General features: G+C 44.5%; 2 protein-coding genes across 3 annotated transcripts; one reads left to right on the plus strand and one right to left on the minus strand.

Annotated features, from left to right (window-relative positions):
• Window positions 1-10754: 10754 nt before the first annotated feature.
• TP53RK (TP53 regulating kinase) lies at window positions 10755-13607 on the minus strand. Its single transcript, XM_048495784.1, has 2 exons — window positions 13336-13607; window positions 10755-11364 (listed from the first exon to the last, which is right to left on the minus strand). The coding sequence occupies exons 1-2, from the start codon at window positions 13574-13576 to the stop codon at window positions 10886-10888; spliced, it is 720 nt and encodes a 239-aa protein (XP_048351741.1). The 5' UTR covers window positions 13577-13607; the 3' UTR covers window positions 10755-10885.
• Window positions 13608-29153: 15546 nt separating this feature from the next.
• Window positions 29154-54055, plus strand: SLC2A10 (solute carrier family 2 member 10). Of its 2 annotated transcripts, XM_048499054.1 has the most exons (5): window positions 29154-29592; window positions 39338-40717; window positions 49328-49450; window positions 51420-51555; window positions 53648-54055. In XM_048499054.1, exons 1-5 carry the CDS (start codon window positions 29589-29591, stop codon window positions 53745-53747), a joined length of 1743 nt encoding a protein of 580 aa, XP_048355011.1. In that variant the 5' UTR covers window positions 29154-29588; the 3' UTR covers window positions 53748-54055. The 2 variants fall into 2 exon arrangements, with proteins under 2 accessions (XP_048355011.1, XP_048355012.1); XM_048499055.1 differs by lacking the exon at window positions 49328-49450.
• The last annotated feature ends 17793 nt before the right edge of the window (window positions 54056-71848 follow it).

Below are 71848 nucleotides of genomic sequence, written 5' to 3' on the forward strand. Positions count from 1 at the left end.
CACACACCATTTTTTGCTGTTTTTCTTTGTGCATATTGTCGCCTTACACCAATTTAGAAGTGCAGAACCCAGCCACTGAACATAAGCAAGAGGAACAGAGGTCTCTCCATACAAGATTCGGATTCCTTTGCACGGCTCTCAAAAATAACAGTCTGCCATATATTTTATTTTTTCAGCAGGTAGAAAGAGCCCTGACCTGGATAGGCCAGGCTAGCTTGATCTCTTCAGATCTCAGAAGCTAAGCAGTCGGCCCTGGTTAGTATTTGTGTTACCCCAGGGGCAACTTTAGACTGGCTACCCAAGCTCCTGGCTGGAGGGCGGGACAAATTCCAGGAGGCGTTGAATTAATTTAATTAATTTTGATTCAATCAGACCGCGTTCATAGTAGCGGAAAGGGAGAACTGACTAATAGTCTTTTTATAATCAACCTATGGGAATCAAAAGCTTTTCAGTACATTGAAAACAGTTCAGGCATACGTCATACAATGATGATTGACATCCTGAGGACCCTCCTTCAGTCAGCAAAACACTTCCCCGGTCCAAATCATCCACAACAGATCAAAACTTCCCTCTGAGATACAAAACGCTGACCAAGGCTCCCACAGTGTTTCAATTCCAGTTTTCTTTGTTTACATGTTTGGAAGAGCAATGCATTTGAACTTAAATCTTAATACATATATTAACAATATAGAAATTTCACAGAGACTCTAATAATTGATTTCTTATACATCACATTCATATAAAAGTATATTATATTATACTGATTTGCTTGTTTTGTTGATACAACATCATTTCTTTATGTCTGACCCAGTTCTAACATCCTGGATAGCAGGTTGCACAGAGCATGGAGTTAGTTTCAGCTACAGTGTGTTTGTGCAAGCCAGCATCCCACATTTCAATCTTCCACCGACCTTGGTTCACATGCTGTATTACTAAACAAGCTGTTTTAAGCTGCTGATCTAAACTGGAATCTTTTACCTAAGCAGCAAAGACTTCTGGGTTTTTTAGTAAAAGGCCAAAGGTAATCTGATTTTGTTGTTGATTCTGTTGCTACATTTGGAGGAGAGACCACTAAGGAAGTCCAGAGTCGCCCTGAAAACCTGAAAACTGTACTGTCGTGGTACATCAGCTGCTACGCATAAAAAAAATCTACACAGAAAAATACTGGAGGAAGCGGTCTCCTTCATCACTTATCCTTAACTACTGACCAGTTACCCACACTAAACCTGCTAAAATGGCATTGCTTAAAACAACATGTTTAGATTTCAGATTTTTCTGAAAACCGAAGGCATTTTTTAGGTTTATCATAGGAGCCATCTGATCGGTTCATTGCTCCAGTCTCTGAATTTAACTATCCTCAGATTTGGGCACACTTTGCTAGAGAAATATACAAGTGGAATGAATGAAGTATGTAGTTTGGTCCAAGCTGTACTTCCAGGAGCGACCGCCTGGAGGGTGAGAACTGAAGAAAGTGGCCCCATCTGGAGGTGACCCACCTTGCAATGGTGACGGTAGTGAGCTAAAATTGTGCCCTGGCCGGTGGAACCCGAGATCCACGTGGGAAACGAGCACTTGACCTGGAACAGTTTTTTTTTTCTAGCAAGTAAGTGAATACGCCTCCGACACGGGCAGCCGCGGGCGCTAGGACGCTTGCATGGGAACTCAAGCCGAGTGGCAGCCTCGAACTCGCCGCCAACTAATCTTGATATTTTTATGGCTGGGCGCTGCCGCTAGGCTATCTGAAAAGGAGCTTCAAGCACGCTTCAAGAGAGCGTAAATGAAATGCTTTCCCCGCAAGGGGCGCAAAGAATCGAGCGAGCGCATGGTTGATTCGTGTCGACCTCTTGTCTTCCTCACCACCCTGCAGCTTGCGTGATCCCCTGCGGACCGTGCCAATATATATACACCCGCAGGCATCCGAAAGAAGCGACGCACTTTTTCTTGGCAGTAGATCTCGCTGTGTTCTCATGGAGCTTAATCACAAGCAAGTGTGCGTTGGTTCAGCCCCGTGCAAATTTGCTCGGAAGCTTGCCCTGCGTGCTCCCAAGGGGCTTGCTTCCTGCAAAAACAACATACCAAAGCTCAGTCTTGCTCGCCGTTTACTGTGGAGTAAACCCCGCTGGATTAATTAGCACTCACTTCCGGATAAACGTGAACCCGGACGAATGTTGACTGAACGCAGTTAACGCTTTTGTGCACTAGGTTTTGCATAAAATCCTTGCACAGACTGCAATGTGAGATTTCCCTCCTGAATATCTAAGTGAAAATATTTGTTAAGGAAAATCATTTGTTAATAATGAGGGAGTGTGTAAGTAGGGCTAGGTTGTCTATTGGTTCAAAGTCCCTCTTTGCCACAAAATTCATTGGCCCTTTACCAATTGTAGGATTGCAAATTGTCAAAGGGGGTGGGGGGGATGCTCTATCTCTTTAATAGAGGTTTGTAGTAATATATGGGATGTTACTTATCTCCGTATCAGTTTCACACATTAAGCCTCTTCTAAAAGGACTGAACATTTTTCTCCCAAGTGTGTGAACCTCTCTAGCCAGTCCTGCTTTCAACCCCAACCTACTTCACAAGGTTGTTGTTAGGCTAAAATGTGAACAAAGAAAAATGTAACAGGCATTTAAAATGATCCTGTACATATGTTCTCAGGAGAAAAAATGTTGAATTACAATGGGATTTATGAGTAAACCTGGAAGGGTTTTTAAATAAATTAACACAATCCCACCCATTTAGTTGACAGTCCTAAATTTGGTTTTTGTAAAGTTAAATCCTTTGAAAATGCCTGTATAGAGAGGTCATGGCTCATGGTAGAGAATCTGCTTCGCTTGCAGGTCCCAGATTTAGTTCCCAGTATGTCCAATTAAAGGGACTAGGTAGCAGGTAATGTGAAAGACCTCTTACCTCTTGTTGGGAGCCACTGCCAGTCTGAGTAGATAGTACTGAACCTGATAAACTAGTGGTCTGATTCAGTGTGTAGTAGACCCATGTATTTTCCAAAGCTTCCTGGTTTGACTCCATAACCAGCAGTTTAATTGACCACCATTGAGTAGGTGAAGATTTTCCCATGAGATAAAACCTGTTGAATCTCTGCCTGTCACTTTTGTAGCACATTTACTATGCAGTTGAAAGACAGTCCAAGTCCATGAGGACTTTCTCCCAAGAAAACATGCATGTGATTTCAGTTTCAATCTCATTAAACAGGAATGGATTTTATTTCTAATAAGATTTTGCCTGCTGGAGCTTGCCACAAAGGTGCTTTCAGCCATTGCTAGCACTGGTGGGTAAACCAAATGAGTCCTGAACTAAAAACAGTTTAATCAACTGAACATACAACAGTCCATCTTCTGCATTTTGTTCCACAGTTCTGAAACACCGCACAAGGTTCAAGCATCTTTTTGAGCACCAGCAGCTGTACTACCAGTCAGTTTTATTTTGCACGTTTGACCATTGATTTCTTCTTTCTAAGATATGGGTGTTTGATGACAGACCAAAGTGATCAGTTATATGTTGCCTAGGGTCCCATAGCTACTAGCTTTAGAATAGGAGTTTGGTTTTATAGCCCACTTTTTTTCTCTCATAAGGAGTCTCAAAGTGGCTTACAAACTCCTTCCCATTCTCTCCCCATAACAAACACCTTGTGAGGTAGGTAGGACTGAGAGTTCTGAGAGAATTGTGACTGGCCCAAGATCACCAAGCAGGTTTCATGTGGAAGAGTGTGCAATCAAACCTGGTTCCCCAGATTAAAGTCCACTGCTCTTAATCACTACACCATGCTAGCAAAGAAGCTGAGGATTAGTGGTAGAGTGTCAGCTTTTTATGCGTAGCATCCTAGGCCCAATCCTTGGTATCTCCAGATAGGTTTAGGTAGCAGGAGATGTGAAAGACAATCAACTGTAACTCAGGAGAGCAATCGCCAGTCAGATGCAAAAATTCTGACTGGCTAGTGTTCACAACATGAGTAAAACTTTCACTAGTTTTGAAAGACTAGATTTGTGCTATGAAACAGTTCCTCAGAAAATATGAGGCCACATGATCTGATATTCCCAGCTAAATGACATTATAGACATTATAGAATTGGTAGAAGTGAAATTGCTAGGGGTGGGGGGGATCTAGCTTTATGAATCATCTCCTCAGGAATAAAACACAATTCTAAGGATATTTTGTCTGAAATAAACCGGATTAAATTTCCAGCAATTTACTTAACATTGTAGCTGTAGTCTAATTAGGCCACTTGTACGGTCGAAAGCGTCAAGAAGCGAAAGGAGCGAGGCGGAGATAACATCTGGTGGAGATCGCCAGCAGCGGGAGACCGGAGGTCCGTGTTCCTAGCGAGTCTCCCGTCTGAAGGTTCCTGGAACCTTAGATTGGTATCCTATTGGAGTGTAGGAGGGAGGAGGACCGGGGGAGTTCGGGGAGAAGCCGGAGGTCGGGAGATCATCATGTGATGCATGATCTCATCTGGCTCACGATGATCTTGGAGAGGAGTGTCACAGGCGTCTGAAGCCTAATCCTCACCTGGGGGGCAAGACCATTGTCCCTGCGCCCGGTGAAAATTGAGCCAGACAGTTCATGACCCATTGACTCATGAAGGGGATGAGGAGTGAGAGTGCGTCAAACCCGGCAAAGGCCGCCGAGTCACGTTAAGCGTCCAACGCGTTCTACCCCCGGCACTGCTGGAGTGAAGCAGTGCACTACTACATCTCCTCCTTTTACATTTAGAAAGCGGGGGGCGGCAGCTAAGAGGCGATTTAAAAGGGCGGCTTGTCTCCTCCGCCGTTTAGTCAAGTTGACCAAGCTTCTTGATGTAACATTAGAATTTGGTTCTTGCGGGTAAAAGGGAAATTAGAAGGCTTCTTACACCGCGTTACAGGCAATAATAGACACGCATTGAGCGAAACAAGATCCGATAATAAGGCACACAAATTAAACCAGTGCAGAACTTGTTTAATAGCACTCCAACCATCCTCCGGCCAGCCAGTACTCCAGAGGGCTGACCACCAATGGGGCAGCTTATCATACGCTGGGTCAGATACAACTTCTTTACAGCTCACGCGCTTTCATGTGAATCAGCTGGGAATTATCAGAAAGATTAAAACAACACATATTATTAATGCATTCTCACAACCTTGGTGGTGCGCAACAACAAGTAATCAATAAGACACGATTGTCTAGAATTAGAAGCTTGGCCCGAAGTTCCTGCTGCTTTCGGGAGGCCAGGGCATCCCAGGCGGTGGAGGTTAGGGGCCCAGTGGATACGCCATGAGGCACAGAGCCAGCTGACCCAATAGTGCTTAGCATTGTAGGAGCCGAGTCCGGGGACTCCCACTAGGGCAAGTGCGATTCGGGAGGCGAACTCCACGGCGCTTCGGCGGAGAGGCGTCGTAAATCCGACAGGTAAGAAGTCCGAAGAGCAGAAGCCCGGGCGGCCCGGCGTCCGGGCTCCCGGGAGGTGGAGCCTGGGAGGCTGGGACAATGGTGAGGCGACTGAGGCTGGCAAAAAGAGTTCCGGCAGGAGTGGTGAGAGATGTAGTTAAAAAATCTCTCCCGCAGAGTCCAGAACCAGCCCCTGGGGGGAGCAGGATGTTTCGAACACGGAGAATATCACTCCATGTGTGTACGAGTTCCAACTGGCCGAGGAGGCAACCCCAGATGGGCCGGAGTCGGTTCCCGTTAGGTTCTGCGCGGTGGTGAGCGCAGAGTGTTAGGAAAAACTTCGATAGTTGCAGCGACAGTCTTGAGTGACAAGGGAAGCGCCAGCAGGGTTTGGGCAGCCGGGTCCCCAGTAAAGCTCATAAAATTATCCTGATGGATAGAGAGGCATTCATGAAGGGGCTCAGCCCAGACTCCAGCTAAGAAGTCTCCGGGTTAACTTTGCAGGCGAGGGTGAAGCAGGCAGGCTTAGCAGGCTCCCGACTCCTAGAGTACTGGCTGGGCAGAAAAGATGAGGCGTTGGCAGCGGCGGCAAACTGCTCCCAGATGTTGGTCTGGTGGCTTCGCCAGGGGTGGCCGATGTCGCCGCCGACAGCAGGAGGCAACAGAAACGGAAACAGAGATGAGTGAGTGGCGCTGGTTGGTGGTGATGATCGCCAAAGAGAGGCTGGCTAGAGGAGTTCTCGGAGTGTCACCGAGGTGTAGTCTTGCTGGCGCCTTGGCAGCTAGAGCCTGGCTGGTGAGTACGCCTTGGCACGTCTCCCCAGGTCATTATTCGGATGCTGGGCGTTGGCGTGCAGCGTTCCTGTTAAGGATAAGCTGCGGCGAGGATCCTCTAGAGAGATGCGTTCCATCTCGGGATGGGGTTAGTTTCCCTCCTGGCGCCATTCCATGGAGTTGGCCTATCATAAGCGAATGTCAGTCCACCGCAGGGAACCTGTAGGAAAGAAGGGACTGAAACACACACACCCTTTCCCCAGGATTCGCGGGGGGCGGATCCGCCATGAAGCTCAGTTCCTAAGCCCGGATGGCGGGGAGATTGGGGATCGAAGTTGAGTGTTTAGATTTAAATATGGAAGGGAAGAAGAGCTTGTTTTGCAGCCTGTGAAGGTTGGCTTTACAATGCAGCCACCCTCACAGGGGCGCCCTGCACTCCTCTCTTTGCTGTAGTTGTTGTTTGACAGGGGAGGGCAGGAGGTAAAGGCCCCTGGTAGGAGTTGGCTTCAAGCGTCATCCAGAAGTCGCGTCAAAGTGAGTCCGAGCCTTGAGAGGAGGAACAGGCGAGGTCCCTGGGTTATTGGGTATGCATGCTTATCCAACTAGTAACACAAGGGGCTTTGGAAAGCACCTTTTGGGGATAGATTGCATCCGAGGGGGATGAAGCAATCCGGCAATTAGAGGCAAAATTCCCTCGCACAAAGGAAAAAAAGAAAGGGGGGGGGTTTCTTTGCAAGGGAGTTGCACTTACACGTGACCTTGGTGGCTAATGCTGCAGGAAGCTGGATGGTGCTAGAATTTTTGTGTCAATGGTATCCCGGGGGGGTTGCAGCCGGGAACCCGCTCCTTAAGGAAGCCCGACTGGCGTGTAAACACCGCCACAAATCTTGAAGGAAGGATCTGTGTTTGTAACAACCCTTGTGGGTATTAGAAGGGGCATAATGAAGCGGCCTTTTTTTAAACTGGGGCCTGTCTGGTTGGTGCTTTCACGGTGTCAGGGCGGGCTTGAGATTTTTAATCCAGGGAGGGCCAGTCAGCCAATTGGCCCTCCGCCTTTACTAGTCGAGAAAAACAGGAGAGGAAAAGAGGAGGAGAGGAAACAGATTTCCCTCACGTGAATTAGAAAATGTTGGGAGGGCAGGATTGGGATCAGCGACCTGTGGCGGCTCTACCCGTTAAAACCAGGAGTCGTTTTGACCCCTGGCACCATAGAGGTCCCTTCCCCAGAGATTGACATGGATGTCCAAAATGATGGGAGCCGGACTGTGAGCTGCCCGCTTCGAGTCCTAGGCTGTTGACGTGGCGGGCGGATGCTCCCGTCTACGCGGTTTGTCTCCACCCCCCCAGATGTGCCGGGCAAGCCTCGGTTGCGGCCACTGAGTGGGCCACTCGGCTGCTCTGATGAGCAATAACATCAAGCGCCCGGTGTCCACCAGGCCTTGCCACATCCTTCCTGAGCGAGCTCCAGATATGGGCCAGGAGCTCCCGATAAGCGTCTCCACGCTCACGGCGGTGGTGTAGGCTAGCGCCATGTTGGCTGCTGCACAAGGGCTCAGCCCAGCCTTTATTGGGTCGACAGCGGGCAGCGCATGGGGCAAGAAGAATCAAGCTGGCGCTTAGCTGGCTCCGGCGGGGCAGCTCCTGTGGGATGTTGTCCCAGACCTGGAGGTGGATGGGTCCGCTTAGTGGAGTGGAGTGTCGATCACTCGGGGGCGATGGAGCAGTCCCTGTTCAGCCCCGGCAGAGGCCCTGGCAGCACTAGCCCAGTTGTCCCGGTAGGAATGGGCTGCAAATCATACTGGGTTGGGGTAGACAGAATTCTGCGTGGGGGAACTTGAAGGAGATGGGCTGGAATTGCATCTTGGCGAGATGCTACGAGAGGGTAGTTTTGGTAGAGAGGCCTTGGCGTTTGGGTCTGCTCTAGTACTCTCCTCCCTTGGTCCTGGGCTGGGAGGCAGCCGAGGCGAGGGAGTTTCCCGGCGAGGCAGTCGTTTCTCAATAAAGGAAGCCCTTCACAGCTTAGCGTGGGCACGGGTTTTTAGGTGGCCTTCTCCTCCTGGGGGAAGGCCTCCCTCCGCTCCGGGGTTGTAGGCCCCACGGGCTGCCTACACTCCCTTAGAGTGTCGGGTCTGCAGCAGTTAAAAGCAGTCATCCTGAGACTGTCTCCCACGGTGGAGAGTGCTGCTTGGCCGAGAGGCTAGCAATTGGGCGGAGGAGACCCGATGTCTGGCAAGCCTTAAGCATAATCCCAGCCAGTTCCAAGTTTTTTGCCCAGGCCCGTGATTGGTGCTCTCACGGCACTCCGTGGGAGAGCGTTCTCTTTGCGAGAAGCGCATGAGGAGCTCGTTTTGGAAAGGCCCCTCCTCGCTATCTACCTGCCTCTTGAGCTTCCCTGGAGCCTGTTCACGAGTCGGCATTAGGGCTCTTGGGGTTTTGCGGATGGAGGAAGAAACTCTGGGTTAGCTGGCGGCGTTGGGGACTTTGACAAATGCCTTATAGAGAGCACTCAAGCGACGTAGAGGTGGCCTCAGGCAGGACTGGCTGATGCGTTAGGATTGGCAAAGCATGAAGCCGTAAAGCTGGCGGTGTAGAAGCGCCGCCAAGGAGTTCAGCTGCTCTGTTGAAGCTGTGCTACCGGAGACTCCACTTTCCCCAGACCACAGAAATTGCGCAGGGGCTCCAGGAGCATGAAAGGTGGTCTTCCAGTCATCTGGAACCGTTAGAACGGTTCCTTCGCGGTAACTTCCAGCATGCCTCTCGCAGTAGGGGCTAGTGACTCCCTCGTCCATATTCTTTCCTAGCGGTTCCGGTCAAGGATATTATAGCTCAGGGGAGGCGGTACTTTCGACAACCCGCTTGAACTATGCCATCCTCCCCTCAGTATCTGTGAAGTGGATGGGGCAACAATGCAAGAATATCGGCGGCGTCTTCCGTCAGGGTTTCTTTCTTCTGCAGATGCGTGGCTATCGTTCTGCAGAGTTTCAGGAAACCAGCGCCATTCGCGATGGCGTGGCGGAGGGAGTGCAGTGGCTTCGAGAAAATGAAGCCGGAGCAAGGGGAGAGGCGGCCGAGCAGCGGAAGTTGAAGTGAATTGGTGGGTGAAGGAGGGGGGCAGAAGGAGGACGAAAGGCGTCCAATTTAGTGGATAGAAAATTCGGGGTTGAAATTGAAGGTGAAAGGTCGAAAGGAGGCTGACCTACAGCAAAGGGAGCCGTGGAGTCTGCAGGCTGATGGCGACAAAACGTTGTCTCCACGTCAGTAGCAGCGACATCGTGTAGCGAGGCTCTGTCGCGAAAAGAGTCGCCGATGTTTCCCAGTCCGCCAAGATTCAATGTCCCCCCTCTGGGTACCATGGACACTGAGCTTCAATCTCCTCAACAATTTGCGCAGCTCCGCTTCTCTTCTACGGGGACCCTGCAGCATTTGGATTGCGCTTTCAGTTAAAGTCCAGCGTGCTTTGTCATAAGCCCTGCTTTTTGCAAGCTCCCATACTCACGGTGTTCCGTCCGGACGAGAGGGTATCCTGGGGCTGGCGTGTCTCTGAATCGCGCCCGATCAGAGGACATGCGATGCAGCGGTATTGGTCCCTGGATCGCGCCCGATCCAGCGGACTTGGTTATCAGCTGGCCCTTCCCGAAGCGGACGGTGAAGCAGGGTGGAGGTTGAGGATTCCGGGTTTTGGCACCAACTTGTAGTGTCGAACCCCGCAGCGGTCAGCGTAAGAAACGAGCGAGGCGGAGATAACATCTGGTGGAGATAGCCAGCAGCGGGAAGACCCGGAGTCCGTGTTCCTAGCCCGAGTCTCCCGATCTGCGGTTCCTGGCACCTTTTATTGTTATCCTATTGAAGTGTAGGAGAGGGAGGACGAGGAGTTCGAGGAAGCCGGGAGGCCGAGGAGATCATCATGTAGCTGATGCATGATCTCATCTGGCTTCGATAGCGGAGAGGAGGCGTGCAGCGTCTGAGGCCTAATCCTCACCTGGGGGGCAAAGACCATTGTCCTAAGCCCGGTGATTAAAGGCCAGACAGTTCACTGACCAGTGACTCATGGGGGGATGATGAGGAGTGGGAGTCGCGATCGACGACCCGGCAAGGCCGCCCAGGAGTCGATTGGCGTCCCCAACGTTCTCTACGGCTTTTCTTAGCTGGGTCGGCAGTGCACTACTACAGTAGCCATAGAGCCTGTGTCTTTTATGTTTGACTCTTAGTGGGGCTTATTTCCCTGAAAGTAACCACAGGTTTTACCAATCTAATCCACTGCAGGGTTATGCTTGCCTGAACTCCATTATTGTAGTATATGTAGAAACCCTTGCACTCTGCACAAAATGAATCTCTTCAAAGGCCACAATCCACTTTGCCACACAAGAGACTAAAATGGACCAGTGTAGCCATTTTACTGGTTCCACTGAATTGTGCTGCATACGAAATCATGTCAGGCATCTGTTCTATATTCTTATGAATATATTTTGAATTCCCACTATAAAGTACTGTTTGGTTTAGCTGAGGAAGAAGATGAAGAACTCAAAACCACAGCTGGAGTTATTAGTGCTTCTGTCTTCAAATGCCTCAGCTATGTTTAGGATATGACTACGATCCAGCCACAGAATTGCAAGCAGTTTTATTGAACAAAGGACAATGAAAACCAGAACAATTTTATTATCCAATGTACTAGAAACTCTTTCAAACTTTGAAGTGTGTGCAAGTAAAACACTTGTCATCGCTGTCAGTGTTCTTCTACCCAACCATGGATCTTTTTCTTCCTCTTAGACGTACTTCATCCAGCTTTTTTATCACAGGGGCTGATTTTTTAGATACCGCTGAGTATTTCTTCAAGAGTGCTTCGAACAGAGCCTCTGTGTTTGGGTGGGTACTCAGAAAAGCTTTCTCCAAAACGTACAAATCAACTCCCTTATCTTCAGGAAGGGCAGAAATAAAACTCAGTCCAAAATCTATAAGTACCAGCTCCAGTTTTTCCGGTGGTGGCCGCAAAAGCATATTGGAAGTTGTAAGGTCCCCATGTATAAGATCTTCATCATGCATGCGTGCCAAAACCTCACCTATCTTCTCTGCTAACACTATAAGGGTGCTCACGTTCTTTCCAGATTTCTGCACAGAGATGATATGGTCCCGGACAGTAACTGATTGTACAATATCTTCAAGAAATATACAGTTGGAAACATAATCCACAAAGTACACCACAGGTGCAGAAATCCCTGGAAAAAAAGTGTTGTGTTACTTTGGTCTTAATGAAAGGTATTACATGACTTTTGCTTCGGGGTTTTTGCTATGGATTAATGCAGCTATCAGCATCTTTCATTATTAGTCCTTTGCTGTGTACATGTAGAAATCATTTTAAAATATCATTACAGTTTATCAGAAAGACTGCCTACCACTTAAGGCTTTTTTCGGCCATTAATACAAACAGCAGTTCTAGGTCATAATACTCATTTTGTTATCTTCAAATAGTAAAACTTGCCTCTAGGGCAATGGCAGATCTATGGGAGACAAGAGGAGGCAGATGACCCAGGTGCCATTCGCCTGGGTCACATGGGGGGCCATTTTGCCATAAGCCACCTCTTCCCCCATCACACTCAGCCCACTGCCCCCCAGTGCCTTGCTAGCTGCAGCACCACTCTGAGGGACAAAGGGAAAAGCTAGGTGCATTTTAAAATGCACCTAGCTTTTCCCTCCATTCAGTGGCACCGTGGCTGCCGACTGGCAAGGCATTGGGGGTGGCAGGGACAAGGTTAGGAAAGGAGTGCTTCTTCCCTGGCTTTGTCCCTACCGCCCCATGTGTCTTGCCAGAACACAGCCACATAGAGGGACAAAGGAAAGGTTTGTGTATTTTTTTTTTGTGGGGGCGTAGGCAGGGTGAATTGGGCAGGGGGTGCGTCCAGGGGCTGGGCACATGGTGGAGGGTGTGGCGTGACATTTTATATTGGTATGCCACTGCTCCAGCCAGGGACTAATACAAGTCCCTTTTAACTTAAACTGCCACTTGTTCTTTAATGCCAGATGCAAGACAAAGGCTGCTGAAACTGATCAACAGAAGAGCTACCAACATAACTAACAGCCAGTCCCCAAGTCAGTCTGTCACTTCTTCTGCCCCTCTCTGAAGGAAAGAGTCTGCGCTTAAACCCTTAGTTATTGTAAAGGGCTAGAAAAGATTAATACAAACTTAACCGTATGTTGTATCTGTATGCTGGATTTTAATGTGAGCTGTTTGGGACCTATCATGGCTGAAAAGCAGGGTATGGAACAAAGTATCAGAATGCAGGCCTGTGTTAAACAAGAGTACACCATGGCCATCATGCATGAGCCCTTCCTTCCTCCCTCTCCTTCTTTCCACAATTCAAACTCAGAGCTCTACGGCAGCCATTTGTAGAGCTGTGTAATGGAAACGACAATCACCCATCCTGCCTTCCGAAATGGGGGCATGAATAGAGAAGAGGGGAGCAGTGGGGGGAAGGAGACAGGTGAAACACTGTACTGCTAACATACAGATGGGGAGGCAGTACAAGTTAGGCAACAAGCCTGTGGCATTATTTTCCAACGTTGACACTGTTTACCATCATTAGCAGAGCACTGTTCAGACATCTTCAGACTCAGAAATGTTTGACTCTGGGCAAGTTTAGCAAGAGGCTTTAAAGCTGTGGAATGCAATATGCAATTGGATAGAAATACATCTAACTCTAATGCTTGGCTAGAAATATATTAAAGCCTTAATATTTGATAATGGAACCAAGAGCCTGGCTGGCTACCTAGAGGTCAAAAGCAAACAGATAGCATTTTGCAGTTTCAAGGTTTCCAGAGTAATACAGTTGGGGTGATCTTGGCAGAAATCCACCCTTTTAAAGCCACTGAAGTTTGCCCAGCATTATACTAACAGTATACCGCAGGAGCACAAAATACTGCCCCCACAGTGCCAGGATTAGATTGGGGGTGGTGAGAGTAATATGCCTTAGGAGGTATTATTCTTGCAAATCCTGAACAGAAGTTGATGGAAATGGGCCCTCTTTCCTGCTCCCGAGACCTTTTAACTCCCACCCCGCAGTCCTCCAGAAAAGAATCTTCACGCAGCTACCATTCATTATCTTATGGGAGGGGGTAATAGAGCACGTGACACATATCCGCCCATCCCCGCTTCTCCTCTCGCCCAATCCCAGCACAGGCTCCGCCCCCACCTGCCCGTCGGCAACGCAACAGCGAGCGGGCCTCTTGAGATGTCCGCTTTCGGCTCAACCGTTCATCCAGGACTGGGTGCCGGTAGCGTTTGGAGAACCGCAGCTTCATCACAGTCGGCCGGCCCAGGAACAGGCCGCGATAAACCTTCCCTTCGGCCCCCTGCTGAACCAGCTGTAGCCCCTCCATAGGCGGAGGAGCCGCTTCTGCCTCCATTCCGGCCGCGCCGCCAGGTGCCGCCATGATTAAAAAAGCTGAATTCAACTGCGCGTTCGCGAAGTTCGTACGTGCGTGCGGTGCTTTCCGTACGGAATCTCGCGTGGCCCAATCTTCCTTGTTCGGCGTTCGTCAGAGAGGGTTTCAGAGGAAAAAAAGCTAGAATTTGAGAACGTTGTTTATTTTCAGTTTCTGGTTTTTTCCTATGCACTTTGCTAGCGGGGTGTGCTTTTGGAGCAGCTCGGTTGCGATTGTGCAGTTCGTTCCATGTATTCTTGGGAACAGGCTGAAATTTGTCAGGTGCCAGACGCTGTATAATCCGAACTGTCTCCACGCAATGTTTGTAATAGAGGACAAGACCGGCTTGGGGAGATCGGTGGGTGATTTGGGAAGGCATATTCGCAGCTTAGTTTACTTCAGGTGGTTGTGAGTTTAAAATGGTGAAAGGATATCTCCTCGAAGGATGGGTAGGATATAAATCTGATGGATAGAAATGACAGATGAGTGGGCTTCTGTTGCAAATGCACTTCTCTGGACTGCAAAGCATCACATTCTGGGCTCTTGTTTATTTTATTTTATTTTTAAATCTGAAATCCCACTACTATAAAAGTAGGTGGTTTACAGCAATTTTTTAAAAAAATGAAAATTAAATCCAATCGTGAATTGAGAACTACACTGTCAGAACTGTGAAACAGTCATTGAGTTGGAGATCCAAGATCAAATCCAGTCTGCCATAAAATACACTGGGGGACCTTGGGCAAGTCATCCTTTCAGCCAAGCTTGTGTTGCAGGATTGCTGTGAGGATTAAAGGAGGGATTATGTTCCCCAGAGTTCCTCAAAGGATGAGCAGCATAAAAGCCAAATAAGGAGCCAAAAACAGCACCAAGATTCTATAGAGAAGGTGCTGTTCGTGTTAACCAGCCACTCCACTTGGGGTGAAGGGTATCCAGAAAAGGATTACAGTTATGATTTCAGCTAATAGATGGGTAGGTATGGATGCCCCCCTGTGCCCAGATTGTTTAATGTTTTATAGGTCAAAACCAACACTTCAAATTCTTTTTAGAAACAAACTAGAAGTGCTGCTAAGTTTCTTTCCAAATGATCATGTTTTACAGCTCTGCAATAATGCTGTTTATCTTTCCAATCTGCACTTCCAGTCTGTAACACCATCTTAAGATGTCCTGAAGATTTTCACCTCTTTCCCCCTTCCCTTTAGTTATAATTTACAGTTCCCCATTAATTGAGCTTGTCTCATGCTTATTTGGAGGACTATGTTTAGCCTCCCCCACATACACTGTAACATTTTCAAAAATGCTGAAGTCATCTAAAAAATTATGGAACATGAAAACATCTGCAGCACTGAATGGCCTTTGAATCCAAACGTATGGTCTCTGAATTACAGATTTCCATGGGAAACATCTGACTATACCAGACATTTTGGGGGGGGGGGGGTGTGCGTGCACGCACACACACACACACACATCTGCTATGCTTGAACAGAACCAGAGCCTTTTCAGCTCTGGTGGGACACTGTCAAGTGAGACCCATGTTCTGCAGGACTTAGCTCAGTTCTGCGGGGCTTGTAAGACAGAGATGTTTCACCAGGCATGTGGCTGAGGGCAGCAACAGTGAAATAGATCAGCTGGCTTCTCTCTTTCTTCCTCCCTTGTTCTCTGTCCCGCTTCTGCTTGTTTTTTTATTCCATCTGTCTCTACCCTTCGGGGGACCTGGGAGTTTTTGGGTCGCCACTGGTCTCAAGGTCTGTTAGGCCATCCTTACCACCAAGGAGTTCTTCTCATTATTTTATTATATGTAGATGGGATGCCATATTAAACTGGAAATAATAGTTTTTAATTTAACGTTTTAATTTTATTTATTTCTATACATTTATTTCCCACCCATCACCAGAGTCCCTGGACAAGGTACAAATAAAAGCACAGTTTAAAAAGTTATTTAAATACAATTATAAAAATTATATAAAATACAATTATAAAAAAATTCCTAAAAACCAGGAGAGAGCTGGTACAGGTCCCCGAAAACCAAAAAGGAATTATGGGCGCTGTCCCAAGGAATCAGCCATGCCTGGGTACGGTGGGGGAGGGGTCTTACCCAAGTGTCTAAACTCCTTCAGAGTTGGCATCTGGCAGTTCTCTTAAGGGAGAGTGTTCCAAATTTGATATTTATATTGAAATTGTATTGTTAATTATTGTTGGAAGTTGCCCTGAGTCTGGCTTGACTAGGGGAGGTCAGTGTATAAATGGAATAAAACACATACATACATACATACTTTAAAAATAATGGCTTGCTCCAGTTTGCATATAAATATCACTGCTCTATGTGGATATAAGAGTATAGAGCCCTCTGCTGACCAGTTTCAGAACTAGCATAAGTTTTGGGGGGAACTGAACATTTCTGCTCTGAACTTTGGAGGACGCTTGTCTTACAACCCCATCCAAACGGCGAGACACCTAGCTAAGGCATTTGCAATCTCAGATCAAGGAGGATCAAGGTTGGTAGCCATAGATCGACTTCTCCTCCATAAATCTGTCCAAGCCCCTTTTAAAGCTATCCAGGTTAGTTGGCCATCACCACCTCCTGTGGCAGCATATTCCAAATACCAATCACACATTGCGTGAAAAAATGTTTCCTTTTATTAGTCTTCATTCTTCCCCCTAGCATTTTCAATGTATGCCCCCTGGTTCTAGTATTGTGAGAAAGAGAGAAAAATTATTTCTGTCGACATTTTCTGCCCCATATATAATTTTATAGACTTCTATCATATCTCCCGCTCAGACGTCTCCTCTCCAAACTAAAGAGTCCCAAATGCTGCAGCCTTTTCTCATAAGAAAGGTGCTCCAGTCCTTCAATCATCCTCGTTGCCCTTCTCTGCACTTTTTCTATCTCTTCGATATTCTTTTTGAGATGTGACGACCAGAACTGAACACAGTACTTGCCATCCGATTTGTCTCGCAGATGTTTACTCAAAAGCTTCACCGCATCAAGCCCAACGTATCTATGTGGCATTAGATGCACAAAGCGATACGTCATTAGCCACTCCAGAGTTTTTTGAGATGTTTAACATACACTCAGAAGAGATAGAATATGTCATGACCACATGTAGTGGAAATCAAATCATGACAGGAAGAACAGCACCAGGATTTGTTCTGCAATCAACTGATGGGACAGAGCAATTTAAACTACCTACTCTCCTTGAATGTCAACATATTCCTAAAGACGAAAGACAAATCCCAACAAGAAGCATCGCCACACATCACAAGCACCTGGAGTCCATAGCAGACAAGATACCAGAGCTTGACCCAAATGCTAAGATTCTGCTGCTTATCGGCACAGATTGTCCAGAGGTGTTCGTAGTCAAAGAGCAAGTAAAAGGTCCCCCAGGAATGCCATTTGCTCAGAGGTTAGGGCTGGGGTGGACCATTCTAGGCCCAGTTTGTTTGAACCACAAAAGAATACCTGAACATGCACACACCTTCTGCATGGGTTTTATGCCAAATGGACGACCCACGCAGATGTTAGACTGCCCAAATCACATCCAGATACAACATCATAGCATAGAGGAGTTGGAGTCATCAGTGTTTAAAATTACAGTCCATGATGACCAGCCAGCCTTGTCCATAGAAGACAAACGATTCCTAGCCATAATGGAAAGAGAGTGTCAGCAGGATGAGCAAGGAAATTGGATCGCACCTTTACCCTTCAAAGAACCCAGAGACAAGTTACCAAATAATCGTGTCATGGCACTGCAACGTTTGAAAGCACTACAAAGAAACATGGGAAAAAAACCCCAGTATTTAGAGCATGATGAATCTATCAGTAATTCATCAGATAACAGTGTACCTGATGCTCCTGCGACCAACAGCAGGGCAGAAAAACGAAGTCATGTACAGAAAAGTAAAAATCAGCTCGTTGTAAAATCAAGGCAAGTGAGAAGAGATGGTACTGAATCAGAATCTGAGATTGATTATGTGATGCCTAAGTTGATTGTTACATCCTCTGTGCAGCAAGAGGAGAGATGTGCACCAGGAAAGGAGATAGAAAACATCACAGATCCAGAAGATGATCTCATAGTAAACAGTTGGCACTCTGAGAGGTGTTCCAGACATGTCACAGAATCGAATGTTGTTCCGGACAAGTTCGAGAAAATAACAGGTCAACACAAACAGGAAGTAAAGATGAAAATATCCTCTCTCAGAAACACACAAGAATTTCTAAAGCAGGAAGGCTGCAAATGGCTTTTCAATCCACCACATGCGTCCCATATGGGAGGAGCATGGGAGAGAATGATAGGGATAATAAAAAGACTCCTGGATGCTATGCTTTTGCATGTTAGCAATCTCACACATGAAGTCTTAGTTACATTGATGGCAGAGGTAGTCTCTATAGTCAATAGTCAGCCTTTAACGCCAATTTCATCGGACCCAGAAAATCCAAGCATTTTAACACCAGCAACTTTGTTAACTTTTAAAACTCCAGAGTGGACCGATATAACTATAGCCTCAGATTTAAAAGGAGTACACTACAAACAATGTCAACAGGTGCAGTCTTGGGCTAACGCATTCTGGAAGAGATGGAAGAGAGAATATTTGCCATTGTTACAAAAAAGAAGCAAATGGGAAGAACCCCAACCAGATCTTCAAGTAGGAGACGTGGTCTTGATGAAGGAAAAAGAATCTCCATGGAGGTTCTGGCCATTGGACATTGTAGTAGAAGTAGTTCCAGGAGGGGACCACAAAGTGCGTAAGGTTAAAATAAAGACAACTAAAGCAACAGGTGAAGAAGAGACTTTGCTGAAATTGAAAAGCCACAGTTCAGCTTTCCAGGAGCAAGACGGAGATGGCTGCCTTCCTTTACATGATGTGGCAGCTCAACTCAACAAACATATTCTAGAAATAACTCTGAAAGCTTCAGACCCCACAGTGTGGCAACAGACAAACATGAAAGGAGAGACTCCTCTCTTTGTAGCGATGGATAAATGTCTTGTGGAAAACGTCCATTTTCTGCTACTTAATGACTTTAACCCTGATTTCAAGAATGAAGATGGAGATTCTTCTTTATTCAGAGTTCCTGAACGTTGAACTTCAGTGAACCACAAGCAGTTTGAATTCTGCAATCAAGATTGTTAGAAGTTTATAGTTAGCATAGAAGTTTATAGTTATAGTTAGCATAGAAGTTTACAGTTAGCATAGTTGATATTATGTATTAGGGATAGATAGTTATTAAGAGTAGTACAATAAGAATAGTTAAGTATAGTTAATGGAAGTTGATAAAGGTAAAACTTCCAGAGGAAGTTTTAGGCGGGAGTGTCATGCCCCCACAGACCCTTTAAGATTAGTTTCCCTTTATATAGAATGGGTTTAGCTATGTTTTGTATAGTATTCAATGGGAGGGAACCTAATTTAGTTCTGTCCCTTTAAGAAGCCCTAGGGCTGGTGTTCTATGGCAGTTATTACCCAGCAACCCGTCTGGCAGTTAGGTGCCAACGGAAGCTGGGTGACAGCAACAAGTTAGACAGTCCAAGATGTTATAGGCTCACAGTATTTAAGTTAAACAGTTATAGATGTTATAGATTCACAGTATAGATGTTATAGACTTGCAGTATTTACAATAAATGCCAGACTCCAGAAAGTTTCTGCAACAAAGTAACCTTTATTTAGTTAGACCCGGGAGGAGTCAGGGTCTGTCAACATTGTTACAATTAAAGCTTTAAGTATTGAACTGTTAACTGAATCAGTGAGTCTTACATTCTGCTTTGGCTGGGTGCAGGGCACCTAAATAACCACCTGGGGAGCAGAACAGCACCACTGCTTTATATAAGGGCATGACAACTTTGCAGTTTTATTATTAACTAGCGAGGCTGGCCACGCGTTGCTGTGGCTGAGTCTGGTGAAGTGGAAAAGAAAGAAAAGGGGAAGCGAACGGTTCGAACATGTGTCATTGCACAATGCTTGCAAGGGAGGGGAGGGGCAAGGGGCCCCTCGCTCCCCTCCCTCTCTCCCGTTCCCTTGCATGGCAACCCAGCCGGTCCCTCCCTAACGTTCCCCTTCCCCTGCTAGGGTGGGTGGGCCATGTGCAGGTGGCTGATCCTGTCCCTTTCACTCCCTTCCCTTGCCGGCGAATTATCTAGCATAAAACACGCGGGGAGGCATGAGCTACATTGTGTTCAAATTTCAGAGCGTTTGGTCCAGCAAACCCCTGGACCCTCCCTCACCTTCCCCTTCCTCCACTAGGGTGGATGGGCCATATGAAGATAGCCCGGCCCATTCCTTTCACTCCATAAGGCAGTGGTTTTCACGGAAGGCGTGGTTGGTTCCTTTGTATCAGAGGGTGTTGCTTTGACGGCCAGCAGATGGCACTGTTGCGGAACAGAACTGTGGTTCCAACTGTCACAGGTGTGGCATGTACACAGTAACTGGCACAGTTGTGACATGTACACAACAGGAGGTGTGGGAACAGTATGGAAACCTGGCCGCATGCGAATGTGACGTTGTGTGAACATTTCAAAGCAATCGGTCCAGTAGTTTGGGAAACTACCTGTCAGCAGAAAAACGCACTGATAGATTTTTATATATATAGATAGATTCCTTTTCTAATTATCCCCAGCATAGAGTTTGCCTTTTTTACAGCTGCCATGCATTGAGTTGACATTCCCATGGAACTATCAACTAAGACACCCAAATCCTTTTCCTGGTCTGTGACTGATAACACTAACCCCTGTAGCATGTATGTGAAGTTTGGAATTTTTTGCCCCTATGTGAATCACTTTACATTTTGCTACATTGAACTGCATTTGCCATTTCTTAGCCCATTCACCTAATTTATAAAGGTCCGCTTGGAGCTCTTTGCAATCCTTTGCAGTTCTCACCACCCTACATAATTTGGTATCATCTGCAAACTTGGCTACCATTCTACCCACCCCTACTTCCAGGTCATTTATTAATAGATTAAAGAGCACCGGTCCCAAAATGGATCCTTGGGGGACACCACTACCTACATCTCTCCATTGTGAGAACTTCCCATTTACACCCACCCTTTGCTTCCTGTTTCTCAACCAGTTCTTAATCCACAGGAGGACTTCCCCTCTTATTCCTTATTGCTGAGTTTTCTCAATAGTCTCTGGTGAGGAACTTTGTCAAAAGCCTTTTGGAAATCCAAGTAGACAATGTCCACCGGTTCACCCCTGTCCACAAGCCTGTTTACACCCTCAAAGAACTCTAGTAAGTTTGTAAGACAGGATTTGCCTCTGCAAAAGCCATGCTGACTCTTTCTCAGCAGGTCTTGCTTTTCTACATGTTTTATAATTTTATCTTTAATGATAGACGCTACTAATTTACCAGGAACACATGTCAAACTGACTGGCCTGTAATTTCCTGGGTCCCCCCAGATCCTTTCTTAAAGATTGGTGTGACAGTGGCCATCTTCCAGTCTTCAGGGATGGAGGCTGATTTCAGGGATAAGTTGCATATCAAAGTGAGAAGAGCAGCAATTTCATGCTTGAGCTCCTTAAGAACTCTTGGGTGAATGCAATCTGGGCCAGGGGATTTGGTAGCATTTAGTTGGGGGAGGGGGGTTAACCTGCTGAATTTCCACTTGTGCAATAAGAAACATTACTACAACTGTTCATTTTCACTGTGAATACAACTTCCTTTAGTTATCTACTTCCAGTATAATCAATCCACCTTTTTTACACAAACTCAAGGCTTATTACAAAAATTAAAAATGAACATTGCAATAAAAATATATTCAATAAAAACTCTCTAGAAAACTTACACAGGCATTAAAAGTTCTTAAATGCCTAATAAAAGCGTCCTCTGAAACAGTTCTATTTCCCACATAGTACAGAATGATAGAAGCATGGGAACCTTCCTGACTTCTTTGGGAAGGTTGGGGCTCACAACAAAGTGCTCAGGTATGGGCAGCTGTTGATCTTACCCGTTCGCAGGATGCTGCCTTCAAAAGGACTCCCTCATCTCATACTTAAAGCTATATCTGCACTGATAGTCACCTAGGGTCACCAGATTCACCCTAGGGTGATCTCTGGAAAAATTTGTTGGTCTTTAATGTGCTACCGGACTCAAACTACATTAATCAAGTGTTCTAAATGAAGTCAAACTGGTTGGAAACTGGTTCATGCTTGCTGCTTGGGAACTGTAGTTCAATCCAGGAATCTGAGAACATGCACCAGTATGAGAGGTGCCACCAACAGATGAATGCCATCTAGTGCACAGCACATACACCAAAATTATGCTTCCCCAGCCCCACCCCCATGACCACTCATAAGTCATACATTATCTAAGCAAATCATTAAATTATGAGCATGCACCAGCAGACCATCAATCATGCTAAATACTACTAATCATAAACACATCCAATACTGTTTATATTAACTAAGTCATCTATATGATTGCAGAGAATGCTAGACTGGAGAGAAAATAGGTTTTTGCAAGCGAGGCAACTTTGATTTCTTAATGTGAAAAATCAAGTGATCACTACTTGCAAATGCAAAACTAAGCATATTAATCCCAACATCTGTTCCTATATATTCTAATCAAACAATCCATGTCTACATCCAGCCTGGTAAAAAGAACAGTAGCTGTGTGAAGCAGAAATCCTAGGACACGTTCTTAGGAGTAAGCTCCATTGAATAAAATGGTATTATGTTGTCTGAGTAGACTTGCATAAAATTGCTTCCTGTGTCTGTTGTAAGACATATTACACCATCATCAATCTGTTTGTTTTTTTAAGGTGCCACAAGATGCCTTTTTGATTTGCTGCAGCAGTTGAGGCCCTGATTTATACATGCATGAAAATGAAATTATAGAAAACATTGTGCCGTGCCAAACTGCAGGTGGAGGATCACACTTTGAAATGTTCTCTGTGCTAAAAACTCCTTGTAAATAGGAAACAAGCATTGCAAACAAAGAGAGAGGGTTAGACATTTTCTTTGCTAAACTAGCTGTTCGTTTGCATGTTTTGTTTTGATTTTACATGCAGGAACATACAATGGTGGTGAAGTTGTAGCCAATTCATGGTGATCCTTTACGAGGTTTTCAAGGTAATGATGATCATTGAGGTAGTTTGTCTTTGCCTGCCTCTGCGTAATGATCCAGGACTTCCTTGGAAGTCTCCCATCTAAATACTAACCATGGCCAATCCTGCTAAGCTTCTGAGATCTGACAAGGTTGGACTAGCCTGGGCAATCCAGGTCAGGTCAGAAATGTATACACACTTCAATACATAGGCACATTATGCACAGGGGTCTGTTGTGCAGCAGGGGCGCAGCAGCAAGATTTCTTGTACAGATGTATTTTCTTGAGCTGCACTTTCAATTCCAATTCTCCCCGCACCAAGCAACACCACTTTCCCCTTCCCCCTTTTCAGATTTGTCATTACTTCATTTTTTGTTATTGATTATTTTGATATATCAATATTTTGATATAAACAGAGAAGCACTGCGAAATTGCTGTGCATTGCATTTGCATTATTGCATTTGAAACCAGAAAGTGTGTGTGTGTGGATGTGGGAAGAGAGATATTAGTTCTAGGACTTGTTCCCAGTGGCATAGCCACCAGGGGACGGGGAACGGGGGGGCGCATTGCACTGGGCGCACGCCTGAAGGGGCGCCAAAAATAAAAATTGCATTAAAATATGTTACTGTTTTTACTTTGTTGGCCAGCAGGGTGCAGTTTCAGACAAGCAGCACCAAAATTTCAAGTTATCATCAGGTGACACTCCTGATGATATCAGCCAGGTTTGGTGAAGTTTGGTTCAGGGGGTCCAAAGTTATGGACTCCCAAAGGGGATGCCTCCATCCCCCATTGTTTCCAATGGGAGCTAATAGTAGATGGGGCTTCCCTTTGAGGGTCCATAACTTTGGACCCCCTGAACCAAACTTCACTAAACCTGGGTGGTATCATCAGGAGAGTCTCCTGAAAGTAGCCTGAAATTTTGGTACTACTAACTTAAACATTGCTCCCTTGACAGGCACCCTCAAATTTTCCCCAGATTCTGGTCCCTTCTGAGTGGATTTAAAGGGAGAATCTGGGCTCCCTAGATTAAAAAAACATTGAAAATATTGTCAAAAGCTTTCACACTGGTTGTTGTGGTTTTTCCGGCTGTGTGTCCGTGGTCTGGTAGATCTTGTTCCTAATGTTTTGCCTGCATCTGTGGCTGGCATCAGAGGTGTATCACAGAAAGAAGTCTGTTATACACTGTGTCCAGACTTCTCTTATTACAGACTTCTCTCTGTGATATACCTCTGAAGATGTCAGCCACAGATGCAGGTAAAACATTAGGAACAAGATCTACCAGACCATGGTCATGCAGCCTGGAAAACACACAACAACCAACATTGAAAGTGATGCTGTTTGTGGGGGTGGGGGGGGAATCTGAAACAGCATCATTTTCAATGTTGTTTAAACTAGGGAGCCCAGATTCTCCCTTTAAGGTGGATTTAAAAGGAGAATCTGGGCTCTCTAGTCTAAACAACATTAAAAGTGATGCTGTTTCAGGGTGGATCCCCCCCCCCCCCACCAGCATCACTTTCAATGTTGTTTCAACTAGGGAGCCCAGATTTGTGAGTTGGGGCATGTGTTCAGATTTGTGAATTGGGGCATGTTTTATAATGTGATTGTGATTTTGAGATGACATGGTGCAAAAAATTGTTCTTTAATCGTAGTGGGGGAGGGCGGCCTTTGGTCATGGGGAGGCCGTCCACACCGTGTGTGTGTGTGTGTGTGTGTGTGTGCGTGCGTGCGCGCAAAACTCAGATTTTGCACTGGGCTCTATTTTCCTCTGCTTGTTCCCCCTCTTCAGCAGAATGTGATTCAGGGCATTGCTTTGCCTCTCATTGGGGGTACAATGTCAATATAACTACAATTGCAGGTATATCATTATAACTGCAATTTAAAGGGATTTAACAAAACTTTTTATAATGCAACTGTTGGCTGTAATGAGATCTGTGCCTTTAAGAGGGAGTTTATGGGTAGAGTTCAGAGAACAAGGGAAAGCAGAGGCTAGTTAAGACTTCAGCATGTAGCTGCAGGGCAGGCAGTGAATGGTTCCTCTTGTGTAAACAAAGAAACATAAGTAGATCACACTATAGCCTCACTAGGCAACTAAGAGCCCCAAGCATTCCAAATATAATGGACCATACGAATCCATTATTTTGGAGCTATTGATTTATTCCTCGGGATATATAGTTTTTCATTAGCTAGGGATGGCAAAGTGCTCTATAAAGATGTTGCAAACAGGAAAAAATCAATTCAAGGTTAGAACTCCAGGTTCTAAAATTGCATATTGACATCTATGGCACAATCACTCTGCAGAGTGTTTCCTGATTCCCTTTTAGGAATTCCTTTGCATTATTTTAAATTGGATAATGTAGTGTCACAGCGTCAAACTGTCGTTTTCTGTCCTTCAGTAATTACAGTTGCTTGAAACCTCCCACAGGACATATGATCTTCAGAGCAGAAATCCTAAAATCCTACTTCTGCCTTCTGAGGTTACATGGGTGGCAATCAGGGAGAGGGCTTCCTTGGACATGGCACCAAAGCCTCTCTCCCGGTCCCCTTCTGTTGCCATTTTCTGCAAAGGGGCAAAGACTTTTTTTCCCATTTGGCATTCCATTTGTGATCCCTCGTTCCTAACCCATACTTTCATTGCTGTTTAAAGTATCTAGCATATTTCAACTCTATTTTTAATTGTTTTAATGATATGTGTTGGGAGGCTGATTTTCGTGTTTTCAAAATGTGATTTTATCAGGTATGTTTTAAATTGTTAGCTGCCTTGGTAGCCCTTATGAGGGCAAGATACAAGTCTTGTAAATCAATCAGTCTCTATTAGCATAGCGAACTGTATTACAGAAACAGTTGCTATGGTTACTACAAATCTCATAGAAACCTTTTTGAAAAGCCACTCCCCTGAAAGTTACTTATCATATTGGTTGTCTTCTGTGTCTAAATCATGATGTTATTAGGGGCTGCAATCCTAAAAAAACATTTTTCTGGGAGTAAACGCCACTGAATAAATTGGTAGTTACTTCAGAGCAGACCTGCTTTTAAATCTGTCCATCTCTGTAAATTTATTCAGGATGGAAAATGTAGTTCAATGCTTTATTTGAAATTGAAATGAGAAGGTGAAACCTGTTTTTTTCCTCTGCGAACATCTGGCAAGGTTTTACTACATTTAAATACAGTCTAGATTATACAGTTCTGAAAGAAAACAAAGGAAACCTCTATAGTACAAATTTCAGACCAGAACAGATGGCCTTCAAGCTTCAGTCATCTTTCCAAACATGCTCCAAGGATATACAACTCCTTTTACTGTCACAATTCCAGGTGTTTAAAAAATCTGAGTTAGCCCCCTAATGAAAGAGTTATTATAATTAGATTTTTTAATTTGACATTTTTGTAAAAAAAAGTCTTTATTTAAGAAGAAAACTCTTTACACAGAGAACACTTACACATTTAAATACATCTCTGTAAACACACTTGACAAGCTGGTCAAGAAACCACAGAGGAGAATGGAAATGATTGTGTTCCTTCTCCATAATCACTAGTTTTGAACAAGATTCTCAACTGACCGGAGAGACCCAGCTTGGCCCACTCCTATCCCTTTTACAATCAGCTTGATGTCAGGAGGCGGATATTTTCCACAGCTGGGAGATGAGCAGGCCAGTGAAGGTCTGCAGAACTGTGTTGATAAGGGCACAGATGCAGGAGCCTGAAAAGAAATTGGAAGTCCTGGGCGCTGTGTGGTTTCCGGGCTGTATGGCCGTGTTCTAGCAGCATTCTCTCCTGACGTTTCGCCTGCATCTGTGGCTGGCATCTCCAACAGATATATACTCCACTTGCTTTCCCAACATCAGATCCTCTGAAGATGCCAGCCACAGATGCAGGCGAAACGTCAGGAGAGAATGCTGCTAGAACACGGCCATACAGCCCGGAAACCACACAGCGCCCAAGTGATTCTGGCCGTGAAAGCCTTCGACAATAAATTGGAAGTCCTGTTTTTGAATATACATTGTTAGATTTTTGTTACGTTACACAAACATATAAATAACTTTAAGTTCCTTACATTTTAAAAGGCTATTTGAGATTCCTTTAAAAACATGTATTTCAGTAAGCAGCAGCTTCAACTGGCTCAGAAAACACTGGAGACCACCATGATCCTACAAGCATATACTTAGCAGTATATCTGCTTGAGAGCCAGCATGGTGTAGTGATTAAGAACAGCAGACTCTAATCGGGAGGACTGTGCTTGATTCCCCACTCCTCCACTTGAGCAGCAGACTCTGATCTGGTGAACCATGTTTGTTTCCTCATTTCTCCACATGAAACCCGCAGGGTGACCTTGGGCTAGTTGCAGTACTTTCAGAACTCACTCAGCCCCACCTACCTCATATGATATCTGTTGTGGGGAGGCGACTGGAAGTCATTACTCCTCAAAGGTAGAAAGAAGTGGAATATAAAAACCAACTCTTCTAACTGTCCTCAAGTTCTGTGGGTTAAGAGACTACTAAATGTGTCTAGGGTTGCAGCTTGACATGGAGCATATTCCTGGGTAGTGGCAATCTTATGCATGCTTTCTTGGGAGTAAGTGCCATAGAATCCAGTTCAGTTGGTTTCTGGAAGGGCTAGTAGTCCAACAGTATGTTTCTTGCATACACCTCCATTCTGCCCTGCCTATTGTGGACAAACATATGAACCAGCATATCATAGATGAATGACATGCTGGTTCAGTCCTCAGGTGTATCACATGATCTCAAATACTGACTTGTAAGCCCCTATAAAACCTCCTTGGGGGCGTGTCTTGCAGGACCTAATCCTGCTATGTATACTCAGGTAGCAAGGGCGTCATGCATTCCTGATGCTCTGCACACATCCCGAAAGAAACAGCAGAATGGGAGGATGAGGTCTTTCAGTGATAGATTTCTTCACACTTCTGATCTTTGACATGTTCCTTACTACACTATGCTGCACTGCTCCTGCTTCTTACCTTGATACTGGAGAGGTTGTGCTCTAGTGCCCGCTCTTCAAGTCACATGCCCTGATGTCCCATGATTTAGTTTGGTCAGTTGAGAACATTTTATGTTTCCACACTAGCATCGTTAATTTATACACACTGCCTTTGTCAAAACCATTATTTTGTGCATTATTGAACATGGTACTTGGATACAAGAGCATTTATGCCAGAAAGTAGTTTTACTTTCAGACTTTCAAATGGATGTGGAAAGCGGGAGGGGATCCAGCATCCGGACATGGCCCACCCACCCTAGTGGAGGGAGGGGAGGGAGGGAGGGGTGGCATGCAAGGGAAGGGGAGTGAGGGAGAGAGGGGAGTAAGGGGTGGCATGCAAGGGAGGTGGGAGGCCACCTGGCACCTGCTGGAGAGGTGTTAGGGTGTCTGAGCTTGTTTAATGATTTCTCTGTGTGTGTGTGTGTGTGTGCGCAAACCCCTTTTTGTTTATGGGTCTCTCTTCCCCCCTTTCCTTTTCTCATGCTGGCAACTCTGGTACCTTCTTGGGAAGGGTGGGGGCAGGCAGATGGCTTCCTATCTCTGCATCAACCTTGGAGAAAGGACTTTCTGTTTACCGCTTCTGTCTGTGGGAATGGGGACTGTAATACTATACTGTGATGGAGAGATTCAGAAACCAAAAGGTAACATAGGCATGAGAAGTAGCTACTTCTCATGCCTGTTACCTTTTGGTTTCTGAATCTCTCCATCACATATACCAATCAAGTGTGCTGGACTGTGGGATTCCCCCTCATTTCGTAGATATATTCAGGAATGTCAAGTCAGCTATTGCAGCTGTGCTTAATAGTGGTCAGACGTCTTGCAATCAGAATCTAATCGTGCTTACTTGTTTGAGTCAAATAATTTTCCCAACAATTTTTTGTGGGGGAGATCAAGGTAAAAGGGCCTATCAGGTCAGGTTTGTTGTTGTTGTTTTTGCAAAATTTACTGGTTCTGGTGGGTTTTCTGGGCTGTGTGGCCGTGGTCTGGTAGATCTTGTTCCCAACGTTTTGCCTGCATCTGTGGCTGGAATCTTCAGAGGTGTATCACAGAGAGAAGTCTGTTACACACCGTGTCTAGTAACAGACTTCCCTCTGTGATACACCTCTGAAGATGCCGGCCACAGATGCAGGCGAAACGTTAGGAACAAGATTTACCAGACCACGGCCACACAGCCGGGAAAACCCACCACAACCAGTCGAATCTGCCCGTGAAAGCCTTCGGCAATACATTGCAAAATTCACCTTTGTATACCACATCACATTGGGGCAAGCCACATTTTCCTATGGCTACTACACATGTAGGATAACTTTGTAAACAGGAGTTCCAAATCCACATTTCCTTTAAAGAAATCTAATGCGCGAAGCGTCCTAAATGGGATGAGGTTACCAATATCTGAGTGAGAATCTGAAAAAGAAGCATGAGCGTTACAGTTTCTCCCGTGTAAAAAATAAAATAAAAATAAAGGACTGCTCCTCGCTTTCCAGGAGGCCAGAGCAGCTCGCTGGACAAAACCCTGTTTGTGTTAAAGGTCTCCTCTCCCCTCCCCATCCCCGGCAGTAGGCAGGGCGAAGCAACGTGGCGCTGTTCAGCCCATCTACGAAGAGGGAGAACTTTTGGGAAGGCCGGAGATTCGTGGGGGGAAAATCCAGTCTCTTTGCCCTGACACTCCGCAGGGTACCCAGGTCTTGCGTGTTCCCCTTGGGTTGCAAGGATGCAATACTAGCGGCTGCCTATCGAATGGCTGCAAAGGAATCCGGGATGCTAACTCCGGATCCGGTGCCTGGGAGCGGAGCAGCCTCTCCCCGGGTGTGTTAGCCAAGCACCCGGCGTCGAAATGCAAAGCGAGCCTCCCTTCCAGGCGCCGGCCGACAGCTAGAAAGCGGCGACCCGCTTGCTTTGGGCTTCGTGCCCAGAAGCCCTCCGGGATTTCACTTTTGCCTGCGCGGTTGGAGTGGGAAGCAAACTTTTGGGGAGTTGAACTTTCGATGCCTCTTCCGTCGACATGGGTAAGTGGCGGGGGTGGGGGGGAGGTGTTAGGGGGGAGCGCCTGTCTAGTTGCCGGATGGAGGAGGGGAAGGCACAGTGAACGGTCCCAGCTGCATCTTTTTTAAAAAAGACCCACAAACTTTGTTGCTCTTTCCTCGCGTGCTCATCCTCCTGCCCCTTTCCGTAGCGGATTTGTATTTCGTTTCTGTGCACGGTAGGGTACGTCTTGCTTTGCAAGAATCGGTGTAAGAGAGCATTCCTGGGAAAACAGTTGGATAGGTTCCTTTTTAGTTTCCCAATTAGGAGTCAAATGGGCTAAGCGTTTGTCCTGCTAAACATCAAGCAGTCTATGCAACCCCTGCATACCCCTCGACGCCGTGGTTACCCTGTGTGTACTTAAGAAGCCCCGCTGGGTAATTGCTGAGTAAACATGCATAGGTTTGAACTGCAGGAATGAAATCCTAAATATATTTGCTCGTAAGTAACCCCCTCCAGCATTTGAGATAGTGGACTTTTTTTCTGGGTAAACATGGCCAGCAGATGGGAGGACGGGACCAGAAGGGGAGTAGGGCTGGCTTCACTCCTTTTTAGAAGTTCACTCTTGGCCAAGCAAAATGAGGCCTTCGATTGGGTTTCTCAGAATCCGGTTTGCCATATAGAAACTCTATTGAACCCTGAACTATCAGGATGACGTTTGACACACATATTCAAGTTTGAAGTCCTTGTCAATCCCTGTCGACTTTTTCCCTTTTGGAAAGAGCTGGGGGTGGAGAAACAAAAATGGGAAAGGAACCAAAGCAATGGAAGCAGCTGTGGCTGGGAGGTAGAGCATGCACTTTGCACGAGGAAGGCCCCAGCTTAAAATATAATAGGTGATGTGAAAGGCGTCTCTCTGCCTGAGATCCTGGACAACCCTGCAAGTTAGAGTGGGCAGGACTGATTTTGCCAGACCCCCAGTTTGATCCAGTAGGCAGATTCATGGCTGTTTAGGGCATTCTGTGTTAGTGTGCATGTCAAGAACACAAAACCACCTCTCACCTGAATCCTTGCTTGTATTTTTTAAATGGGGCTTGGATTCCCATAAATCACGCTGAATAGGATCACCTTTTTGTAAGGGCTGTTTGGTCCTTGGACCTTAAGGTTAGGCTGAGAAGGGGCTGACACATTTCTGTAAACTGAATCAGTGCCTTGTCTGCTGGGTGCGTTCCTCCCTCGTTTTACTTTAGGATGAGGCTGGTGGTAAATAAGGCCAGCCTGGTGTAGTTTTTTAATCTAGTGTGTTTTTTATCAGCACAGCATATACGATTCTCTCTTCGCATTTAATCTTCACAGCAGCAACTCAGTGAAGGGCTGGATGAACATATGTCGGGAGTGCTTTGATTGTGTGTTCCTGCATTGCAGGGGTTGGACTTGATGACCCTTGGGATCTCTTCCAACTCTATGATTCTATTATTCTAAGGGAGGGACTGGTCCCTCCACCCAGTAACTTCATGGCAGAGTGGGGATCTGAGGCCAGGTCTTTCTATCTGTTTATCTCACACACAATCTAAGCACCACACAGTAATAGCTCTCTGGAAATTCAAGCTTATCATAAGCTATCCATCTCCAGTCAGTGCAAACTACGAAATGCAAGGCCTAGCAGTATATGTTGCCCTCCACCAGTCTTATTTCTAGAGTTACGTGATAGCTTTTTAAAACCTAAAAAAACCCGCCTGCCCCATTCATACAGATTCAGAAAGGCTTGTTACATACCAGGAAAAACCCAGTAATTTAAAAATCTCGCAAACAACCCCTTTATATATATTTTTTTACTTCCTGCTCTTTCTTTGGGAAACTGAATTATAATGGGGCTCAGTTTTACCAGAGGATACATTTGCTTCATCTGTAGTTGAATATGTTGGGTTTTAAAAAAAAAATCTGGTCAGAATAATATGTTGTAGCATACGCATGGTGTGGTGGTTAAGATGTTGGACAAGGACCTGGGGAAACCAGGTTTGAATCCCCAGTCACGTGATGGAAGTACATTGTCACCCCTGACCCTGGCTCGTATTTGGATGGGAGGCCTTCAAAGAATACCAAGGTGAAGCTGAGGCAAACAACCTCTGAACATCTCTTGCCTTGAAAACCTTGGGCATGTTCACAAATAAACTGCAACTTGAAGGCAGAACAAAAAACTACAGACCCTCTAAACTCTTTTCCCTGAACTCTTGGGCTAGATTCCATTAACAATAACAGATTGCTTTAATCCTTGTCTTAACGTAAAATCAGGGATAGAATTACCTTCTGTTCATACCTTGGCAGAAGGCACAGCTAAAAACTTACTGTGTAGAAAGTGACTGATGCTGCAGGTTAACTGAGGCCAGGCAAAGACTTCCTCAAAATCATGGAAATACATTATAGCTGTATAACATTTTTTAGAAAATGTGTAAGTGGGGGGACCCACAAGGATTTGTGGGAGGCATCTCATTTTCTTCTGTATCCCCTCCCCACTATTTCTTAGTGTAACAGACTTACCTCTGTGTTACACCTCTGAAGATGCCAGCCACAGATGCAGGCAAAACATTAGGAACAAGATCCACCAGACCACAGCCACGCAGCCCGGAAAACCCACCAGAACCATTTGAATAAGGCTGTGAAAGCCTTCGACAATACAGTTAAAGCCTTCTTCCCTTGACCTGCTTTTCCATGATTTCTTTGTACTTCTTAAAAAGTACAAATTGTGGGGGGTGCCCATGGATCTTCCAAATCACATTTAATTTGATCTTTAATTTCATCTGAGGATGAGACCTAATTTCTTTTTGCTCATTAACTCTTCATTGGACTGAGATGTTAAACGTGCAGTATTAGCCTCATTGGCATAAAGCTAGAAGCATGGCAAGTGGCAGTCCTGGGCATTTGATGAACCAATAAGGTTTACAGATCCTCTAAACAACTAGTTGCTCTGACCTGAATGGCCAGGGCTGGCCCAATCTCATCAGATATTGGAAGGTAAACTGATTAGTACTTGGATGGGAGACCACTAAGGAAGTTAAGGGTTGCTATGCAACCGTCAACCACCTCTGATCGTCTCTTGCCCCTACGGGGTCGCCATAACTCAGTTGTAACTTGATGGCACTTTCTACCTCCACCGCTATAACCAACTAACTAGGTCAGTTGTTCAAATGGGGCCGGGAAGAACTGCATTCAGGCTTCTTCTTGGTGTGTGATTTTTGGATCAGTCACACTCTCAAAGTTTAACTTTTATTACTGGGTTCATTATGAGGACAGAATGGGGAGAAGATAACTTTTTTATTGCCTTGTGATCTGTGGAGAAAAAGGCGGGACAAAACTGTGACAGATAATTATGCTCATTAGGACAGGCTACTGCCACAGATCACAAGTGTAACAATGGTCCATGGAAACCGTGCTTTAACAGCTGAGGAAATAATCTTTTACTCCACCTTTCTCTGTGTACACAGTCTGAGGAGCAAGCTGCATTCTAATCAAAGCTCATAAACCATTAGCACCCTTAAAGGTGACAAGAATTGCAGAAGAATCTAATTAGATCAACTACCGCATTCACCACCACACCATATGTGCCTAATAGAGTTTGAAGATGGAAGCTAATGAGCCTTTCCTGTTACCTGCAAAGCTTTTGTATTCTTCCTGAATAAATATTTTTGCTAATTGTCTCTCTAACCTTTGCGCAAGGATCATTTACAACAGCCTAGATAGCTGTGTAGAAGGTAGCATTTTTCAGTGTATGATGTGAGTGGAATAATGAGTAGAAACAAGAGGGTAAAAGCTGGATTAATAATGCAAATATCAATACAGGTCTTAAGAAAAGAGACAGATGAGACAACAGGCTTTGCTAAATGCAAAAAAGAAATACTGTATTAAGATCTAACTGCAAAAAGGTTTTGTAAAGGCCCAGCAGGGGAGAGCTTGCATGTTTTAGTTGTCATTTCTATAATGTTTAGCCTGTGATGCAGGTTTTTTAAAAATCCTCTTTCATTTAAACAGTGTTTTTGCAAAATACAAAATGGATCCTTTTTACAGAATTAATCTATAACAGTTTGGAGGACTCGGCCACTGGTAATGTGAAATCCTGATAAAGGGTTGTAGTATTGTCATTACATTGTCATTATGGTTTCTTTCATGCACATTACTGCAGAAAATGGTGATCCGGCATGAGCACATGAGTCAGACCATTGGTCCATTAAGGTCAATACTGTCAAGTAGCAGTGGTTTTCATTGGTTTCAAGCAGTTTTATATCACCTCCTATCTCATCCTTTTAATTGGAGACATGAGGATTTGAACCTTGGAACATGTGCATGCAAAGCAGATGCTCTACCACTGAGCCACAGCCTTTCCCCTAACATCTTTCCCAGATATGATGGTGGCACAGCATAATGTTATATAATTGCTACTGTGGAGAAGATAAAGCAAAGGTAGGACTGGTGGTAATTTGGCATATGTACAACCCTACAGGCACTTCAGTTATCAGCATGTCAACAATGTTAGCATGGCTCTGACAACTGAAAGGTGTTATACATACAAAGGAGAAATCACGCACCTTGAGATTATCAACCAGCCTCATCTAAAATTCTGCTATTTTGTATGCTGGTGCAAGCACATCTATATGAGCAAAATCTTGGAACTCCCCTGCACTAAGCACATTTTTATTAATGCCAGTCCTTGAATGCTCTGTGTGCGCTTGAAGGATAGAGTTATCCCTTCAAACCACTTGAAGTCATTCGGGCTCCTCCTCTTTGTTTCCTGCGACTGTCACATGACTTCCATCTAGGGGTGTGCATTCAGATATGTCACACACACACACCCCCCCAAAAAAAAGCTGACAAAAGTTTTGGCTTTTTTTGACCCAAAAAAGAAACACTATTTTAATGGAGCCAAAAGGCAAAGCAAGACAAAAGACAGTTTTTTGGAATTTTAAAAATTTCCACGTACATTATCTTTGCGGTGCTCTGGGCGAGTGGGGGGAGGCACTAAATTTACAGTATAGCTGCCAGTAACTCTCTTCATAAGAACCCCCAAGTTTGGTGACAGTTGGGTCAGGGTCTAATTTTATAGGCCCCCTAAAGAGGGTGCCACCCTCCACCCTCCATTGGAAACAATTAACTCTTCAAACAATTTTAGACCAGAGGATCAAGCTGAGACCATTTTTTCTAACTGTTCTCGTAATGGTAGGACATTTTTCGCCAACATTGCACTCTGTGGAGAGTTTTTGCAGGTTCAAGGGGGCTGTTTTCTGAGGTACAGGCACCAAATTTTCATCAGAATTGCAGGTACCTCTGCTTACAAGAACCCCTGAATTTGGTTAAGTTTGGGATAAGGGTCCAATTTTATAGGCACTCAGTTTCGCTCCATTTGGAGGGCCCTTAAATTGGACCTCCTGACCCAGTCTTTACCAAATATGGGGGTTCTCATGAGAAGATACACTTGCAGCTCTGCTAAAAAAAATTTCTACTCTGAAAACCAGCTCCCCCACCGAGACCCCAGAAAGATTCACCATAGGGTAACATATATTTATTTATTTATTTATTTATTGTATTTGTATACCGCCCTCCCCAAAGGCTCAGGGCGGTTTCCAACAAAATAAAAAGTTAAAACATCATATATATAAATTAATTAAAATACATAAAATATTAGACTAGAGATGGCTTCAGCGTTTCCCCACTCACCCTGATCCCCCCTATGCCGCGTGCTGCTCTCAGCATGCGGCATCCCAGGCACGCGCCCGGACGTCATCAAAAGGCGTCCTTTGCATCAAAAGGCGCCAGGGATGCCGCACACGGAGGGCGCGCGGCAGTGGCGGGGCAGCTGCGTTGTCGCCGCCCCTCTCGTGGGGAGTGCCAGGGGACCCCGCGCTACTCTCCTCAAGTAGCGCGGGGCTTAAGGTAAGTGGGGAAGCACTTACCTTAAGGACTTGCCCCACAGGACTTGCCCCACAGGCCCATAGAGCCATTCCCTTTAAAAGTTAAAGTTAAAGGGAATGGTTAAAAGTTTAAAAGTTAAAGGGAATGGCTCCTAAATTAGTTATTGGAAAAACTTTCTAAGGCCCTGAGGGGGTGGGTATTTTTTAAAATAGGAGCACCAATTTGCAGCGCCATTGCTGGTGCCTCTCTTTAAATAACCCCCAGTTTTAGTGAAGATTGAGTCAGGGAGTCCAATTCATGGCCTCCTAAATTTTCCTCCAGTACTTTCAATGGATTATGGTAGGGAAAACCCTCTTTGGGCCCCATAAAATTGGATCCCCCTAGCCTAATCTTCACTAAACTTGAGCGTACTTTAAGGAGAGCACCAGCAGTTGTGCTGCAAATTTGGTACTCAACCCCGCACCCCCACCCCTGAGTCCCGCAAAGATTTCCCATAGGGTTTAATAGACCTGAATTGTATTTATGAAAACCCTTAAACCCAAATGTGAAAAAAAAATGGTGCACACCCCTGTTTCAGTCACTTGGTTGCAACTTAACCAAACCCAGTGCTGTCACTTGAGTGTTAAAGGTGGATCCCAGGTCTGGAAAGGTGTAGATTAGGTTAATATAATTGATTCATGAACTCATACTGAGATTTAACAACTCTTGATGCCAAGAGCTGGCTCAAATATTTATTTGTCTGAGGCTTGGCAGTACGACATCAGTTTGAGCTCTTCTGTGTCATGAAGGCTGAAACAGTAATGCAAACTAACAATGACCTGTAGGCAGTACCACATCCATTGTCACATGCAAAGCTGTTGATTTGTAGTGAAAAATCATGCTTTGCAGCAGAACCTGAGAGAGTAGGCTGGTGGTATGTTTGCCACACACTGACAGTCATTTCTTGATGTGGTTTGTTTCTCTCCACTGCAACATTTAAATTGAGTATTTCTATTGCATTGTCTCCCCAACTATGTCAGCAGCTGCCAGGAATGTGAAACATGGACTCAAAATATGATATCACTTCCATATTGTGGAAGACGGGGGAAGCACTTGTTGTCACCTAAGAAGCCATTTTGAGGGTCATTCCTTTGGCAAATGTATGATGTGTTCCAGCCTTCTCTTTATGATTGGATTTGCCCCACAGGTTATAATTCGAGCTACCTCGACAGTGCAAGTGCAGTGCGTATTTAGAAGGCCTGAATCACTGAAAAATCTTCTGATGATAAAATAGGTGCTCCTGCATAGAGACTAGACTCAGTGCAGTGCTAGAAATAAGTATGGCATTGTAGTAGAGATGGCAAAGGAGAGTAAACATGGCAGAATGCCCAGAGGCCCTTTTTTCAGCTCAGTGGAGTAGTAACACACATCACTTGTTTACCTGCAAAACTTATAACTAGTAAGAGGACGGAGCACAGATGTTGCTCTTCTGTGTCATAAAGGCTGAGATAGTAATGCAAACTGACAAAGATATGTCTGGCAAACGGGCAAACTGTTGACAGTTTAAAGTCCAGCAGCAGCTAGCTGGAACATCAGAAAGGGGCATTTGAATGGCTTGTCTGCAGTCGATCACTGCCACCTAGAAGGCTGGAGTTCAGAAAAAACATGTTGGCCCCAGAACCTCGTAAAGCTGAAACTGGAATGCCAGAAGAAAAAAAGAGTTTTCGCAGCAGAGTATTTTAAGTAAGATAAGACCAAGATATGTGAAACATGTACCACGCAGAGGCTGAAACTAATCCTTGTAGTAATGAGGGTTGCCAGGCAGTGGTGGGATCCAAAAATTTTAGTAACAGGTTCCCATGGTGGTGGGATTCAAACAGTGGCGTAGCGCCAATGGGGTTGGGCTGGGCACGATGGGGGCGTGACCGGGCATTCCAGGGGCGGGGCATTAATAATTTCTCTGTTACTGTAAAAAACTCTTACTGTAAAAAAAAGTTCCTAATTTCTAGCTGGTATCTTTCTGTCCATAATTTAAACTCATTATAGCAAGTCCTAGTGTCTACTGCCAACAGAAACAACTACTTCTCCTCTAATTGACTGCCTGTCAAATACTTAATACTTTCAAATACTTAATTTTGTTTCTAGAAATCAAAAGAAGGATACTTTCCGTAAACAAGGAACTGTACCATATTTCTAAAACATGTTTTTAAAACAGCCCAACAGGGAGAATTATCCCGTTTTCTACCTTCGCTAACCAGCCACATAGGAAACAACAGGACTTTATGATTTTTGGACCTAATGGAATTTCTAACAGAAAAGCAGACCCAATTAGTAACCCCCTCTCGGCACACACAAATAATTAGTAACCCACTCTCGGGAACTGGTGAGAACCTGCTGGATCCCACCTCTGTTGCCAGGTCCCCAACATTTCAAGCTGAGATTTATGGGTTGGGGCCTGCTTACGTCATATCGAACAGCACCACCAGTGGTAGTTCTTCCATAACCCTCTAGGACAGTGATGGCGAACCTTTTCGAGACCAAGTGCCCAAACTGCAACCCAAAACCCACGTATTTATCACAAAGTGCCAACACAGCAATTTAACCTGAATGCTAAGGTTTTAGTTTAGAAAAAACGGTTGGCTCCAGGGCGTGCGTTACTCGGGAGTGAGCTTGGTGGTAGTCGGTGGCTTTGCTTTGAAGTAACCGTGTAACTCTTCCAATGGGTGAATCACGACCCTAGGAGGGTTTACTCAGAAGCAAGTCCCATTGCCAGCAACTGAGCTTACTCCCAGGTAAAGGATTGCGCTTTAGTTCTTCACGTGAAAATCAGTGAGGTTTAACAGCGCTTAACAGGGTTACCCACACTGCTTCCCCAAAACTAGGTCTTAGGTTTAATGCTAATAATTGAGCCCAGCGGCCCAGGCCAGCCTAGATGTGTGGAGGGTGGGGGTGACTCTGTTTGCACGTGCCCACAGAGAGGGCTCTGAGTGCCACCTCTGGCACCTGTGCCATAGGTTCGCCACCACTGCTCTAGGAATTCTGCCCTATGGTATCTGTAAAAATCTGAAGTGTCTAAAGTTGCCTGGTTTGTAAGGCGGTAAGGAATGTTAAGTGCTTTGGCTCTTGGGTGAGGGGGATGCAGTGGAGAGAACAGCAAGAGGGAGTGACCTGGGAGGACCGCCTCAGACTGTTTGAGCCATTTCTGGTGGCATTTCCAAATTACTGTTCCCTGTTGACACATATGCAATTCTTCTTGCATTAAGCACCTTCTGCATTGTGGAGGAAAGCTGGGACTGGGTTTTTTTGCTTTCTGTTCCCAAATGAGAGCTCTGCTCTCAACTAACTTCTGCGAACTGATTTTAGCAGGCCTTGGTGCCAACAAATTTATGGGAATTGTGGTATATGAATCCCTTGGTCCCTTTGTGTAATACTGTTGCATCGGTTTTCCCTTTCAGATGTTAAGTAGGCTGTGGCTGTTTCTCAGCTGCATTAATCGTTCTGCCAGTCTCAAATGATCTTACCTGTGTAATCCTCCAGGAGATTAAAAAAATACTAACAGGATGGTCAGTGCAGTCTAACAATGACCTTGGTGAATTATTGAAGAAGATAGCATCTTGTTTGCATAAAGCATAGGGTAAGCATAAAGTGCTTTTCCCCAAGGAAACCAAATTCTGTGTGACCAAAATTGGACTTCGGGTGTGTGATACCAGGGTTGAGATGTCTGTCTCCCTGGATTAATACTGCCCTTTATGCAGCCATCATTCTTGCATGTATGGACAAAAGTAAGGCCCCAAAATCTAAACATTGCTTTATTAAAAGCACTGGTTCTCCTTTCCTGTATGATTTTATGTAAAATGTGGATGGACAAGCTGAGAGCTCATCACTGTGTTTTTTCCCCTTGGTTTGTAGGACGTGCCTTGACGGTCTTGCTGTTGTCTTCGACCGTCTCACTGCTTGGCGGGTTGATGTTTGGGTATGAGTTCGGAATTATCTCCGGGGCTTTGTTGCAGCTGCAGCTGGACTTTCATCTTGGCTGTTTTGAACAGGAAGTCTTAGTAAGTTCCTTGCTCCTTGGAGCTCTCCTGGCTTCTTTAGTAGGCGGAATCTTCATTGATCGACAAGGAAGACAGCGAGCAATACTAGTCAGCAATGTGATTTTGCTGTGTGGCAGCCTCCTTCTAACACTAGCCAGGTCATTTGCTTGCCTGGTGTTTGGGCGCATGATGGTAGGTTTTGCAGTATCTCTGTCATCCATGGCATGTTGCATCTACGTCTCTGAAATGGTGGCCGCGCATCAACGAGGGGTACTGGTTTCCCTCTATGAAGCCGGCATCACAGTGGGCATCTTACTCTCATATGCTCTGAATTACGTCTTTTCGGATACGACGGAGGGCTGGCGATATATGTTTGGATTGGCTTTGGGTCCAGTAGCCGTTCAGTTTCTCTGCACCCTGTTCCTCCCAAAGAACTCAGTTAAGTTGAACGTATGCAGCAGCGAGGCTCGCAAAAGCCTCATTCGGCTGGAGAAGAACGAAGAGGGGGAAGATGTAACGCCGCAGTGCCCTAAGGAGAAACATTACTCTCTTGTGGACCTTCTGAGATCAAGGGACAACATGAGGAGCAGAACTCTAGTGGGCCTCGGACTGGTGCTGTTCCAGCAGTTCACAGGGCAGCCCAATATTCTCGGTTACGCGTCCAAAATCTTCCGCTCCGTAGGCTTTCAGAGTGACTCCTCTGCAGTCCTGGCTTCCGTTGGCTTGGGAGTGATGAAAGTGGTTGCTACTTTATTTGCAATGGTTTTGGCAGATAAGGTTGGCCGGAGGGTGCTGCTGATGGCTGGGTGCACAGTGATGGCTTGTTCAGTCATGGTAATTGGCTTGACCAGCTGCTCCATTCCTTTCGATATGGCCAAAGACTGTGAAATGCTCACAGGGTCAAACAACACTTTGTTTGGCTCAGTTCCTTTCCCAACCACATCAATGTCTCCTCAGCCAAATATATCATACTTCCTGTTGAATGACAAAATTAAAGCAGATCCATCTTTTGCTACCATGAGACCAAAAGGATTTACCAAAACAGTGTCCAGTGATAACCACAGAGGCAGAATGGCAAAAGTTCCCTCACGCACTGAAAAAGCGGGCCTGCTAGGTCCATCCAGTGAAGGAGAGGAACCCAACACTGGCTCATCTGTTGCCGAGGTACTTTCCAAGGAACGGATTATTCTCAACTGGATTACACTGCTAAGCTTGATGGCTTTTGTGAGTGCATTCTCCATTGGATTTGGGCCAAGTAAGTGTACATCTGCTTTCACATTCCCAGCGCATCTAAATAATCTGTTCATGTGGCTCTGGTTGGGGATTCCAGTCTTCTGCATTGCCCGAGCAGCTGTGTTGGGGCACAATAGAATAAGTACAGTAGGGCCTCTGAAACAAGAAACCCATAGATGCAAGCAGATATTATCAGGATTCTACCTAGTTTCGGAAGTGACCCATCCTGTTTTCTCCTTCTACTCCGCTCCAAGTAAAGGGTCATAGAGAGATAGCCGAAGGGTTTTCCCATCACTTGCTCCCAGAAACAAGGTGGGTCACCTGACCTCCCTGACCCACAAGGTGGGTCACCTGACCTCCCTGACCTCCTTGCTTAATATTTTCTGTGGATAACCACTGTGGATATGTTTGTTTTTCTGCTTCTTTTAAAACTCTTGCTTCCTTAAAGCCAAGTCACACCATTGCTGTACATAACTGGTATTGCTTACCCTGTCGTTTGCTTTTTTGGAACTTAGGCAAAATCCTTTCAGTGCTCTACTGCCTGAGATCCTTGAATGGGAGATGTTAAGCTAGATTCTGGGATATTATAGGGCACATGTATTACATGTACAACGACAGAACTGTGAGTCCATTTTCTTCTGTATTAGTGATCAGCAGAGGCTCTCTGTATCTTTTACCTTCAACTGAATGGCCAGTATGTTATTCAAAGGGACCAGCTCTGTTTTTTTCCTCTGGAGTCCACCTCTGTCCTTCTAGTCCAGCATTAAAAGAGAGCTAATTGCAGTCCCTGCTTTGACAGAAGAGTAAAGATTAAGTTCTTCTGAGGAAGAGTGTGAAAGACACAAGTCTAGTGTTCCTGTTAAAGCTGAATCAGACTCAGAAAGTGAAAAGGAGAAAGAACCAATTCCCAAAAGGTCTGCACGTGTGACTAAAGGGAAACCACCCCAGAGGTTTGGGTATGACACACAACACAAAATGAAAACAGAGAATGGAGCGGTGAATGTTTTACAAACAAATACTGATGAATGGTCTGAACCAAACAATTATCAAGAGGTTTTGCACAGGGATGAAGTTGAGCAAAAGCGATGGTTTGAGGCTATGAACTCAGTTCAAATCTTTAATCGACCTAGATGTTTTCACTGAGGTTGATATGCCAAAAGGAAGAACTCTGTTGGACTCCAGATGGGTCTATAAAAGAAAGCTTTTAGCGAATGGTGAAACGCTTTTTAAAGCCAGACTAGTAGCTAGAGGTTTCAAACAAAATTTTCCTGAGGACTTTACTGAAACGTATGCTGCCACAGCTAGGTATGAATCCATCAGGTTGTGTTTGGCTATTGCTGAACAAAGGGGGTATGTCTCCAAGCAACTAGATGTGTGTACTGCCTACCTGAATGCAAAGGTGGATGAGGAGATATATATGAGACCACCACCTGGTTACAGGTGTAAAACAAATAAGGTTTGGTTACTGAAACGTGCTCTTTATGGTTTAAAACAATCAGCACATATGTGGAGAAACCATTTAGATGACCTGTTGGTGAAAGAGGGTTTTCAAAGTTGTGCCACTGATTCCTGTGTCTATAAAACAGGGAAACCAGGTGCTGAAACGTTCCTAGTAGTGTGGGTCGATGACATCATAATACTAACAGAAACCGAAAAGGAACTGAACAAAGTGTTTCAGACTTTAAGTAAACACATTAAAGTGCGTGATCTAGGTGAAATAAAATCCTACCTAAGTATGGAATTCGTACAAACTGCTGAGGGTTTATTACTGCACCAAGAGGGTAAAATAAAAGAGCTCTTGGAGAGAACACAAATGGTTAACTCACGCAGCAAGCAAACACCCATGGTAGTAGGTTTCCAAGAACTAGACAGGACACAAGAATGTGATGACTCCGGTCTCTACAGAAGTGTAATCGGGTCTTTGCAGTATATTGCTTCCATTAGCAGACCAGATATTTCACATGCTGTCAGCATTATTCAGTAGGCGATGCCAACAACCAACTGGAAACAGACTGGACTGGGGTAAAGGGTACTGAAATACCTTACCGCAACCATGTCTAAAGGTTTACTGCTGTGTCCAGACCAAACTACCAACATTGCTGGATATGCAGATAGCAGTTTTGCGAATGAAGAGAACAATACGTCTTGTACCGGGTATGTGATAACCTACGCAGGTGTACCCATTTTATGGGCATCATTTAAGCAAAAACTAGTAGCACAAAGCAGCTGTGAGGCTGAATACAGTGCTGTGAATAGTTGTGCTTTAGACATGCAATGGGTGTCTGAATTAGGTAAAGACCTAGGTCTCAAGGTACCAAAACCAAGCATATTATTCAATGACTCTCAAAGTTGTATACAGTCTCTTAAAGGCGAATCTGTTAAGACCAGAACAAAGTATATAGGAGTACGCTATCAAAACATCAGACAGATGATTCAAACAGGACTCATAGAGGCAAGCTTCCTACCTTCACAGGACAATAAGGCAGACATCCTGACCAAGCCATTAACCTCTATAAAACATGAAAGAGGCGCAGAGTTGTTGGGTATAACAGATGCATCTCTGAAGTAAGTCAACCATGTTATGGAATGTAAGGCATACACTGAATTGATATATGTGTAAATGTAACTGTTAATGTGATAAACAAAAATGTGATGTAGGTTTGCCAAGCATCTGGGAAGGGGTGTCAGGAGCTGAAAGTATAACAGCTGGGACCAACCAGAATGCTTCTCAAACTCAGCACTTCTGGAAAATAGTACCTGACCATTTGGTAATAGGAACCTGAAAGCCTTCATACCCACTTGGACACCCACAAACTGAAGCCTTTGTGAGTGCACCTTTCGCTTCCTTTTCTGTGGAGGCACCAGAACATTGGCATAAGAACCAAAAGTATGAAGGTGATCTAACTTAGGTGCCTTACCATACAGCTTCCTATACGGAATGTCACTGAGTGCTTCGCTGAATAATCTGTTCATGACATACGTACAGTAAGCCCATGCCTCCACCCAGAGACTATCTTTTACATTTGCGTCTAGCATGGCACAGCGCACCATTTGTTTCAGTACACCAATCTTTCTCTCTGCTAAACCATTTTCAGAATGCACATAGGCATTAGACACTCGTCTATCTATTCCTCGTTTGTTTAGCCACTCAGTAAATTGGTTACTTAGAAATTCTCCGGCACCATCAATCTGGATTGTTTTCACATCACATCCAAATTGTTTACAGATCCTTGTATGCCATAATTTAAATACATGGAAGGCTTCACTCTTCTTTTTTAAGAAATAGGAGAAAGTGAAGCGTGTGGCTTCAGATCCACAATTACAAACACATATTTGGCACCCGATGGAAACACCATACGATTGTGCTATATCGCAGTGCACCAAAGCGAAAGGGTCCTTAGTTACCCTTGGGCTTTGTCTTGCCACTGGATGCGTTTTCACTTTCCCACTCAAACACACTTTGCACTCCAGAAAACAATCACATTTGGCAAATTGCACACCACACATTTGTGCTGTTTGTTTGAGTACTTTGAAGCTCACATGCCCACATTTCCTGTGGAAGTTGTGCACACAATTAGCTGGGTGCAGTGGGTCATTTACCCCACACACAGTAGTTGGAACATCACAGGTCACAGGGGTGTTACTGTCCACAGTCAATTTATAAAGTCTGTTACTTAATACACCCTGTGCCACAATGTCCCCATCCCTGGCTATGGAGCACCCTGTCCCAGTAAAAGTACATACATACCCATCCAGTGCCAACCTGGACGGCAATAGATTATGCGCCATACTTGGTATGTGTAACACGTTCTGCAGGGTAATCCCCATAGCTTGTAAAACACTTCTCCTTGGGACTGTACAACAGCTGCAGAGCTGTCAGCAAGAGTCACCTCTCAATATCCGGTGTCCTCTTCTTCTGCAGCGAACTTGCCCTTGCTACTATATGTTCTGTAGACCCGGTGTCCAAAGCCACGTAGATTTTGGTGCTTGAATGCGTTACCAGAAAGGCGCTTCCTTTCCCGGTCCTCTGCACAGCCTGTTGCTGGCGTCTAGGTTAAACAATAAGCCCTGCGCTGGCAATTCCTGCGCTAGGTGGTTGGTTGCTCCACAGGTGTAACATCTGCGAACAGCATTCGCCTCTGCCGACTTGTCACCTTAGTCCTTTCTGATGCTGTTGTTCACTTGAGGCTGAGGGTAGGCGCGTACATCCCTTTGCCACTTCCATCCCAAAAGCCTCCCGGACACATAGTCCAATGTTAAATCATCCTCTGGCACACTTTGTAAACCATCCACTAATGGGTCCCATTGTGTGCCAAGAGAAGAGAGCAAAATCAAAGCTTGCAGATTATTATCAAAAGCCAAACCTCTATCGGACAAATCAGCAAAGAGTGCTCTCATTTGTTGCAGATGGGAAATCACATTGCCTTCATGCAACTTGAGATTAAAGAGCCTACGCACCAGAATCAGCTTGGAGCCCGCTGTTGTCCTCTGGTACAACTCTTTCAGGGCAGTCCAACACCCCAAAGCTGTTGTTTTATCTCGCAGGAACACCAATTGGCTGTTTTCCACTGCTAGAACAATGGCTGCTCTGGCTTTCTCATCAGCCTCCACCTCATCATCATCGTCCATATCTGGAGCTTTCTGTGCAGCTGTCCAGAGTCCTTCCCGGATGAGGAAGCATTTCATTTTCTCTGCCCATGAGACGTAATTGGACTCATTGAGCCTTTCAAACAGCAGCCCATGAGTAGGACCCGTCATGACTACGGCACACTCTTCGCTCCACCCACTAGGCAATGTTACTCACCAGTGGGTTGTACGACGCCTAGTGGCAACTGGGCCCATAACCTGACATGAGTTGACAGCGTAGGTGCAACTGAGCATACACAGAGTGCGGCAATAACCACTGGAGCCAGGGAGTTCACGCAAAGAAAGAATGTATTGGCATTGATACAATATATACAGTTTAAACGGACAGAGCCTTCGGCTTAGGTCCTGTCCCCAGCAAGGAACATGCTTAACTGAGTTAGCTTACTTATATACCAGGGGTAGGGAACCTGCGGCTCTCCAGATGTTCAGGAACTACAATTCCCATCAGCCCCTACCAGCATGGCCAATTGGCCATGCTGACAGAGGCTGATGGGAATTGTAGTTCCTGAACATCTGGAGAGCCGCAGGTTCCCTACCCCTGTTATATACACTATGATACATTAATTAGCCTATGGCTAGTACAGTCAAAGGTCACATGACTCTTATATATAGCTGATGCAATCATGCTTAGTCATTCCCTTTGGCTGACTGCTAACAGGTTACTGTAGTTAGTCCTTCAGCAGGCAATTAAGGCAATCAAGGGTTTTGCCATGCAGCTGTTATACTTTCAGCTCCTGACAGTACAAACATACAAACATGTATAAAGAGTCCTCCAAAATACACACGGAGTTTGACAAATGGGTTAATTTGTAACTTGCAGATTTGCAGTCAAAACTTTATCCAGTTTTCAGTACTCTAAAGTTTTTCTAGTATAATGTGACCCAAATGTACTTCATGCGAAAGCCCCGTGCATGAGCCACTAGCTAGCCTAACAAAGGGAACCCGTGTTTGTCAAGAGCCTTGGAGATGGGGAGGTGGGTTTAATAAGGGAATGTCTCTCTTTTGCTCTCCATCTCCACCCTCTAAGGAAAAGTTGGGAGGGAGAGGCTGGCAGTCCCATTTTTAGGATGTTCAGGCTAACTGACTTTTATGAGTTAAATGACGGACATTTCATGTGGGGCTTGGGTAGTCCATACTTCCCTGCTCATACTTCTTCATATGTCAGGAGAGCACTTCACTAAACATATGCTAGTTTTACTATGATCCCCCCGCCCCCGCCCCTGTATGCTTGGATGACTGACTCAGAATATTGGTTGTCTGGGATGTCCTTCTGCCCCTTCCCTAGCAATCTTCCTTTTATTGAATACCTTTCTGTTTAATTGTGCTCATTCACCACTGCTTTTGGGCTATTTTTTTTCTGCTAATTTCCTTGTGAATGGAGTCAGTGTGTGTGTGTGATGCCTCTGCCAAACTCGGCTCCAACCTATAGAAGCTTTCATGACCTATAAGTTTCTTAATTTTGAAGGCAGTGAGGGATTTGGGCAGTCCCATCCAAAGGGTGGGGGGCCTGAAAGGGCTCTAGGAAGTGACGTGGCCTTGCCCCGATGGGTTTGCCCTCCCAGGGGCACTTACCCCAGCAGAGGGGGCAGACACAATGGCAACCACACATCCCACACCACCACAGAAGCTGAAAGTTTGGACTGTGGCAGGGCTGCACTGGCAAGGCAGGGGGGCAGGGTTGGCAAGTGTGGAGGCAGGACAGGCAGTGGTGGGATTCAGATAATTTAACAACCGGTTCTGATGGTGGGATTCAAATAATTTAATAACTGGTTGTATACAAGCACCATTTTAATAAATGGTTCTGCCGAAGTGGTGCAAACCTGCTGAATCCCACCACTGAGGGCAGGGCATTCCCAGGGGCGGACCTGACATTAGTTAGCTCCCTCCCAGGGTTTAGGGCCAGTTGTACAGTGCACCGGCCCTCCAACATATGCCACATTTTCTGTGGTGTATCTTCATTCAGCCCTATGGAGCTTTTCAGCCGTGGGGAGGTCCAGGGCTTTTCCCTGCTCCCCATGCCATTGGGGACCCCTTTTGGAGGGTGCAGGGTAGCGTGGCATTGATGCTATGGCCCACCCCCTCCGGGTTCGTATGGGGCTGAATATTGTATTAGCTGCTAATACATTATAATTCTTTTTGATTTCAATTTCTGCACTGTTACAAGCCTTCTTGCAATCCTGTAAAGTTTCTTAATTCTGCTTTCTGTTACCTGCATCACTTTTGTTAGGCTAGTTTCCCATGTCCATTGGGTCTTAATTTTCAAATCATGAAAATTGGGTAAGGGAAGCATGCGTATACTTCGATGAGTGAAATAAAGGGGCAGTGAAGAACACCATACAATCTTGGGCTGTGGGTCTGGAGACCTTTTTACACTTATTTCCTGACTTCCTTTCTTCCCGCCAAAAAACAAGGTCATAAATTAACAAGCTGAAGTTGAGCTCTGATTATGTTCTAAGCCAGCAGTCCCCAACCTTTTTGAGCCTGCAGCACCTTTTGAATTCTGACACAGGGGGGTGGGCTCAACCACAGAACGGCTGCCACAGAGTAGCTTCCACAAGAAGTGGAGTCAAACACAAAATGACTACCACAACTTACCATCCACAACACAGTGAAGATCATTGTGCTGTGGCGGCAGCTGATGCCCAAGCAATTTTTTAAACAAATGTGAACAGCCAGTCACAAATCTTGCTGGGCAAAAGGCTCCCGTGGCCCTGCCTATTGTTTAAAACACTTGGTGGGGACCAGGAAGAGTTTCAGCAGCCACCATGTTGGAGACACCTGTTCTAAGCTATGTGAGGCTGAAGATGGAAACAATATTTTAAGAGCTGAAAATACCGTATATACTCACATATTTTTTCTGCACATTTTTTGTGCTGAAAAAGCCCCCCTCGACTTATACACGAGTCAGGTGTATTTTAAAAAATATTTTAGGGTTTTTACTTTGTCGGCCATCAGGGGGCGCAGTGTTTAGGCTAGAAAATGGTGATCCGGCATGAGTACATGAGTCAGACCATTGGTCCATCAAGGTCAATACTGTCAAGTAGCAGTGGTTTTCATTGGTTCCAAGCAGAAGTCTTTTATATCACCTCCTACCTCATCCTTTTAATTGGAGACATGAGGATTTGAACCCTGGATCCATGTGCATGCAAAGCAGACGCTCTACCACTGAGCCACAGCCTTTCCCCTAACATCTTTCCCAGATATGATGGTGGCACAGCATAATGTTATATAGTTGATACTGTGGAGAAGTAAAGCAAAGGTAGGCAATTTGGCATATGTACAACCCTACAGGCACTTCAGTTATCAGCATGTCAACAATGTTAGCGTGGCTCTGACAACTGAAAGGTGTTATACATACAAAGGAGAAATCATGCACCTTGAGATTATCAACCAGTCTCATCTAAAATGCTGCTCTTTTGTATGCTGGTGCAAGCACATCTATATGAGCAAAATCTTGGAACTCCCCTGCACTAAGCAAATTTTTATTAATGTCAGTCCTTGAATGCTCTGTGTGCGCTTGAAGGATAGAGTTATCCCTTCATACCACTTGAAGTCATTCTGGCTCCTCCTCTTTGTTTCCTGTGACTGTCACATGACTTCTATCTAGGGGTGTGCATTCAGATATGTCCACCCCCCCACCCCCCGAAAAGCTGGCAAAAGTTTTGGCTTTTTTTGACCAAAAAAAGAAACACTATTTTAATGGAGCCAAAAGGCAAAGCAAGACAAAAGACAGTTTTTTTGGAATTTTTAAAATTTCCAGGTACATTATCTTTGCGGTGCTCTGGGCGAGTGGGGGGAGGCACGGTAGTTTTGTGACAGGCATAACTTTTCAGTGGAGCGTTCACTTTTATTGGCTGTACTTGCATGCTGTGGGAATGGTACTAAGACCTGCGGAGCTGTTCTCTGGAGAATGAACTGATATTGCTCGGAGTGTTCCATTTCCTATCCCCACCTCACTCTGTTCCCTTCCTTCCCTCGGTCACAGTGACATGGCTTGTCCTCAGCGAGATCTATCCTGCTGCCATTCGTGGAAGAGCCTTTGCCTTCTGCAACAGTTTCAACTGGGCTGCTAATCTGTTGATCAGTCTCACGTTCCTTGACCTCATTGGTATGTGTGGCCATGCTGGCTGTTGATACGTTCTGCGCCTGTTTGCTTTACAACCAGGCTGTTTAGACCGGATGCTGAGGGGTGTGAACAGGAACGTTTCTTACATACCTGTTCTTCTTTTGTAAAACTGTTGAGAGTTTGCTTAGGGGTTGGAATAGCCAATGATAACACCCGCCCCCCAAAAGAGAAATCTTTACCATGTCCTAATTCTGATTTAGCATGGTACTTTGACTTCTATGTAGTTGAAATTACTCCATATTATCTTGAGTCCTGATATGAAAATTTGCATTGAAATTTTGGTTAGGGGGAAAAAATCAAGTAATTGTCCACTCATCTATTTCGGTAGAAGTTAATTCTCCACATATGTCACTGGGCACCTCATTATTTGCTTTAGTTCGTAGTTCTGTATCAGATTGATTGCCATTTCCCCTGTATTATGTGAGAGGAGATATATAAATTAAGAGTTTTATCTTTGGTTTTGATTTGGCTTCACAGCCACAGTCAATCAGGTGAATTCATAACTTATTTTTTCAACTTTGGGTTTATTCCATGCATTTGTGGTTTTATCTTCTCCTCCCTTTTTGTGTGAAGTGCCGCCAAGTCACTTCCACTCATGGTGACCCTATGAATCGATGTCCTCTAAAATGTCCTCCCTTCTTACATATCGGAAAAACATACTTGTACTCTTATTGCAGAATTCCTGGGGATAATCACCTGAACAACATTACTTACAATTTCTGAAAGTGTCAAGTTTGCTTGATATTGTATTGGCAACAGCAAACCATTCATGGTTATTAATTTAATGAATATATCTTTAGAAAAGGACAGTTCCGTTGAAAAATAATGTGCCAGAAAACTTTCCCATCTCACTTCACTGGGCATGGCTGACTTCTCACTGAGTAAAAGACAAGGTAGTTCTGTACAATGGTGTATCCAGTGGGACAAGAGGGGGCAGATGGCCCAGGAGTTATTTGCCTGGGGCAAGTGGGGGGTGCATTTTGCCAACCTTCCCCGCCCCCACACGTCCCCCAGCTGAATTCCCCCATGCCCCCTACACCACCACCACCCCTGGCAAAAAGAGATAACTTACTTTCCTTCATCCGAGTGGTGCCACGGCCGCCAACACACTGAGGGCAGAGACAAAGTCAGGGAAGGAGCATACCCCCCCCCCCCCCCCCCCCGTCTTCGCACCTGCCCTCAGTGTGTTGCCAGCCTCAGTGCTGCTCAGACGAAGGAAAGTAAGTTAAAATTGAGGGGGGGAGTTCAGCTGGGCATGGGGAGGTGCTTTGTAAATGTACATTACTGGTTCTGTAGTTCCCTTTCTGAATTGCCATGAAGAGAAACAGATTGGGTTGGATCCAACCAGCTTTCTGCTGGTCAAAAAGGAAAGGCAGGGTCCCCTTCAATTTCCCTAAAGCAGTGGTGGCGAACCTTTGGCACTCCAGCTGTTATGGACTACAATTCCCATCAGCCCCTGGCCATGCTGGCAGGGGCTGATGGGAATTCAGGTCCAATAATCCTGGAGTGCCAAAGGTTCACTCCCTACAGCTATAAAAAAAAACTGTGCTGGGAATCATAGGATCTCCATGCACACAAGCCATGTGGGTTAGGGAATGCAATAAGGAGTGGAATTGGGCGAAACTGAGAAGAAAGTTGGCTGGATTGAAGTCATTAGTTTGAATCTGAGGCCTGCTCTAGACCATGGTTCATTTTTTAAACTGAAGCATTCTGTGAATAGCTGGTAACCAGAAATTAGCCGTGTGCGCTAGAAACTCAGATTCTCCACCGACAGATCTGAATTCCAGTCTGTACTCTGTAGTTTTATCTGTGAAAACATATTTTTGTGGGCCTTGTTTGATGTATCCCCTTCATGTTAATAATGCTGCTCAGATTTGATAAATAGACTAACTTCCATCAGGCCAAAGCAAAAGCCTTGTCAATTTTTTTTCTGCTTTTCTTATATCTGCAGATGCCATTGGTTTATCATGGACATTCCTTCTCTATGGACTAGTGGGAGTGTTGGCTGTTATATTTATTTACCTTTTTGTACCAGAAACCAAAGGACAATCCCTAGAAGAAATAGACCAGCAGTTCTCAAAGAAGCGGTAAGTCTCAGTGAACCTGCCATAGGGTTGCCTGGCTGGCAATATCAACACTGGGCATTATAGCACTGATTGATTGATTTTAGAACATTTATAAGCCACTTTTCTAGAGTCCTGCTTGACCTGGACAGGATGTTGTCTGTGTTGATATGAAAGACGGCATAGAGGTGCAAAATGTCCACAGTGTATATCGTAAATATGAGATTGTACTGCTGGAGGAGTTGCCCTAAAGATCTGTTGGCAGACCTGGATGAAATGAGAACGTTCTTCCAAAGCTCTCTAGATAAATAGCAGAGAATCTTGTGACATCTTAAGAACTAACAAATTTATTGCAGCATAAACTTTTCATGAACCTCTGTTCTCATTGTTTATTTATTTATTTTTCAAATTTGGTATACCACCCACCCCCAAAGGGCTCTGGGCGGTGTACAATCTTCATGATAAAACTTTACAATTTAAAACCTAGTATAAATAAAGGTAAACCATAAATAATTATTAATACCATATGTATATATACATACATATATATGTGTGTGTGTGTGTGTATACACACACACTATACCATCTCTCTCTCTCTCTCTCTCTCTCTCTCTTTCTCTCAGATGGCAAAGATCACATATCATATTGTTACGAATTATTACAAGTTACGAGGGCTGTTCCAGATTTATTGCAGCATATCAAGTTGGATGACATCCAATTTCAGCAGCTATCGCCCCCCCCCCCCCCAGGCCCAGTGGAATAATTCCGTTCTACAGGCTCTGCGGAACTGCTCAAGGTCCTGCAGGGCCCTAACAGACAGTGGCAGGGAATTCCACCATGTGGGGGCCAAGGCACTAAAGGCCCTGGCCCAGGTGGAGGCTTACCGCATCACAGAAGGGCCAGGAATAACCAATAAATTGGCCCCTGCAGATCGCAGAGGTTCAGAGGGGACATATGGGGAAAGATGGTCCCTAAGGTATGAGGGCCCCAGGCCACAAAGTGCCTTAAAGGTTAATACCAACATCTTGAAGGTGATACTGTGTTCTATTGGGAGCCAGTGCAAATGACGCAGCACAGGAGAGATACAGTCCTGCATAGAGCTAGCTTCTTGCATCTGACAAAAATGCTCTGGTTCAAAAAATTGGGCTGCAATAAATTCAGTAGTCTGGAACACTCTCAGGATAACTAACAGATTGTTGTACCATTTGAGAATATAAATATATTGTTCCATGGGGTATAGAAACTAAGGGCCTTTCCCCACTTCCCTTAAGCCCCGCGCTACTCGAGGAGAGTAGCGCGGGGTCCCTCGGCACTCCCCACTGAGGGGGCGGCGACAGCGCAGCCGCCCCGAAGCTGCTGCTGTTGCGCCCCTCAGCGCGCAGCATCCCAGGCGCTCTTCTCAACGGCGCCTTTTGATGGCCCCGCGCAGAGCGCGGGGTCGTGGGGATGGCCGGGCGCGCACCTGGGATGCTGCGCGCTGAGAGCAGCGCGCGGCATAGAGGGGAAGGACGAAAGTGGGGAAAGGCCCTAGGTCCCAGTCCTTAGAGAAGATCCAACTTGCGTGCCTTGATAGGTTTCTGTTAGTTAAGAGGGACTCACTAGAGCAATATTCTCCAAAGATTTACAAAGCAGGTTTTTTTTAGAAAGCATTTTGATAAATAAAAAATGTAAATTCTGGCAATTAGGCAACATCAAGTCTGGCAATTAGGCATCATAAAGTCTGGCATGATGTGTTTCTCAGTGTAAAATTTTGAAATGGTGTGTGACCTGACATATGACCCAATTTATGCTGAAATACTGTTCTGTATAGAATAGGTCCTGATCTTTTGGGAAGATCCATTTTGGGTAGTTCAAAGCATTTTATGTAAATTAGCTAGGTATTTAAATTATTTCTACACACACACTACTTCTTCCAGACTATAATTATGCATTTTGAACCTGTGGACTGGAAGTGCAGTTCATGAACAGTTTTGCCCCATGTTGAAAAATCTCTATGGACCCATTTTACTTTCTGTATACTGTGAAGTTAAAATGCCATCATCAGAATCCAAGAGAGACTTGAAGAACTGAATGAGACTTCAGCCATTCCTCATTTGCTACATTAATGTGTTTGCAGGTTGTTGCAAGGAAATTTTTTCTGTCTGAAAATGTGTAACAGAAGAGAGATCCACGCACGTGCTCATTACCAAAGAGTAGACCGTTCCAGTGCATTTTGAGGGAACATTTGTGAACACTGCCACATGTGGACAAGAAACATCAGTAGCAGAGTGTTTATTACTTCCGTATTGGAAGTGATGTGAGGAACTGCACAAAGGAAAAATCTGTACTGCTCTGCTCTGCTCATTGGGGTGACATCACTTCCTTTAAACATGATACTCTGTTATACATAACATCTAGATCCTGATTCCTTGCATGCCTTGAAAGGTTTCTGTTAAGAGGAACCATAGTCGATGTCCTCTGATGGTCTGCAAAATAGATTTCTTTTATAAGCATTTCATAAATAAAACATAACTTATGACAATGATTCAGATTTTGTCTCTGTGTTTCTCAGTGTGAAAATATAGTAATGGTCTGTGGTCATACATGCAACCCAACTTTGCTGAAACACGTGAATTTGCATTAAGAGTCGACAGGAGAAAGTTTTCCCAATTTAGTTCATTGGCCTGATTTAAGCATGATGTTTGCGGTCAAGAATAACATAACCATGCAATCGTGCAGACATTAGGTTCCACTGTCCTGTTTGTCTTATAACACTAATGTGGGGTAGGGAAAATTGTTCAGGTGAGACTCTGTAGGTGGGAGTAGAGTTCTTACTATTTTTCTCTTGATGATTTCCTCTGTGGTTGTTTTTAACCTTTTTTCCCCAGTTGGGATCCAGGACATGAAGTAAAACCATCAGTGTGAAAATCAGCTCAGAAGTGGGGGAATTTGAGGAGACTATTACCACACTGAGGGTGGCTTGTTATGCAAATCCGCTCTTATCCACACAGCAAACATGTTTGGGAAAATGTTTACTGAGGTAATATTCTGCTGTAAATGGAGGAGTATCATGCCCTCCTTCATTTGGCTTTTACCTGCCAGTTTCAAGATGCTGAAAACTTTGTGCTTCTGAGTTTTTTTCTGGGGACAGAGTGTCTTTTGTTGTCTGTTTTTCCATTAGTGTTGATCTGTTCTTGGCTAACATAGTTTCCCCCCCCCCTCCACACACACACACACACCACAAAGATTCCATTTTACACTAATCCCAATTATCTCCATTCAGACTTCTATAGTGAGGTAGATAACACCTCTTTTGATATGCAGGCGCACACACACTGGAATTTTTTACTGGAAGGAAGAACAGGTAATGGAGGAACACATAAATAGATAAAATGACAAAAGAAGAAAGACAGTACTCAACTGTCAGTGTGGTATAGTGGTTAAGAGCAGGTGAATTCTAGTCTGGAGAACCGGGTTTGATTCCCCACTCCTCCACCTGAGTGGCAGAGGCTTATCTGGTGAACCAGATGTGTTTCCGCACTCCTACATTCCTGCTGGGTGACCATGGGCTAGTCACAGTTCTTCCGAATTCTCTCAGCCCCACCTACCTCACAAGATGTCTGTTGTGGGGAGAGGAAGGGAAAGGAGCTTGTAGGCCACCTTGAGTCTCTTTACAGGAGAGAAAGGTGGGATATAAATCCAAACTCCTCCAGCTCCACCACCACTACCTCCTCTTCCTCCTCTTCTTCTTCTTTATTTTTTTCATTTGTTTTTTCCATTTCTTTTTTTTTGGAAACCACTGAGCTCGTTATTCAACCCAATACACCCAAGTGCACAAAGTTGTAGTTCCAATGTCCGGATTTTTTCCCTTTACTGCACAAAATTTGTCCAGCTGCATGTTAGAATAAACTCTGGCTGTACACATGATTGTGAACATATCTATAACACGTATTGATGTCACTGCAAAATTCCTTTCTCTTTGTACTCCTATGGCAACAGAATTGATGATTTTTCAGGTAACTTCCCTTCTCATAGGAAAATGCAACAGTATGAAGTCTCCAGAATTAAGGGGTTCCATTGGGATAATTAGAACTGTAGGCTAGAAATGAAATGAAAACTTTAGGCTAGAAAATGGAACTAAAAGGGTCCCAGCAGAAAATCAGTAGTCATGCCTGAAGGGAGCCTTTACCACAAGTCAAGTTTAAAGGGTGGGGTGATTGAGCCAGTGGTGGTCAGACTACAGAAGTAGAGTCACCCGAGCAATTCCCAAGAAGAGGAAAAAGAGCTACTACCTTCCTCAGCCAATGCCATTGACCAGTGAACGGGCCTTAAGTTCCCCACTCACTAGTTTTCCAATGCAGGATCTTTATGCCTCCAATGTTCTTGTTGCTGTTTATTAACCCCATATTATAAGGGCTACTCCTTGGTGATATCTGCCTATATCTGGCCATTTGATGGCTCCTATGCAGGTCATGGAAAAACTGTCATGTTCATTGTCACTCTGAACTACTTTTCAGGTTGGATTCAGCAGATGTACAAAGTTAAAATGTTTCGCATTGGGTTTGTAACCCCCAAGACAGCATTTCCTGTAATGATAGTGTAATTGAAGACGAGCAATGGGAAGCAAGAGGCAGCCCGTCATTGTTACAAAGCAGCTGTTAACTGGCTTTTTGCAGCCGGGGCATTCTCACATTACGCACTCTGATTTAAGGATGTGCATGTGAGAGAGATGATGAAGTCACCGTACTTGTCCAGATGGTAACAGGAGCTCCCATTTATTGTGAACTGACTGAATAAATATTGATGGGTATGTACGCAGGTGGGAAAGTAGCAACCATCTATATGTGGCGTTTGCACAAAAGAGAAGCCTCCAGTGGCTCCATTCTGAGCAACTCTTGGTTGTTAAGGATCAAGCTCAGAACTACATTTTCTAGACCTTGTAAATACAACTTGTCAGATAACGGTTACAGTTCCCTCCTGCTGTTCTCTTTCCTGCACATATAATTGTCCTAGTGAAACAACTGGACCCCTGTTGCCACTTACTTCCCACCACGATAAATATTTCGTATCCTGCTCAAGGTTTTGCTATTATTGTTAAGTGGGAGATGCTCATTTTATATATTTAAGCCACAGCTTGCATGGCTGGGTTCAAGATGAGATGGTGTCAATGGGATGATGACCCAGGTTACTATCTTTCTCGTTGCGCCTAGCTGTGATAATTCGGTACTTCCCTCAAGGAGGTAGGGTGTATGGCAGCAACGACCTTCCCCCAAGCTTGCAAGGTCTGCTGCTTTTAGTACAGTCCTGAGGATACATCTTGCTTAAGAATGTAAGAGCCTTCTAAACGGCGCTGACAATATAATGTGATAACATTTTGGTGGGCAACAGCATCCTTTCCTGCTCATCATTAGCCAGCCAACAGCTCACAACTAGCATAGGAGCTGGAGGAGAATACTTCCTCACTCCCCTGAAGCCTCTTCAAGCTTTGTTTGGCAAACTGCACTCTTCAGGAAGCCCAATAAGGCATGCATGGCTTATGCTATTTTAAAGAGACCAGGGTCACAGAAGAGGTAAGGAGGGGTGTCTCCTCCAGCTGTTGGACATGAACAGGTGTAGCTCAGCAGTAACATCATCACTTGAGGCAACAAAACACTTGAACTTGAACTGCTGTTTCTTCCTATATTAGTCCAAGGTCCACTTCATCTGGTCTAGTGTTCTTAGCAAGAACCTATGTAGATGCTAGGTGCTCTGTAGTCCCCTTTCTGTCCCTTTCATGAGGCAATATTTTGATCCATTATGCTCCCTTCTAAGTTCTGAGAATCCTCTGAAGATCATATCCTTTTCAGAGGAAGAGTATTGGAACCACTTCAAACATTCATATGAAGATTCTAGGAAAATGGTTGCTCCTGGTTGAATTAGTGTAGGGCAAAATCAGACAATCTACAAAGGCATTAGATAGCTCTAAGTCTTTTCTTCCAGCCAATACCCAAGATAGTAAACAGATTTATTCCTTTCCTCAGTAGCATACCATTAGCCCCTGCATTTGACTTTCAAGAGACGTTATGTGTTCAGTGTGCTTGGCTAGCCAATATTGGGTTGGAAAGTTCATTATTTTGGTAATGAGTATAGTTTGAGCTTGAATTTAATTATCTGGTTTCAGACTAAGATCTATAGCTCCAAAAAGGTGATCATCTTGTGCTGCTTTCTTGTAATGGTTACAGACTGAGAAACAAAATCATACCTATTCCAATCGTGGGAGGCTGAATTAACCACTCTGTGCTGAAAATGAGAATACGCATGGACAAAATGACAACTGTGCATTTAATTATCCCTGTTCCATAGTAACAACAACAGCAAACCCATGTCTTACCAAGTTACCATAACAGTGCTATGCATGACTATGGACAGGGAATTGCACATCCGTAGAACAAGAACAGTGGTAAATTGTCCTATTGCAGACATTCACATACAGAAGGAAAGCGAGAAAACAGTTGCTCTTGTTCAAATTACCAGGGGACAAGAATTCAGCGTTTAATTGCCATTGGTAATGGCAACTGTCCTTAATATAACCTTGGAGTATCACTTTGAGAGATCAAAACTGTTCCAATCGCATAGCTGTCTAGGACAAACTTTAAATTCTGCCACTAGATGGCACTTTCTGACTGAAATAAAGAATACTGCCTTTTGTGAGGTAAATGCATATTCTGGCTTGCTTTGTCTTTACAGGGCCTCTGGAGAAATCCATGATTGTTTGGGGGTGTTTTCTCTCTCTTTTTGGAAAGGTAAATAGAAACTGCAGGGCCATAGCTCAGTCCAGTATAAGGGGAGTGGTGAAAAATCTTTCCCCGTTATGTGATTGTGGTAATTGAACCACTGATCACCTTTCCTGTACCCTTTTTAACCTTGGAAAGGGAAAAAAACGTCAGCCAAAGAAAGGATGCCTGTCTTTCCTTTTCCCTTCCACGGCTAGTAACAGCATGTATTGGGGAGGTCTCTTTCCAAACGATGCTGTGGTGGAACAATTAAACTCCTTTCTTCTCCGCGCCATGGGCTCTAAAGCAGAGCCTCCACCATTTCTTTTTATATATTAAATGGAATTCTTAAACTGCTTGAGCACATGACAGAAAACCACGATATATATTTTTAACATGTTAAGCATTTCCCCTATTATTGTTGGTGTTACTTAGCAAATAAAAATGGCAAGAGGAGCATTTTTGGCATGTAATTTATTTGTTTTCTGCAGAGAATTGTGTCAAGAGGTACTGAGTTCCACAAACATCCCTCTGTGCTATATTACAGCCATAGAGTTCAGTTAAAGGCTGATCAGCACCAAGGGAGAAACCTCCCCCCCCACAATGCACCTCTGCCTATACAGCCAATAAGCAGTTGGCTCAGGCAAACTCCCTTCATCAATAGATAGCTCAAGGAAGGCCCTTGCCAGGTTTTCCTGCCCATCTTATCCCCCCCCCCCAAAAAAAATTCTTACTTTCAAATACCACTGGGAAGATCCAGTCATGAAATTCCAGCATCTGACCCAGTTGGTGCTGAGAAGCAACACACCCTGGTCTGTAGCCATGGGATGAGTTAGTTCTCTGGAGTTTCCAGGCGCTCCCCTGATAGTGGTTCCTGCATCTTGAATAGCAACAAGAAAAAACACAAAATTCAGCAGAGCCTCAATCTTCTGTCGTGACGTGGAAGATATCTTTTCCAAGAGCAACAATTGAAGACAAGATATGGAGAAAGAGGAGAAATGACTCTGAGGCCCCTACAGACCTGCTTTGGCATACATTTCAAGATGAAGTGTGAAGAAGCTGCGTTTTCGCATCTGTTTCCACCGCTTCATTTTTAAAAATACCTAGCAGTACTTGTAACAGTGTTATCAGTGTTGGACAGGCACCCTCTCTTTCTCCCCTTTCACTTTAAAGAAAGAAGTTTGTGCCTTTGTTGTGTATTATTTAATATATTAAAGGGTCACTGTGTAAAACTAATGAACTGACTGGAAATGCCTGTGCTCTTGAGCAATAATCACAGGTCTTTTGCGATTTGAGGCTCTTTCCAGCCCTTCCCCTGCACGGTCCTGCAGTAATAGGGCAAAGTCACACATGATAGCTTCCCAGTTCTGACACTTCAAGGGTCTTCGTGGGTTTCCGACCATGAATTTAGATGCAACCTAGCTTATATTTGCTTCCTTTGTTATCAGGCAGCCTGCTATTGTAAAAAACTCTCCGTGGGAATCCATAACTGTAAATAATGTATAGCCAAATAAGCTTTAAAAAATCTATTTCTGGCATGCCCTAGGTCAAGCTTGACCCACACAGGAACTTTTAGCCTTTTAAAAATAAACAATTGACCATTGGGCCAGACCACAAACTGTTTTTGTGAGACATTTCAAAAGCTCTTTACTATGCCCATGGGGGCTGAGAGGGTCCACAGTTTGAGAAAAACAAGACCAAATTTCCCTTGGGTGCCTAGAGTTGACTGCACAATTTCCTGGACCTCAGCCAATTTATTTCATAACAGGTGGCAGTAACCAAAAGTGGTAATTTAATAATAGGTAGGGGTAAGTAATAATTCTAGTTCCATTTTCCTTCCGTTTGCACTTCAAAAGTGGTTTTCAGAATGGGGTCCAGAGAGACTCTTCAGAACAGGAAAACCATAAACAATTATGGAAGAAAGATAAATTCTCACCACACATCTGTTTGCCTCAGTAAGAATAAGCAAATCCTCTGTGCTTATGGGTCTGATACCTGAACTGGTTGGTTAACGGAGGGTGGAAATCCCTTTGGCTTCTGAAGAGGTGATGTAAACTCCATAGTTCACAATATTGTTATAGGGATGATGGTTCCTATGACCTCTTTCCTTCACAACATGGAAGCTGCTGTGATATGGCTGTTTCCACGGTACTCCAGCAAAAATGGAAGGAAGTAATATTTGAAGGATTATGTCACCTGTGGTGACTTCCTGAGATATCACTGACAGCTCCCCATAATGGCCCAAATTTTGCTGCTCGTAACATAGGAATTGTCCCTCAACTAACTTCAAACACGGATATACTATATGGCAATTGCAGGCCCATGCAGTTAGAGCTAAAATGCCTGTCTTAAGTGTTGAATTCTAATATCATGTGTCCATTCTGAATATACAAGGTTAGTCTTGAAACTGAGATTCCAGTCATTCAGAACTTGTTGGAATCTTTTAATTGATTTGAATTTGGGAAGCTTCAAATATGAAATCTTATAAGTGGTCAACTATTAAAAGCAATATGAGTGAACCTTCAACCATGCATTCTTGCATTTAGCCGCACTCTCCTATGTAAAAGGCTATTCAGTGTGCACACTCAGAACAGATGTTCAATGCTTCATTTTGTGATCTGCATTTTCACATATGACTGATGTAGCTATCCACCCTTGTAATGGAAGCAAGTCATAGCAGAATAAGAGCTTTTCTCTACCTTTCAGGAGTTGCAGTGCACCTTACAATCACCTTCCCTTCCTCTCCCCACAACAGACACCTTGTATAGTAGATGGGCCTGAGAGAGTTCTGAGAGAACTGTGACCAGCCCAAGGTCATCCAGCAGGCTTCATGTGTAGGAGCAAGAAAACAAACCTGGTTCACCAGATTAGAGTCCACTGTTCATGTGGAGGAGTGGAGAATCGGGACCTTTCTTGTGGTTGCAGCATGGCTGTGGAACACTGTCCCTGGAAAGTTCACTGTTGTATCCAATTTGGCAGCTTTTAAGAAAGGTAGTTAAAACATCCTGCCTAAACCTCTGTTTTTAGAGTGTTATCTGTTGTCATTTGTTATCATCTTTTATTCTAATAGTCAAATGTGGGGCAAGGAGCTCCATGGCACAGAGTGAGGAGGAGGAGGAGGAGGAGGAAGAGGAAGAGGAGGAGGAGGAGAATGTGAAATTAAAAAATATATAGTGGATGGTTTTTAAAAAACCCAACATGATAAATAGAACGCCAGTAGTTTTAAGCAATCTCAGTGGCCATTGCTAGGCAACAACAGATTCCAGACTTAGTTCTATGAGTAAAAGGCAAGGGAGGGGGCAGACTTTCCAAACTATTTCAATATTGAAGGCAGGATTTATTACGGCTACACTGGGGCTATGGTTGCCAGCTCCAGGATGGAAAGTGTCTGAGATTTTGTAGTGATGTCTGATGAGGGCAAGGTTTCCGGTGGAAAGAGGTTTTAGCTGGATGTAATGCCATACAATCCACCCACCAGAGTAGCCATTTTCTTCAGAGGGAGAGATCTCTGTCATTTGAAGTTCATTTGTAATTCTGGGAGATCTCCTAGGCTTGGCAGCAACCTCTGGATATCTTAATACCACCTGGCTTGCATGACAGCTAGGTTTGGCTACTTGCTACTGTTCAATAGTAGCCACCTTATGAAAGCCAGTGTGGTGTAATGGTTAGAGCTTCAGAGCAGGGTCGGGAAACCAGGTTCAAATTGTCATCTCACTGGGTGACTTTCATCCTAACTCACCTCTGAGGTTTCTTGTGAGGATAAAAAGGAGAGGAGAATAATGTAAGCTGCTTTGGTCCCCACGATGGAGAAATGTGGGGGTAAAAATGAAGTAAATCAATAAAGAATATATCTGAAGAAGAGAGGTAGATAAAAGGTAGGTGAATGTCTGAGAAGAAGAGAACGAGACAGGGAAAGGAAAGAGGATATGGGGGTTGCCAGAAGGAGGGAAAGAGGAAATTGTGTGGGAAGGGGAAAGTGAAGTGCCACACCACAGGTTTTTGGGGGTACCCTAGTGTGCAAGTGGGCCTGGCCAAGTTGCTGACACTACACAACTGAAAGATTGTCCCCTTCTGTCTCTCATGGCACTTTGTTAAAGCTGGTGCTGGAGAAAGGGAAAGCTGGGACTAATGATCCTGGTGCACTGTGGAAAGTTCAGAATGGCACCCCCAGAATCACTGCCCCTTCCAGGCCAATCAAGGGGCCCCAGCAGAGAAGAAGAGAGCCACCATCAAAGGCCAACTACTTGAGCCCCAAATGACGCAGGCTCTTTGGGATCCCTGAGCTAAGGGCTCCAGTGGAGGTGGGGAAAGATCCACTTCTATTAATTTGTTATGCTCACAGTTTGTAGGATCCAACCAGTGGTGGGATTCAAATAATTTAACAACCGGTTCCAGTGGTGGGATTCAAATATTTTAACAATCGGTTGTTTACAAGTACCTATTTAACAACCGGTTCTGCCAAAGTGGTGTGAACCTGCTGAATTCCACCACTGGATCCAACGAGTGGTGGGATCCAAAAATTTTAGTAACAGGCTCCCTTGCCAGCCCCCCCCCCCCTCAGCAAAGGGGGCAGAGGCGTACCTAGGCAAACCTGAGCCCTGGGCAAAACCTGAGTTGGATGCCCCCCCACATGGGCAGCCACCCCACCATAACCCCCCAAAAAATTTTTTGCACCAGGTCATTTCTAAATTATCATCACATTATAGAAAATGCCCCAACTCACATATCTGAGTACAGCAATGGTGAAACACACAGGTTCTTTGATAGAGACTGGTGAGATAAAAGGTACGAAAGGCTGAGAATCAATGAATTGCAGTACCTGAAAGGGATTAACCCAGTTCAGGGAGTTACATTATTAGTCACAATTGCTGTATGGAACCTTCGCGTTCAAAGGCAGTATGCCTCTCAGGGAGGCGAGGGCGTGGAGATGGAAAAGCGGACCCAATTAGTAACCCCCTCTCGGCACACACAAATAATTAGTAACCCACTCTCGGGAACTGGTGAGAACCTGATGGATCCCACCTCTGGATCCAACCCTTTATTCTTCTTTGCTGTTTTGATTTGTTTTCCTAATGGGCCAGCACAACCATCAGCAATTTTTTGTTGAAGAAAGGAGGAGAGCTGCTACAAACATCTCCCGAACAAGACTATTGCATGAGCTTCTAACTATACAGATTTTCTCGCTCCAGTTTCTAAATTTGTTACCTATCAGCACAGACACCGGCTGCTTTCCTTCTTTTCGCTGTGGCAGAGACCACATTACAGCGGGGGCGGGAAGTTAGGGAGTGGGCTGCATAAGTGTTCGGAGATGTTGATAAATCTTCTTTAGTAGGCTTTTTATTTCCTTTCCTTCCACAATATTTTCTTTAGTTTCCTAGCCAAATATTTCCTAAGGAAGGATTTTGGACTTCCTTTGAGCAGCAATTCAACATCTGTCCATATCAGGGGGCTGCAGTAATAGGGGTTTGATGTCAAGTCCAAATCCTCACTAGGGAACAATCTATGTAGCCCTCGCCATCCATCCACCCCCAACTTCAAACAGTCACTCCCCCTCCCTCTCTTCCCCTGTCGCCTCCAGCTATGCTATTTTGCACATTATAGAGACAGGATATAACACACATAGGCCCAAGAAGATTTAGACTTGGATAGCTCTATTATGTGCATTACAATAAGGCATGAGTTGTGCTCCCACCAGCCAAAACTGCTGGAATTATCTTGATGCACGTCCAAATGAGGGAGTGAGACTGCTTCCCCACCGTCTGAGCAAACTGCTCTTTAAAACTGAGTAGGCGGAAACGCTCAGGCTGACCACTTCTCGCAAGTGCTTGTACATTCCAGCAAGTCTGTTTTGCTGCATATATAATTACAAATTAAGTAGGGAGATATTTAACATTTCATTCTATACCTGGCTATGGGGAGAAGTCTGTACTGAGATTTTTGCTGGTTTTAATTTTAGGGAGGAAAGGCTTTACAAGTTTGGAGAGAGGGGAAATATTTTCTTCAAAACACTTTGTGAGAATACACATTTATTCTCCATGCTCTGTCTTTATGTTCTCTTCAGGGCTGCTTTGTCTGCTTGATGAGCTACATCCCTGTCCTATCTAGGATTCCATAGTGCATAGAGTCACATTTCAGCGTAGCAGTCCATCATATTTAGCTATACAATGATTATGCTCTGAGGGCAAACAAAGACAATTAAAAATGAGAACAGTCCTTCCAGATTAGCACACGGAGGGTCTTAGCAAATTGGGGATGATTTGCTAACACAATGATTATGATGTCGTTATACTTCACAGCCCATCAAGTTTGGCTTATCAAGCTATCTACTTCTCAATGTGGCCAGATTTGTGGCTTCTTAAATGCAGAGATTGGGGCCACGAACAACAGGGCAGATTTTTCTACAAGCCTGAAAAAAGTCCCAATTTTACAGAAAAATCTGAAATCTAAAAGAAAATACATTGGGGGCTCAAAAAAACCCCCCAAAATAACAAAATCAGTGCCTGTAACTTTTTTTTAAGAACAGCCTCAGTAGCTGTTGCTAGACAAATATACTACAGTCAAGGCTTGGTATCTTTCAGTAAAAGGGAGAGGGAAGGGGGCAGGGGCAGAGCCCCAAGGCTGTTTTGATGTTTGAGGAAGGGCTCATTGGGACTCTAACAACCACTAACACTAACAACCCACTAACAACCATGATAGGCCCCTTCCGCACAGGCCAATAAACCTGGGATAGGGACGGTAAAAAACTTGTTTCGGGGGGGGGGGGGGCTTATGCTGCCCTTAAAGCAAGGTTGCCCCCTGTTAAGCCCCCTGAACTGAGTTTTTTCAGAATCACACTATCCATTATTCTTTTGTTTAAACCCGGGTTGCAGCCACTCAGGAGCAAACAGCTGCCTTAGCTGCAAAAAGCCAGAGCTGGTGCTCAAACTTTTGCAGCAGGTATATCTTTCCAAACATTGTCCATTCGGGTGCTCCCCGCTCTCACCGGTTACCACAATAGCCTGCATAAGAAAAGGATAGTGTGAATGTAACCCCCATGCCCAGAATGGGTTGGCCCAGAATGGGTTGACCCGGTAAGGGGTGGAGACTCGGAGCAGCAGAGAGGCTGAAAGAGCTCTTTGCAGAAGAACAAGGCTACCAGACTCGGACCTTGATTTCTATAAGCCCTTAACACCTTGTTAAGGTAATTTCAATATTGTTGGGAACTACTGGGAAGGTAGTTGTTGTTTTGCTGTGTTGTAAATGTTGGAGTTTATTGTTTCAGGGTTTCTTTGTGGTTTGTAATGGGTGAGAGTTCTCCTGGAGACCTTCATCATGTTGCAACCTGTTCATCAAGCCCTTGGAGTCTTCAGGAGCCAGCCAACTTGCAAAGGAGAATTTGGACTTGGCAATATCAGTAGACTGTAAATAGAAGGACTTGAAATGCAACCTGAACAGGACCTTGAATTGTAACGTTAAATGTTGATGTTTTAAAAGTGTTAATTGTAAAGAAAAGTAAACCATTTTGTTGTTTAAAAATTGTTGTTGCAACTCATTCCAAGTACTGCCCCACAGAACCCACAAGCTGAGGTTACATGAAGACAGTATTGTTATGTGTTCAGCCCATGGACAGTGATAGAGCTCACTCCCTTCTCCAGGAAATGGTGTGGGGGCGGGGGGGGGGGAGGAGGAGGTATGCATACTTCACTAGTTACATGCACAGCAGTAGAAAACAGAATGGGCCCTCAGGCTGCAGATAACAGCAAGTAAGGTGTGAGCTCCCAAAGGCACCTGGTGGGCCACTGCGAGTAGCAGAGAGCTGGACTAGATGGACTCTGGTCTGATCCAGCTGGCTTGTTCTTATGTTCTTATGACCTTGGCTCCAGCTTGTTGATGCCAGGCCCAGGCGGGAGGCAGGCCTGGCAGAAACTTCTGCAACAACTGGAGTTTTAAAATTGATTTTGAGGAGAGACCAAAGTACAGTGCATTGCAGCAGTCTAGTCTTGATGTTATTGCAGCGTAGATCCAGGTGGCCAGATAATCATATCAAGGTAAGGTAAAAATATAGGGGGCGGGGAGGGGGGGTAGAAGTTTGTATGATGTGAAATTTAATCCCTAGTTTCTATGTCTGGAGACAGTTCAGTGCTACCTAAAGAAGAAAAAAAGGAAAAAGGAACTGTTCTAAAAGCCATTCAAACCAAAATGAGACCCAGCTATCTCTAGTTCTTCTACCTGTGCAATGAGTATATTGTCTGCAAGACTCCCTTGAGGCCATTAGGGGGAGCTCTAGCACTCTTCATTTACTGAGACTAAAATCACCTACTCTTCTGTTGCTGGGCCTTCTCACATGAAATTTGTGATTTTTCTCCAGGGATAGCTCCGAGTTTTGATGTAGTGTTTGCACATTACGTTTATGACTGTTTACTGGTATGCTTATGGAGATGTAGTCCTGAAACTTTCCCCAGCCACCTGTTGGCAAACAAGGGAAAGTGGGCGGCGGAGGAGTAATGCTTCATTTTCAGAGTCAGTTGATGTAATCTCCACAATTATTTATTACAGGTACATCCCAACATGTCCATAGTATTGATATACTGTACACAAACAATTCAGAGCCAGTCTGTTACGCAGAAAACTGCCACTGTATCTGTGGTGTCTGGCTCCTTAAAATGACACTGATTACCCTTTATTACTTCTCCTATAATTGGTTTGACTCCATCTAGCAGTAATGATGAGATTATGGTCTACATTTCCAAATATCCCATACCTCAGCAGAAAAAAAACAACTGGAATCAAACTGCTTTGAGTAACTGAAGGTCTCTGTTCTTTAGGTCATAGAGGTAGAGACTGTTCTAAAGTATTGTCCTGAATCTCAGCATTACTCCAGCATGAGAGTTATAGACCCTAGACATAAATATCAGCCAATACGTAAATATTTGAGGATCACCCAAATGAATATTCAAGAACAATATCTGCAAAGGATAATTTCTGTTTGCAAGTTTGTTTCTGCTCTACTCAAGTTCCTACCTACTGGTACTTCAGTGCCAACATAACAACTGAATTGGAGAGATTACCACGGGAAAAGATAAGAAAAGTTGGCTGTTTGAGTTTCTATAGGTTAACACTAGGCTTTCTCTGTGGAGACTAAGAAGGGTTAGTTAGAATGCTGCTTTTGTCTGCTTGGTGAATTTTAAAACTCCAGATTTTTTTCTGAATGGAGAAGTGATAGTTAGAAATAAGCAGATAAACATAAACCATTTTCTTTGCAAAGAGCTAGGCCAAGTCATATTTTACTTTAAAGAGCCCTTTCACATGTTACTTCTGGCTTTGTACTATATTTTTACCCTCCCCTTCCTTTCAACAAGTGCAGGGCATCATATAGGAGTCATCCTTCTTCATTTTGTCCTCGCAATAACTGTATAAGGTACTTTATGCTGAGACAAAATGATTAGCCTAAAGTCAACAAGTATTGTTCATGGTAAAGTGTGTATTTTCAATGCAGGTCTCCTAGATCTTAGTCTGACACTCTATACCACACATTGACTGGTGACTACTGCCTTCCTTTTCAGAGAATTGTGCATGACAACAACTGTCACAGCACTGGGCATGATAGAACCTCTCTCAGATGTCCCTGACAAACAGATTTAGCAAAGTGTCATAAAGCTTCAAAACTCTAGAAAATGAGTTTGATTAAAGACAACAGTGGGACAAAAGAAGTGAGTATGTGCACAAATATCTCATCCCTCTCTTGAACACTGACTACTGTCACCAGCCTTATGGTGCCACAAGATTTCTTGCCTAGTTGATGCTCTAGGATAAAACAGAAATAATTCTGTAGATGTGGTCTACAATATTGCTCAGTGAAATTATGAAAAAAGGCAGGGGCAGTTTGCCAAGCCAAGTGCCATATATAAAGAAGATAGTGGAAAACTGAAATCATCCTCCCATATATCCTACAAAGATAGGGTTTTCATGCATTTATGGGGTTCTTCTTTTCTCCATTTGGATTTCTGAAATATTTATATCTAACCCTAATCCCATCCCGCTCCCACTTTTTCTGATTTGGTTTACCTGATGGATCTTGATGGAAAAGGAACATCAAGGTTATTTCTTGACAGCATTGCCAGGGGCACCAGCACCTGCACCACCTGCCTTTGAAGGCTACCTCTTCCACCGCTATATATGTACATTCACTGTAGCATAGGACCAGTGCTACTGTGCACAGGAGGAGCAGGGGAGTCAAAGGACTTCTGGGCTTCTTATTTTTTGTGACACCTGAATGCAGCCAATGAGAGTGTATGCCACAGTGCGGCCTCTCATCCTACCTCTCCTACAATTCAGTTGCCCCTGCTTGCCATGGAGTGCAAAAGAGTCCATTACTACAGCATACAGGCGGGAAGAGTCAGTGAAAGAACTGTGAGATCTCAAAAGCAGGAAATCGGCACCTTGTTTACAAAATGTCTCTGCTCTTGCAGGAAACTAACACAAAATGGAAGTTATCGATTTCCATCATAAGTCAACCTTACATGGTACTTTGTGAAAGGAGGAGCAATTGTATTCAGGGTCCATTTATTTGGTTCTGTGGTGTCCTACAAGAGCACAATCAATATTTCCCCTGCTAGAAAGGCCTCTAAATTGAGGCAATGTGAAACTGCACCAGAAAATTATTTTTACTAGTGCTATTAACTTGCCCTCACGTGATATTGCCATTTTCTTGTGTGCATGGTATTTATGACCTACGTTAATGCAAAGTGCCCTGCCTCAAATCCCCAGATGTAACATATTTGATCCATGCAGTTACAAAACTCTTGAGACTTTTAAAAGAGGAATTCAAATACCCCAGTAAAGAACCTGATGCTCTCCATTAATCTCAAAGAGCTCCAGATCTGGCTGTTTTGAGTTAGGCAGGAAAAACTGGCAAGTTAGCCATATGTGCATGCAAGAACATGGGGGTTTCAAACCAATCAGAACATCATTTTCCCTCTTGAGCATTAATAAACAATAAAATGCCCCACTGATAGAAGAACTCCTGAGTAATACAGAGTAATAAGGAGTCCCCAAATACTCATGACTCTCCCAGGTCAAATTCTTGTCTTGAAACAACTCCCATAACCATTTCACATGCCGTGCCTCAGAGGAGCTATTAAAGTGTACTGTGAAAGACTAAAGCATGTGTCAAAAAGACTTTTAATACTCAATTAAAAGTGCCCTAAGTACATCATGTAGTTACATGCTAAATGGCAAGGTCTTTGTGGCGGGTAAATGTTTTTCTTTCAAAGGCATCTCAGTTCTCACATAGTTTTACAAGAGCCTTTTGGATGGCTGGGTCACATAGTTATGGGAAGTGTCTTCATATATAATGTTAAGGGTCTTGAATTTGCTCCATTCAGGAAAACTATGTTGGGTTTCTCACCTTTCCCCTTAAGTATATCAACAGTAAATATTGGCTATAAAGCAGCTGAAACTTCTGTAGCAGTGTGCATTTCACAGATCTTCACCATACTTTTCCAAGATACACAATTTTAGGTCCCAACATTCTGAGAATAGAGATTAAGGTACAGTCAAGTTAAGCAAGTTTAATATTGCAACATGTTCAGACTTGCCAGCGTTTAATTTAAAAAATAAGGGTTCACTGGTCAGGTGCTAGGGAAGGAAGATCCAGTCATGAATAAAGCAGGATTAAGGAGGGAAGCGCCACCGCAGAATCTGGTGGGTCATTGTGGTATGGTCTGAGGGATCATGGGATGAATCCCGACATAAACTGGACTCCTCTGGCTTCTAGACCACATTATACATCCCTGTTTGCAAAGAATGAATTCATTTGATTAGAGAGGAGCCTTTATCATGACTCCATACGGTTAATTGTTTACTAGGTGGTTACTTACCAGAGTGGATGCATTTCGCTATGTCCAAATCACCCATATTTGTATTATTTATTAATTTAGAAAATTTCTCAGCCATCTCTTCAGGTGGCTTCCTACGATGCCAAAGCATAATAAAAACACAAAATGCCATAAACACTGAGAACAATTTGTAAAAGAAGTTTGACAAAGGTATCTTTGATGAAAGGAAGTTTGCCTTTCGAAAGCTTATCCCCCAAAAATCTTGTATATCTCTAAAGTACTGCTGGACTTGAATCTCGCTGTTCATCTGCAGACCAGCACAGCTACCCACTAAAAACTAATATTTTTTTAAAAGCATGCAAAACCCATAATGGTATAAAAGAGCACAAAAGTAACATGTAATAGTGAATAGCTTAAAATGAATCTCTGGAAGAAAAAGGTAGTCCCCTGTGCAAGAACCCATGGGGTGATGCCACATCACAACATTTACTAGGGAGACTTAAAAGAGAATAGGATAGGAACCGTTCAGTCCTCAAAGGACAGGACATTCCACAAGTGAGGGGCCACCACTGAAAAAAGGCCCCTTCCGCACATGCAGAATAATGCACTTTCAGTCCACTTTCAGAATTGTGTGCAAGTGGATTTTGCTATTCCACACAGCTTCAAAGTGCATTGAAAGTGCATTGAAAGTGCATTATTCTGCATGTGCGGAAGGGGCCAAAGTCCTGTCCCCGGACATCACCTCTGAAAGTGAGAACACAGAGTGCAGCGCTCATGAGGAAGATATTCACTGGTGGATCAGACAATAGGGCCTCCAGGAACTTGTGCATGTACAATATTGAGGCAATTTTCTGCCAATATTCCTTATTCATTTGCTATTTTTATCTAATTACATTACTTATACTCTGCCTTTCTCACTGGGACTCAAGGCAGATTACACAGAATGAGTCAACACAATCGACAAGATGGGACATTCAATAAACAAAGTAATAGGATTTGGGTTGTAGAACCAATCAGAAACCTCAAAAATGGAATTGCAGCAAAGCATAAGGGTTAACATGACATGATGTAAAATTACATGATAGGATCCAACGTACAGCAAGCTATACACAGTAGCATTGCACAATAGTATAGACCACAGCCCTTAATAATTTGTTCAAATAACTTTATCAATAATTTTGTACTATTCTACCCTATTGCCTGCATAGAAAAACCCTCTTGCGTAAATTGTGGAAAGGCAGGAGAGCGGAAGTCTTCCAGACCTCCTCAGACAGACCATTCCACAAGATAGGGACCACAATGGAGAAGCCACATACCTGGGTCGTAGTGGCCTTTGCACATTTGCAGGCTGGTGCAGATGAGTGAAGCTGTTATAGCAGACCATAGGGGGAGAGATGGTCTCCCAGGTATGAGGGTCAAGGCCACGAAAGGCTTTATATATGATAGCCAATAATTGAGCCTGATAGCTGATGGGCTGCCAGGGGAGTGACTGCAGAATGGAAGCAATATGCATGCTTCATCTACCTCCTTATAATAGTTGAGCTGTAGCATTCTGCACCAGCTGGAGTTTCAGAATAGATCTTGAGGGGAGACCAATGTACTGTGCATTGCAGCAGTCTGCTCTCATTGGTCACCATGGCTTGGGTCCAGGTGGCCAGATCACCCATCTCAAGATTAGGAGCCATTTTGTGAGCTAGGCTGAGTTGGAAGAACTACTTTTTGCAACTCTATTAATTTGATTCCCCAGCAATAATGCTGGGTCAAGTTATA

This window comes from Sphaerodactylus townsendi, linkage group LG05, assembly GCF_021028975.2.
Source record: "Sphaerodactylus townsendi isolate TG3544 linkage group LG05, MPM_Stown_v2.3, whole genome shotgun sequence".
Classification (NCBI taxonomy): Eukaryota; Metazoa; Chordata; class Lepidosauria; order Squamata; family Sphaerodactylidae; genus Sphaerodactylus; species Sphaerodactylus townsendi.

Coding starts and splice junctions, on each gene's coding strand:
- TP53RK (XM_048495784.1), bottom strand. CDS start 13,576: ATGGCGGCACCTGGCGGCGCGGCCGGAATGGAGGCAGAAGCGGCTCCT. Junction 11,365..13,335: donor GTTGCGTTGCCGACGGGCAG/GTGGGGGCGGAG, acceptor CTTTTTTTCCAG/GGATTTCTGCACCTGTGGTG.
- SLC2A10 (XM_048499054.1), top strand. Junction 40,718..49,327: donor CTCCATTGGATTTGGGCCAA/GTAAGTGTACAT, acceptor CCTCGGTCACAG/TGACATGGCTTGTCCTCAGC. Junction 49,451..51,419: donor CACGTTCCTTGACCTCATTG/GTATGTGTGGCC, acceptor TTATATCTGCAG/ATGCCATTGGTTTATCATGG.